Source organism: Ixodes scapularis, unplaced genomic scaffold, assembly GCF_016920785.2.
Source record: "Ixodes scapularis isolate PalLabHiFi unplaced genomic scaffold, ASM1692078v2 PGA_scaffold0__279_contigs__length_252992795, whole genome shotgun sequence".
Taxonomy (NCBI): domain Eukaryota; kingdom Metazoa; phylum Arthropoda; class Arachnida; order Ixodida; family Ixodidae; genus Ixodes; species Ixodes scapularis.
In genome coordinates, this window is record NW_024609835.1 from 236,671,371 (window position 1) to 236,743,115 (window position 71,745).

Consider the following 71,745-nt stretch of genomic DNA (forward strand, 5'->3'; position numbering starts at 1 on the left):
TGGCATCGGTTTGGTTCTACCTCGATTGTTGCATACATGCGTGCGCCCAAGTGTGGCGTGCTATCAATGCGGGTTAAGGCGGCGTTGCTGCGGGGCGTGGACGGCACCACAAACTCTGAGCTCGAAATGGGACGCCTGGCAAAAGTCTGTGTGTGGCGTCTCAGTAAATCTTCACTTACCAGCCGACTTTGTCTCAAACATTGCACAGCCTTACTGACCGAGCCGCGACGTTCCGGGAGAAGGAGCGGGTTCACGGTGACCGTAGTTTGGTGGGGACCAAACTTTGACCTTACATTTTCTACTTTGCACTCCGTGGTTACATTCCAGGTTTAGGGGCGTTCGCTGATCTCGCGATCCCTGAATGGGTAACTGCTTGCGTTATCTTTCTGACTTTTTTTAATGCGAAAGCATTAACTGTCCCATGGAGCGAACCGACGTCGTCAGCCGTCCAGTGACTTGTACGCTGCCCAGAGATTGCAGAGCCAGTAGCTTGCTTGCCGAGGACAGCGATTGCACATTCACCAATAGTCTACTGTCCTTGTTGATTTAAAGCCACGCCAAGCGGCACCTTTCACTGTCTCAATGGAGCAAAGCCTGTCGTCTGAAGCAGAAATCTGATGGATAGGCTCCCACTAGCTGGCGCGCGTCATAGTTTCAAGGAACGAGGGTCCCATGGGCTCTCTCATGGCGTAGTTCCAAGGGAAGCCAGCAGAGAAGCCCTCTTTATGGTGGTGCAGCGCACGCAGCGGCCTGGTCGCCGGTAAGAGGCAGCGCCTGGCCGTAGAGCCTGCACGGGCAAACTCTGAAGAGGCTGCACGGCTGAGCTCAGCACGACGCAGTCACTTCACGAAAGCGCGCGCCCGGCCGTAGGCTGCTACCTCAGCAGTAGCGAAACGTGGCCACCTATTCATGCTTTCGCATTCAGAACTCCTAAAAAGCGCTTAAATGTCCCCAGATTTTTTTTTTTTTTTGTTTAAACAAATTTTTTTTTTGTAAGCAAGATTAAGTTTTGTTTTGTTACCTCCATTGTTTTTTTTCACGCATGTACTCTAACTTTTGAGTCGCGGAAATATGGGAGGAAATGCATGAACGTCAAGTGCCTTTCTTTCCATTTTACTTCGTCACGGACGTCCTCCAATCGTAAGGTGTGTGGCCGCATCATTCGGGTAGGCCGAATGTTTACGGATCGCGGAGTCTACGTTGGGGTATTTGTAGGGGTGGACAACCATTCTGTATTTTGGAAACTACCGATGGAATGAGAACAGCAGGGTGTGTCTTTCAAACGCCCGAACTCCAGCACACGCTCCATGCCGCTCGAATTGCATGAGCTGCCCAAGCGTCTCCTTAAGTAAATAGCTCGTGCTGGAGGCAGGGCAACTGGAAGCTCCTCCGTGCCAAACTGTCTCCGGGGGTACACACTGAGGAAAGAGCCCAAAACACGCTTTCCAACAGATCTTTCATTGGAGGCAAGAAACCACAGATCTTGTTTCGGGTGGCTCTTGGGGTGCCACACACGATTGTTCCAACAACCACCGGTGCACCACAAAAGTGCGAGATGCAAAATTGCAAACATGCTCAGTGTTTTGTCGCCTAGATCACACTGGCCACGGCGCTGACCAGTTCACGAGCCTCGAACGAGGGTTGCCCAACGAACCGTCGGAAGGCTTGTGCCACAGTCAACACTCTCTGGGCGTCCTGAGCTGTGGCGACACTGCTGCAGCGCGGCCGGAGCACGGCCGCGGCACAACTACGACGGAGCGGCTTCTCGGGAGCCGCGGTGGACGGTCGGAATGGCTTGAGATTCACTGGAGTCTTATCACAGCTAGCAGCGGAGCTTGGCAGCTGCCTTCATCACAGAGAGGGGCATGTTGTACGTCTCTTGAGCCAGCTTGCAGGCCGCAATCGTGAACAGCGAGCTCTCTGCAATGAATGGAAAGAACGGATGTCCAGTGTCACAACTACGCCGAGATTCGCAACAAGTTTTAGGACTCTAGTGATTAGAGACATCACTCTCTTCGCTACGAATGACGCAGCAACCGTGGTAAAACCGACTCTACCAAGCCTAAAAAAAGCGTGCTCACTACACTCAATTTTTTTTTTTTTTTTTTCAGTGTGGTGCATTACTGAAAGCATGCATTGCATGATGATGCTGTTTGTACTTTTCATTGTCATCACTATCGTTTCTGACTGGCACCGAAGTATCGGCACTACCTGTAAACCGCTTTTGCAAACTGCAGTATGTCGTAGCACCGAGTATGTCCCTCTTGGGCAGCGAGGCCATAGTGCTGAATTTTTTGGGGGTCCCTATCATTTCGTCGAAACTCATTTAGTGGACAACTTTTCATGGACACACGTTGCGTCAACACAATTATTTCATCCGACACTTATTACGCGAATTGCATGCTGTAGGAACATTTCAATACACTTGTATCCCTAGGATAGTGATACAAGCGTGTAACACCCCCTCTCCTGTGTTCACGCCGCTTTGCCACGACAGTGCGCGGCGGCTCATTAAAAAAATATTAACCAACCTGACCGACCCATACACTCCGCTTCGCAGCGATAGTCTCCTGCAGCTTATTACAAAAAAATTTAATCAGAGTTATCGATCAAACGATTTGTCGATGAAACATCGCATGTCGATGAAACAATCTGTAGATGAAATGTTCAATGAACGGATTACCACCAGCTGGATGGCCTAGCTACATCACTGGTGCTGTGTTCGGGGGAAGCTCCTGTCCTCACTGACTCAAGGTGATGCAGCTCTCTTGTCCAATCTGCCCCACATTGGCCTTTTGTAGGTGACGCCAAACATTCAGCACTACGACCCTGCTATCTGGGATGTACTCGACAAGAAAGAAAGTGGCAAAGGAAAAAAATTCATAGGGGCGCCAGTTGCTGACATGATGGAAATTTTAAAACACCCTTACCTCACTGGGCGGCTGAAGCACAAAGATCTACGACGAAAGCAAGTTTATGCGCGAGACAACCACAGTTAAAATTTAGGAATCTTTTGTGGCATGTCCTAGAAAAGATAGCATAAAATGGTTTGAAAGTACTGTTGTGAATGGTACTAGCTTGAAAGCCAAAGACTCGAGAAGTCTGCAGAACGAATTACAAAGAATCCTCGTGTCGCACGTGGACTGCAGCCGTTACGACTGCTCTGATTGCGTACGTGAGCTTGTGGCAATCTAAGAAAACTGACTTGCTCGTGCATAGAGTATTGGATGAAAAAATAGTGACTAACGTGGTCACTGCATTACTGGTGAGCTGAAGGTGTTTTTAGATGCAGATTCCTCTACGGATTGTGCTCAACTGCTAACCAGTGAAAACAAATAAACTGTTGCACGTATAAAATCTTATGAACTAAATTTCTGGAAAGCCAATCGAAATCAAAACTGAGCAGCCAACTGGCACCCAGAATGCATTGTGCCTGGTGCCTTGCCACCGGAATTACTTGGGATTTAGAAAATGTCTAATGGCCCCTCGGCATTGACCATCGTTAAAGATGCTCTTTAGGAGAGGACACTCAGCACGGAAAATGCTGCGACGCAATCGACCAGGGTGCACGCCCAAGTAGCCTAAGCCGACAGCTTCGCTGGTCAGACGGCAGAACGGAGAGGTAAAGAAACAAACGAAAGCAAAAAAAAAAAAAAAGTTTCTTTGCCATCATAGCACTTGGGTGCATGCACTTTCCGCCCAAGCGTCTGCTCCGACCTCGACGGACGCTGGCTTAAACCCTACGCCAGAGATCTCCGCTTAATTAAACGTGTTCATAAAACTGTTCTTGCCCCTGTTGAGGCATGAAACCAGAGTCAATGATGAAGCTGTTTCTAAGCAACGCACGTAACACAAGTGCCAAGTTCTACATGACTTGGCACACCCAGAAAACGACTTTAAATACGAGCATGTCTCTCATAAAGAAGCACGGAAAACCGAGCTTGTGACAGGCTACCACTAAGTCCATTGCAACCCAAGAAGGTAGGTCGAGGGAAAGGAAAGCCAGGGAGGAGGAAGCAGACGGAACGCTAGAGAAGGAAGGGGGAAACCTCCTCCTCTCTTTAGCGTTCCGTCTGCTTCCGTTCCCCCGGCCTTCCTTTTCCTCGGCTTACATTATTGAGTTGCAAAGGACTATAGCCTCTATCGAAAAGTTATCTGGTGGTGCCGCTTGCAACCAAGGCGAGGAGAGGACTTTATACGACAGCTGCGACACACGCAGTGTCCACATCTTTTATATCTTACGCCATGGCAGTGATTAATATGGCACCAAACGCTTTTTGTGTGATGGATTGTTTTTGCAGGAATAGTTGAGATTGACCGTAGCGAACGACACGAGCCAGTGCAACCAATCTGGCGGGGAGGAGCACGGGGAACATACCACGTGGTCGGGCGCGGAGACAGCGCGCGCTCTCAAAGGGCTTTTCTGTCACATCGTGTGCGATCCATGTTGCGAACCAGAAAGCGTAAATTTTCTTTTACTTTTTTTAACTTTTTTTCTGTTGCCAACCGTCTGGCTGCCCCACGGCCGGTGGGCAATTTTATGGGACGTTTAGTGACGTTGTGCAAACGACCATTTTCGCTTCTATTGCACACGGCACGGTTGATGCCAAGTCGCTGAGTGTAGAACAAAGGCTGAGGTCGGCTGTTACATTGCAGCAGTTACTTTCATTTAGCGCAGAGGCAACGGTTGGTTCACTCGAGGTGACACCAAGTGGCAAGTACAGGTCACTGTCCATTGGCACCATTGGCACTTGAAGAGGTTGCGAAGGGTGTATCAAGGAAGGAGACCGCAAACAAGTATGGTTTGAAGAAAAGCACGCTTGCCACCTTGACTTCTTATAACAAAAAAATCATTGAGGCTCAACAAAAAGAGCAGTTTGATAAAAAAAAAAAAGAAAACAGCTGCGAACGTCGGCGCACCCAAACGTCGAAAAGGCTGTGCTCCAGTGGATCCGTGACATGAGGAGCCACGACTTGGTTCTTAGCGGAATGTCGTCTGTGAAAAAAAAGGCTCAGGTATTTGCAAGCATTCTCGATGCCCTCGACTTCATTTGTTCAGATGGTTGGTTGTCAAGGTTCAAGAGTCGGCACCAGCTCACATTCCATACAATCTGCAGCGAGCAGGCAGATGTCGATCCTGCAATGTGCGAGCCTTGGAAAAATTACCGGCTGCAAGACATTTTGAGGACATTCCACCTAGATGACATCTTCATTTCAGATAAAACTGCTCTTTACTACAAAATGCTTCCGGACAAAACGCTAGCATTCAAGAACGACCTGTGCACCGGCGGAAGGCGCGGCAAAGAGTGACTAATTGTGTTGATAGCTGCCAACATGTCCGGAACCGAGCAGTGCCGCTTGCTCGTTCTGGTGAAAGCATCCCAGCCACGTTGTTGCAAGGGAATTAAAATTTTCCCAGTTGACTATGCAGCAAACTCCAAAGCCTGGATGACAGCAGAGCTCTTCAGGGAGTGGATTGTCAAGCCGGATCGGAAGTTTTGTCCCCATCGTGGACAACTGCAGTGCACATGTTGGTGTCCAAGGACTGCGGGCAGTGCGCATTCAATTTTTGAAGCCAAATCTGACAGCGACCATGCAGCCACTCGACCAGGGTGCCATAAAAAGCTTGAAGGTTCTGTACAGGAAAATGCTGCTGCAACGGATGATCATCTGCTTTGAAAGTGGCAAGGCCTACAATATAACCATACTTGGTGCAATGCACATGCTCGCTCGTGTGTAGGAGCTAGTTAAATTGGAAGCGACTGCCAACGGTTTCAAGACATTCATAGTGCCCACGGATGCCGTGTCTTCACCGGACGCTGGAGACAATGGTGGGTGCTGCTGGCGGGGAGCTGTCTTCCGCCAAAGACTCGGATTTGCACCCTGTCCTGGGTGACGTCTCGTTTGAAGACTTGGTGAATGTGGACAATGGTGTCGCAATATGCGGGCAACGTAGGGATGACTACATCGTGGCTGACATGACCGGCCGTGGGGTGAATGCGTGGGATGAAAGCGAGGAGGATACCCCCCAAGGTACCCCATCCGAGCGCCAGAGCATTTTAGACGTGGGGGTGGGAGTTCAGGCTGCTGAGCTGTACTTTTCCCACGAGAAAAATGCCAAGTGCGTGCTGAGGTGCATCGCTGCTCTCCAGAGCACGCTTTTGGACACATGTTTTAAGCGCAGATGGCAGCAGACCCTCCGTGAGTTTTGGACAATAAAAGCAGATAAATTTTAACCATTGTTCTCTCCTTTTTTTAAGTCAATCATTCGGATAATTCAACCAAATTTTAAGGTCTCGTTGAGGTCGAATTAACGAAAGTTTACCGTATCTTCAAATAGCCATATTCCCACTATACGGCCATCAATTTGTTTGTTGCAAATTGCGAGCAAATGTGGACTGAATGCACCAAAGCAAGACTCACGGTCAGGCAGCTGATGCACTTGGGGCGGAAGGTCTGCAAAGTACAGCTGGTGCAGCGCCTCGGACGCAGAGATCCGATCCTGGGGTCGAAGCTGCAACAAAAACGGGCCATGGGCAACATTAAGGTGCCTCAGCTTTGTGCAAATATTCAAAATTTCAAATAGTAACCTACTATTTTCTATTCAATTGATGTTGAAGGAGTCAAAGCTGCAGCGCAAATGGGCTATGGGGTTGCCTCAGCTTAGTGCAAATATTCAAAATTTTGAATACCGAATGTACATTTTTATATTCAACATGTCAAAACTGCAACAGAAATGGGCAATGGGCAACCTTAACTTGCCTCAACTTAGGAAAAATATTAAAAATCTCCAGTACCAACTGAATATTTTTATAATAAATTTCTATTTGATTAAAAATTTTCCGAATTACTACTTTTCAAATATTTTTTGTCGAGCAAGTATTATTCGAGCCAAAAAAGGACTAGAATTCCTGCAAAAAATGTACAAGTGCTGAAACTTTTAAACAAATATATTTAATACATTGTAACTAAACAAAGCTGCGGGAATAGTCTCTGGAAAGTACCGGTATGATGAAAGCATCAGTGCATTAAAATTATGTCCAATTTAAGCTCCTGTAGTTTTACAAGAAATATTTAATGACTAAACATCACTAGATCTTTGCAGAGTAGCACCAAGCTCCCTGTATCGTAGCCATTTTGGTTTATGGAATGAGCGGTTTCTCCTCAATTTTTCCATTCTTGCGCAGCTGATCCGAATTCGCAGTGACAGGTTGCTTTATAAGTACATTTCCCGCTTTTGCTCATTTTGCGGGCTGGCTTGAACCGGCCTTAACACTTCTCTGCGGTAAAACCCTCTGCGTGTTGCAGGTTAAAATTTAGGAAAACTGAGCAGTCCCGTATTAATCCACAGTACAGTTACAGCAATAGCTGCGACACATCACGGCAGAGTCGTTGGGCATCGGCGTCGCGTTCACACACCGTGAAGTGAGTGAACAAAGGCATTCGGAACAAAATGGACATCTGACCATTTTGTTCCAAACACTTTTGTTCCTTTTTCTGCCGGAGCATGAAAAAAGTGTGTGTCTCCCGGTACAAGCTCTTGGCAATGACAGTGGTACATTTGTTAGCTTCTTTTTTTTTCTTCTAGAGAGTGTGTGCAGTGGGCTCTGGGTACGATAAAAACCCAAATATAAAGCGGGTTGTTAACGTTGTGGCACAGCTCTGTGCTAGTACCTCCGCTTTGCACGCAACGGACCCGTGTTCAATCCCCGCAGGCAGCGGGCAATCTCTTCCGATGATTTGGCAACATGAATGACAGACGCCCTGCTACACCAACTACAATACTATCAACAATGGATGTCGTTTCTGGTGGTGGGAAGAGCCGATAACAGCAACCGCTGTAATAAATAAAGTTTCCTCGCATCTGCTGTGTTGTGTAGGTTATAGGAACCTAAAAACATTTAAAGTTAAAAATGTGAAAACTTGAAAATTCAGATTTTAAGATTTCTTCATTTACATTGAGGTCTTACAGCTTTCGTCTCTAAATGTAACTAAACTGAAGGTGGTCAAGGAGAGAAAATTAATGTATTACGGTGAAGTGGCAGATATAAAAACTGCTTAGGTTGCTTCCAGGATTGCGCAAATATCTAAAACTTCCAAATATCATAGCAAACAACGCTACTATTCATTCGAACATGTAAAAACTGGGAAAGGATTAGTCAGCACAGACATGCTGAGTGGAACATGAGCAAATTTTACTTCACCATAAATCAGTGCAGCCGATGCTATGAGCCGAAAGAGCCAATCGTGTAGCTTCAAAACTGCAATGTCACAGCATTTGTAATCTTTGTGTGTGTGCTGGCAAAACCAATCTTGTACCAATCTCATGCAGTTAATGGTGTGACCTTGGACTTTTATTTTGTTTGTTTGTTTCTGTGCGTCCTCGTCTGAATGCACTTTGACTTTCGATGAAACGAAGTATAGGCTCTACGAGGGCCAACAGTAAAATTTATGCAACGAAACCATTCTGAAGCCCTGCAATGAATGGCACATGCACCTTTCAAAAGAAAAAGAGTGTACACGTAGCACACCTTTTGAATATTGACAAACAGAAAAAAGTTAGTAGAGAGTAAGCCTTAGAAAGGCACTAACCTCCCAAAACACTTTGTCTTTTTTATGCATGCCTCGTTAGGACACGTACGTCCCAAAACAAACATTCCCTTGAGAAAAAAAACAAACCTTAAGCACGATACTCATGTCTTGATAATCCTTTTGAGCAAAGAGGGATTCCAAAGCATGCTTCTATTTCGGTAAGCCGAGCCCAGAACAAAAGCATGTCTAAAGCGATTTAAAATAATGTTTTTAGGGAGTTAAATGCATCAAGAGAGCTCCTTGCTCCTCCGTTCAATGCAACCGGCAAAAAGCAACCCCTTTGTCTTGCCAAGTGCTGCAGCGGCTCACCTGGAGTAGCCGGTTGGCCATCTCGTCGGCCTGCGGCACCTCGGCCAGCTTGGGGAACGCCGTGCGCAGGGGCTGGCCTGGGTACATGCCGCATTTGTCTGCAACAACGGGCACCTCAAGCGACACCCCCACAGAAACCCCGAAGGCCACACTCACGTAGTTTGTAGTTCTTTAGCCGAGATACCCCTTCCCACGTCGCTTCCGTCGGGGTGCCCAGAACCTGAAACGGAAGAGGCAAGTCATCACACCTAGAGGTCTAATGCTCAATGCACAATCGTGCTGACAGACTGGTAAGTGCCGAATATGCAATAGGACTTCCAGGGAAGAAGAGAAGGGCGTCTGCACCACCTACCAAGGATTTGCTTTCGTTACCGACACGCGCCACAAAATGGCGCTGCGCGACAAAAAAGGCTACAGAATGCACAAGCTCGTTTGCGTGCGGCGCGAATGAGCTCGTTTTTGCATGGTCCGAACCGTCGACCCGGGGTAACTCGGCCCGCAAAGCACTTGGCTCGCAGTCTCGAGGTGGCGAGTTCAGATCTTGCTGGGGGATTGAAGTCTCGATGAACTGTCCTGGACCTCCTAGATAGCCAGGCTGTAGTGCTATCTACATCGTCTACCGGAGGCCGACACAGGACACATTGGATGCAAGTGCAGCGTAGCGCTTGGCTGGAACTTGTACGCTCACTGATCGAACACGAGTCTCAGACGAACGCCGGCGCAGCTCCCGTGTAGATGACGTAGAAAATACAGCGCTACAGCCCAGCCTCGTCATCCGAGAGGCCTGGACAGTCTTCCAGACGTACCTGCTCCTTTACCAAAGCTGTCGAAGCACAACCTATAATGTTCCAGAGTGCCGCTGGAGCAGGCTGAGGGACAAGGGCCATTGTTTCAGATGGCCACTCGTACATCTGCCTAGGAAACAACCACTTGGACATGGTTTTTGGGGAACTAGTATGCACCGCATGGTTTACCCGACTCCCGATTTCTCAGTTCCCCAGTACTAAAAAGTGAGGGACTGTCAATCGTCCCTCTTGGCGGCCATCATAGAGGCCACGGGTCAGAATGCTTGGCCACCTCGCCGCGAGCTCCGGCCTGTTCATGAAGCATAGGGGGGCCACCTGTCTTGAGGGCCTTCCTCTTGACTCTCTTCTAGGGAGGACCTTTGCCATCCCCCTCGCTAGTCCGGGAACATATGTGTTTTGGGTCTGCCCACGAGAGAAAGAGGTTGTAGCGTGTTCCCAACTCGGGGAGTGGAAAGACCCTCCCACGGATGCGATAGAGAACAGACAGGTTGCGAGGCACCACCTTCACTCGCCCTGAGCTGTGCTCTCGGAACAGTGTTGACAAGGTGAGCCTTTTCATTTATCCTTGTCGGCACGGGACACGGTGTGCCTGAATGATTCAATAAACACCGTTGGACCCCGTCCTAGTGTGGCAGCTGCTCCTCCTTTTGAGAAAAACGATCGTCGACGTGGCCGACGTTTCGACCCACCAGCATCGGTGTTCTCGAGCGGAGGCTGCGGGGTGTGGGAGTAGGTTCGGTGTCCCCTCAATGGAGACTGCCGCCGAACCCTTTGGTTACTTCTACGAGTGACCATCCCACAAGGGCTACCTACACTCAAGAGTGTCGGGCACTGCATTAGGACAAAGCAGTAAGATTTCAGGTTCAGCTGTAGCATAAGTAACCAGACGTTGCATTTAAGCGGCAAAGCTCCCGCTTTTTTGGCTGGGGTCCGGCTGTCCCGTCAGCGTGCTTGTGGGAGTTTGTTTTGTCCCCCTTCGGCTCCCCCAAACCGCAAACATAAAAGATGCGGTTAAACGAATCTATTGCACCTGCGAGAGGGTGCTTTCTCGGATTAATCGACAAGATACAGTCAAGCCCGGTTATATCACACTTGGGTATTTCGAATTACTGCTTATAGCAAAAAGTCCAAACATCCCCTTGAAAATCACATGTAATACAATAGGAGTGTTGTCTTTTTGTATCGTGCTCCCACGGGGAGGATACTCGATATAGCTAACGAAGCCCGGCCGCCCGCTGCTTGTCTCACGATCTGATAGCGCCAATGGTGAGCACATACATCGCTTGCGTTGTGGGGCTGGCAGACTGCCAAGCCAGCATACATGGGGGAAAAAACAAGATCAATAAACTGTCAAAAAAAAAAAGTGGAGGATGGCAAAAGCAAGAGGAAGGGAACACGTGCATGCGCGCGTAGGGAGAACAGGGATCAAATGCCTGCTGTCAGAACGGTAGCCTGCGCCCATTTCCCGAACACTGGTGATGCTGCTCGACTCCATAACCCAAAAATAAAATAAGCAAAACAAAAAAAAAGTCTTCAGTAGGTCGAGTATGTCGACAACATTGGTTGTGCAATCGCACTTGAAATGCCTTCTCTTTGTTTACCTTTTTCATTTGTCATTATTGCTTTGCCCGTTTTTTTTTTTTGTCCTTTCTTTTGTTGCTCGAATTTAGTGAGCTTCCCTTCTTGTTGCTTGCTTAACTTTTTTATGATTTTTTTATGCATCTCGCTTTTCTGTTTTTTCATGTTCTTTTTTTGTTCTTTTCATGTTTTGTCGCTTATGCTGTGTGGAGGTCGCGGCCAGGTGTGCGTGTAAGTGCGGTGTTTGCGGTCTTTGCCAGCTACGGTCTACTGTACTTAGCGGCTCTTGCATGCTCTATTTGGTAAGCTCCCAATTTATGCGACCTTCGCTATTAGCAGAGATACCACGAAATTTCAACTCAGCTTAATCGTATGTCTGTACTATATAAAATTATTGATATATTGAACTGTACTCTTGGCAGAGAAGATGCTGACATTGAAGGTTAATTTGGGCGTGACATGAGAACAGTACTTCAGACATAGTACAGTAAACCCTCGTCATAACTAAATCACTTTTTTTTAATTGTGACTTTTAACAAAGTTCAGCGTGGTCCCGACTGAAATGCATGCATTTTATACCGGATTATTCTAAATGTATCGGCAGCCGACCACGCTTATTATGAAAGCCGAGGTGCGGGAGTGTTTAGCGAAAGTCGCTTAGACCTGCGATGTTAAGAAAAGTGGCCGGCCCAAATCGGCATCGGCTGTTTGACACTGTCCACAGATTTGAGAAGTCTCTCATGCAAGAGGAAGCGTGCCTGCAACCCGAACATGAAAGATCGCCAACTGCTTCGCGCACGTCGCATTTTCTCTCGCGAGCGTGCCTACCGAGCAGGCACACGATTTCCAGAGCTGCAATGGTCTCTACAGAAGCGTGTGAAAGCATGTCGGCGAAGCCACCAAGGATAACTCATTCGCTTGCGCTTGTTGATGGGAAAGTTCCGGTTGTTGCTCTTGCCAATTATGCTGCGTTCATGGACCTTGCGTGCAGCCAGGGTAAATACGAAGCGTCGTCGGAAAGGCACTTTGGGAAACGGCAACGACTGCCGAGACATGAAACATCCCCTGGCTGCTTTGAAACAAAGTGGAGTTCAGTCGTGGTGACAGTGTTCTTGCAATGCCTGGAGCTGTTCAAGGAGAACTCATGCCCGGATAAAATTACTGGCAAACTCCACTCAAATTTTTTTTTAACAGCGGAGCTGTTAAGGGCTAATTTTCCCAGGATTGTGTCCGGTACCAAACAAATGTCGACACCCGTGGTTGACACAACACTCTGGTTGCCGCCGTCACTCATAGATGGCAGTAGCTGTCCAGAGTGTTGTGTTTGCTGGTTGTCTACTTGCCGCCGTCACTCACAGATCGCGGCAACCTTTCCAGCCTTGGCAACCAGACAACTGGTTGCTGCCGTCGCTCATAGATGGGGGCAACATTTTTTCGGAGGAAGAAAGAAGAGCGGGTGCGTAACGAGCGGCGACTTTCGCAGCAGCGCGAATGGTTCCGCAACCACCGCAAAGCCGCTATGACCTAAAGTTCCACTGCGTTGAGCGCTTCCAATTCCCTTGTGAAAGAAGAGTAGATAGCTCGCCCGGAAAGCCACCGCCGAGGACAGAAGCTACAGCTCCGCAGCTCTTCCTTCTTCACCAGAGTCCAAAGGCTGACAGTTCTTTTTTACTTGGTGAAGCTGCCACTTGTTATTCATACTCAAGGTTTGTTTCATCAAATATATGGTCAGAGTGTTCCTCAGAGTTCCCATCCACCCGAAGGCTCCTGGAGCTGTTTTTTTGGCTGTATCGGTTTTATCGAATTACAGCTTATATCAAATTTGATTGCCATCCTGTTGACTTCGTTACAACGAGGGATCACTGTATATACATACATATTATTACTAAAGAATTAATCTAACCATATTGATTAGATATGCATGCCAAACAGTCAGCAAACTGCAAGGAAAAAGATGTGTACAGTGTACACAAGATAAAAAGTTTTATTTGTTACAGTTCAATCTCATTCATTCGAACTCGAGGGGGACCGCATATTTGTTTGAATAAAGCAAAGTTAAATTACTGGCAGTTTCCTTCCACAGAGACACATCGGATGGGACCTACGTGTTAGTTTGAGTTATCCACAAGTTCGAATTAAGAGGATTTGAATTAACGAGATTCGACTGTCCTGAAATTTAGAGTTTTCAAGTCTCACAACACAGTAACCGCACCCCCCCCCCCCCTGGTACCCATCCCACTTTGGGACCAAGGAATATGGTCGCTTTAGCTGTAGCTAATCTGTGCAAGTAGGATGTGATGAAATGCCAATCCCAAAATTTCTCCATCTAGCCTTGTCTAAACTGTGCAAAATAAATAAATAAATACTGAGCTTGAGCAATACACCTTTTTCGAAGGACAGAGACACCTCGTGGCAGTCTCCAAAGCTCCCATATTTCCACTAATGGCAGCGAGATGAGAACAAAAATGCTTACCTTCAAACACCCTCGACTTCACAAACCGAAGGCAACATACAAGGACCAACCTGTTAGAATCAATTTTTCGCTTTCTGCTTATGTTTCCCAAGATATTCACTTTTTTCTGATGGGGAGAAGCTGAGTAATGCCTCCATTAGAGTTCCGAGTTGGCTCTGGACAAAGCCCAGCTTTCAACACTTCTGCTACAGCCAAACCCAACCCCAAAAGAAAACTTCCTTTCACTGGTCTCGGCCTGCAAGCGCCAACGAGTAAAGTGGAATGTTTGCAAACCTTCCAGATCTTCTCCAGCTGGTCACCGGTGTCTTTGACTCCGGGAAAGGCGGCAGCTCCAGTGACCATCTCGATGAATATGCAGCCAACGCCCCTGCACGCAAGGGCCCGCTGATCTGAACTCAGGCACGTTCGAGCACGTGAGGGTCCCGGACCTTTTCCTCCCATAATTAAATATGTAGCGAGAATATATTGGTAATTAACCAGTACGGTAGTTTTTAATGCTTAAAGTGTCTCTGCAAGCTGCATCTCGGAAAAAGGGTGTGTACCAGGTGGCACATAATCTGAACAAGAGATACTCTACTTGAATCTTGAGCGAGTCGCAAATCTTTAAAGTAGGGGATCGGTGGCCTCGCGTTACTGCACCGCAGCTAGGAGCGCATAGAGCAAAAACTTGCACTGCAAAGAACACCGTGGAAGTACCGAACTTGGCCAGATACCAAAAATCTGATCTTTCTCGGAACAAAGCTACCTCACTGCAACAGCAGACGGAATTCGATTCGGCACAGCGGCGCTTCTGTCACCGGCACGAGAAGTCGCAAAACTGATCTCAGTGCGGCGAGCTACCTAGTGATGTTGCAAGTTGTGAGGAGGAAGCCTCTGCATTGACAGAGTGAAACGTAATGCTAAAGAAGTGCTACATTCGGCACTAACATCGGTGCCGATTCGGCACTGCGCCACACGCGTAAACCAGCCTTAACAATGCCGAGATGGCAAATGTATTTACTCGACTGCGGCAGGGTTGCTGCACTTTGATTCTAGCCAGGCTCCAGGGCACGGTGCAGAGATAAATATGGGTGCAGACACCACATGCGTTGCAGCTGCCAGAAAAAGTGCCCTCCTCGCCTCGGTTGCGGGCGGCGCCACCGGACGACTCTTCAATAAGTGGCTAGCAGTAGCCGGTGGCGGGTTCGCTTTAGCACGTTTCTCTATGGGAGACACACTTGATTTGAAAGTTTCCCTGGTGTGCCACTTCCTGTAGAACTTGGCCCCTGCCTCACGCGAGCTGCTTAGACGCTGCTCCATCGTCGACCCCAGTTGCATGCCTAGACGGCAGCAAGAAGAGTTTAACAAACGCTTCGAAGTGGAGAGATTTCTGGTGCGGCGCCCAAGCCGGCGTCCATCTAGGCAGCAGACGCACCTAGCAGAAAGCATGCGCATCCAGGTGCTGTGGAAACAAGACGCCTTTTTTTGTTTTTGTTTGTTTCTTTTGTTCTCAGCTGCGCCATGCGGCCGGCAAAGACACCCTTGGCATTGGCCATTCGGGCGCGCACCGACGGGACTTTATGTGGTCGATTGCGTCGCAGCATTTGCGGTGCAGCGTGTCCGCACCTGCATTTGTGCGTCCACGCCTACGCCTTTATCTTGCCCGAGGGTAACTCGGCCGAGTGGGCAGGGGAGCCTACCACATGTCCAGGGAAGTGGAGTAGTCCGTGGAGCCCAGCAGGACATCAGGGGGCCGGTACCACAGGGTGACCACCTCGTGCGAGTAGGTGCGGCTTGGCACCGACTTGGCCCTGGCCAGGCCTGCAACGGGGTCTGTGAGGAGCACTTCGCACCGCGTGCCAGCGCCTCACCGAAGTCTGCCAGCTTCAGCTCCCCCTGCTCGCTGATCAACAGATTCTGGGGCTTCAGGTCCCTGCAAAAAAGCAAAAACAGTTGCCAAAAAATAAAAAAAAAACATTGGACGTTTTTGTTGGTCTGCCTTTGAAGTGCGGCGATGCTGGTTTACACTGTAGAGGAGAAATTTAGCCAGTGCAGCACCGCCGCTACTTTGTGGTGTTTAACGCGCATCATGCAGTAGTAATACACGACCGCACGCCGGTACGACGCTCGTCCACGTCGAACCGAGCATGGGCAGGAATCGGTGGTCAAGCGCGCCGAAGCGCCGTAGCTCGGGGCACGCAGGTCCGAAAGCTTGCACCCCATGACAGAGACAGTCGCCCTCGAGCTCGACGGGATGCTTCGTGTCGCCTGCAACCGCCGAACGAGCTACACTTCAAGCACAGTATGCATTTGAGCATGCTCAAGCATGTTTAGTTATCTCGTAACTGCTTACAAGGAGAGGACGCGCTGGTGCCACCTATCAGCTGGCCCTGGAACACTTCCAATCGACGTATAACTAGACCGAAGGCTTCGTAGCATTTGCAAGATCGGATCTACGCACCACTTATGATAAATGGTCGCTTAAAACGACGTCAAAATTATTTTGAGCCCACAGCGAAAAAAACAATGCATAAAAAAGGATAACGATACGTTGAATCTCGTTAATTCGAACTCGAGGGGGACCGGAGATTTGTTTGAATTAAACGAAGTTCACATTAAAGAAAGCTCATTAAATGGAGTACTTGCGTGCAGCACTGCGTTGGGTGGCGCATGTGCACTGAGCTAACACATGAGTGACGAGCTCTGGGACGTTTATTTACACCGATCACCAACGGACGTAATCCGCGATGCATGCCTGTGCGCGGTTCCTCAGTCGTGAATCAACAACATCGCTTGGAGCTTGGAGACTAGCTCTAACGCGGCATCAGCATTCTCTTGGCACGAGAAGTAGCGCGCAATTGTGTCCAGCGCCGACGCAACAACAGTTGCACTAGGTGGGGGCATTTCTTCACTGGCCTCAGAATCTTCGCCACTAAGGGTTGAAAGGTCTTCAGGTGTGGCCTGTTGAGGGCACATAGCCTGAATGATCTTGGCGTCAGTTATCAGCGATGCTTGGAATCGCACGCCCACTGAAAGCATGCCGAAGCACAGCAACGCGCAAGTGCAAGGCAAGAAACGTAACTGTCCGCGCCCACCGAAAACACGCCGAACTGCAGCAACACGCGGGTGCAAGGCAAGGAACATAACTGTTGCGCTCCCGCCGAAAACATGCCGAAGCGCAGCAACGCGCGAGTTCAAGGCAAGGAACGTAACTGTCCGCGCCCACCGAAAACATGCCGAACCGCAGCAACGCGTGAGTGCAAAGGCAAAAAACTTAACTATCGTGCTCCCGCCGAAAACACGCCGAAGAGCAGCGGCGCAGCACTGTCACCGCGCAAGAAAGAAAACGACAACAGCCTCTGCCAGTACCGCACCGCTCATCGCAGCATTCAAGGCCACTACATCATCGGTTGTCATGGTTACTGGGAACTAAAGTCAGGAGTAGCAGCTGGCGAACGGCGTAGCGCGGCCACACGGCCGGGTCGGAGGCGCTGTTGTGCAAAGCCCGCTCCTGAGGGCATGGTCGGCGGCACGAGATGTTCGAATTAACCGGCGCGAACGCTTAAGTGTTCTAATTACCGGGCGTTTTCGCACATTGAAATACCTATAGTGTGGACCGGACCACAGCGCCAGTTCGAATAAACCAAAAGTTAGAATTAAGCGTGTTCGAATCAACGAGATTCGACTGTATGTAATGCGGGTCGGGAGTGTTGCGGGGCCACCTGAAAGATGGCCGATGGTGTTCCTGCATATTCTTCGGTGTGCCTAGATTACAGAGTGTTTCCAACTGCTCAATCGGGGTCACGTGGTTTACGGGACACATTTGCAATCCAATCTACGAGGAGGATTCGAAAGCGACAATCGTCCACGGACGTCTCCGCCCCAGCTCAGTCTTCTGCCCGCACAATCCTTTTCGCCACTTGACGATACGCACGTGTGTCCGACGTGCGCTGGAGGCATCCACCGTTAAATTGCACATGTCATCTGTGGTCCGACTTGCCCCCTCTCTTAGGTCTAGGCTCTCTAATGTTCTCTCGCTGTAGGTACAGTCACTGAATGTTCTCGGAGCACCGAAACTCCCAGGCTCAATGGTGCCAAGATGGCAATTGAATCTTTTTTTCTTTTTTTACTGTGGTCACCATGAGCATTTAGAAAGCATGCTTTATAGTTAAAATAAATGGACAAAGCTCCTTTCATAGGCACTTTTATTGGAGATTAGTGCAGAATGACAGGACCATGATGTTTTCATAAAATCTCACTGGCGATTTCAGTTAGTGCGTCCCGACCTGGGCGTGTCCCAACTTCGGCGGTAATTTGTGGCACATTCGCTCTGGAGACAGGGTGGGCATCCCCGAAACCCCTTCTACCTCACACGTTTTGGCACCAAAATGTCCGATCAAAGCTAAAATAGAACAGTCGCGGCAGACGCCATCGAATGCAATACTCCGAAAACATTTAGTGACTCTAGTCGTAGGTAGTTACGACAAAACAACGATCTCGAGCAGACCCAAATGCAAATGTGCAAACCAGTGTCGTAAACAGTTTTTTTGTTTTTTTTTATAACAATTCTGCAGGAAGAAAATGCGTTTTGCTGCAATTCCAGATAAAGGTTCGGATGACTGAAAACAATGACTTTAAGCAACGAGCTGGCCGATGCGTCGTCACTCCGCCGTGCAGTTTACCGAGTCTACTCTAGCGCCCCCTTCCGATGCTGCCCCAGGACGACGTTTCCTTGCCTCGTTCGCCCCGGTAATGCGTTCGCCGACAGCACCACACTTTCGATCTCCGGGCTCCCACAAAGGAAGTCGAAGAACTCGCGATGCTACCCACCCCATTTGGGAACGCACGCCATGGTGCAACAGCAATAAACATTGGCGCATCATTGCCTAACTTTTCCCAGTACAGTGACGTGTCCCACTTGTGCGCGTTTATAAAACTTAGCATAATCAATGAAATCACTCTCTCAAGCAAAGATTTTCATAGTTTGTTTCGCCGCAACTCGGCAAAGAGCGAACGCTACGGCCCCTTTGAGCCAATAAGAGCGACGGAGGCAAAGCATGTGACGGCCCTTACTAAAGGTACGAGCAGCGAGAGCGCGACCGGAGCATTTGAAGACGAGGGGAAAGTACCCTCATACCCAGACCCTCTTTCATGTGTCCCGGACGTCCCTCTTTTTGCCCCCCTGGAAGATTAGCCTGAAACTCCAAATTCATACAAAGGCTCATTTTCTCTCTTGCCCACCAGTGGCTGTGACAGCACTGCTCAGACCAAGTATAACATCACCGCAATACTTATGAGCACACATCAACCACAGACAAAAAGTTGGCATACTTGTGGCGAAAGGCCCCTCGGCACAAGTATGCCGCATCATTTTTTTTATTTCTAATGTCTTCCTGAAATTGAGTCACCTTCCCACACCGGAGGCTGAAATTATTCCTACGAACACTGTTAGAAAGGACGTGGTTAACCTCAGTTGTTGCGACGAGCCACAACAATTGTTAAGATTGTCTCGCGCCAACAGTTCATTTGCTACGTTTGAGTTTCTTCCGGCGATAGATGTTACTCTCAAGGTGTCGCGATGGATTCTGTCTGTGTTCTGTGTAAGGCAGTGACGTCACGTCCTGCGACGCTGCGATGTGACACGACGATGTGATGTCGTGCGGCCCTAAATGCCCGCTAAATTTAGTGAAGTTTCCCGCCGATTCCACTTCAAAATCTATCCGCTAAATTTAGTGGGAATGTAGTGTCATGCAAGTCAAAGTATCGCATGTCGTCAGTGTCATGTGACATCACGATGTCACATGGTTAGTGTCAGACACGTGACACTATCAAAGAGTTATCCGACACTCCGACGTGACATAACGCCATGACGTCATGTTACACTCTGACATCACAATGCCACTTGACATCACAACATAACATAACGCCACAATGTCACGTGACACCATGATGTCAGGTGTAACGTGACATTGTGAAATCAAACTGTTACGCGACGTAATGGCGTCGTGTGAAGTGTCACATAAACACCGTCCACTGAATTTTGCAGGATGTGAGCCCACTAAAATTAAACAAGGCAGTGTAACTGCGTGCAGCAGAGTGTGTGATGCCTCGGCCGTCATCGCCATTCATTTGGGGGACGCGGCGAGGAACCGGGAATTTCAGAAACCCACTCTTCTCCGTACAACCTTGGTTTCGGACGTAATAAAATAAACAAATAATATGTAGGAGTGGGTGGAGAGGGGTCGGGTACCTGTGCAGGATGAGCCTCCGGTGGCAGTAGGCCAGCCCCCGCAGCAGCTGGAAGAGGAACAACTAAGGGGGGAGCTTCGACACAGCCCTTCTTCCTCACCCACCTTCACGTTGCGGCTGTGCAGGCCCCCCGGGTGCTTCTCCAGGTACTGGCTCAGGTCCGTGTGCTGCAAGGGCGACCCTAGAGCACTCCCGCTGGGGCGGCGGCCTCCCCACTTACCACATACTCGAAGACGAACATTAGAGTGTCCTTGGTGTGGATGATGTCGTGCAGGGTCACGATGTTGGCGTGCTTCAGGCCGCGCAGCAGGGACGCTGGGCACACCGTCCCCCCCGCCCCGTTAGTGTGCCCTTCGCTCGTGGGCATTCGTCACGAATATTATCTGCCGGTGTTTTCACGTCGTTCGTAACACAAAAAGTTCCTAGCTAAGTGCACTTTATGGTTGTTTGGAGGCTTGCTATATTCTCAAGGTACTGGAGTGGAGAAACACGGGAGGGTTTGTCTAATAACGTTGGTGCTAGTGCACAACAGATTGCAGCAGGCCAACGCCAATGTTGTCTGGCAGACAAAGGAGTGCGGGCTACTAGGCAAGACTTCTGCCGCACTTGCATCGTAACCAGTGCTAGGCCCACTCTTCTCAGTTCAGTCCTTGCTCGACGTTTCAACCAGGAACCAATGTGTAGAGCACCCCTTTTATTTCAATGACCCAGACAGCAAACGGCCCATACAATGAACTGCACAAAAGCAAATGGCCCAGACAGTGAATGGCCCAGACACTGAATAAGCCAGCACATAAATGAATGGCCCACTTGATGGCCAGACAAAAAGCAAATGGCCAGACAAGGAATACCCCAACACCTAAATCAATGACCAATTCCCACGAGATGCTTGCTACACCCGGATTGTAGACACCGAGGTCAGTACTCACCTTCCCGGATGGCTGTGAAGGGGGTGCCTTCCTCAGGCTGTAGCCGGATCTCCTTGAGGGCCACCACCTGGCCCATGAGACTGAGCACCAGTGTGGGCCTTAGAGACTGCCCCAGCCTTAAAGACCAAGCGGCCACTCACTTGCTGTAGCCCCGGTAGACCGTCGCATACGAGCCCTCGCCGAGCTGCTCCAGCCTCACGTACGCCTCCAGTCGGCCGAAGCGCAGCTGGCTGCCCTGCAGGACACACTATGTCGGCGATTTTCTGCGGTGAGCCGCAAACTCGCAGGCCACAACGCCGGTCCAGTTACTTAATTTTGCTTCGTCACTCCCAGCTATTACGGAGCAGGACTCAAATTATGCTGCACCGATTGCACCCATTCTATCCCAATGCTTGCTATTGTGTGATTTCACCTGTGCCAAAAGGCAAGGCAGTGCTAGAGCCTTCCCCAATGGGGACTATGGGCACCCTCTTAAAGGTCAAAGCACAGACGGAACTTTCCGCTAGGCAGAAATTCCTTCTCCAGTGCCCTTCTTTCCATTCCCATTACCACTATTCCTTCCTCCTCACCTGAAAGGAGGGCCTGGGAGCTACTATACTCCGTCCCATACATAGCGTGCAACGCAGTCAAAGCTAGCGCACCGGTTTGCACTGCCGACCACCTACGTTCGCCCCATAAAATAGTGCTACCCCTGCAAGAAAAAAAAAGAAGTCGTAAAATGAGCATTTTTGGAGCTAGTAACTGATAGTGGCGTTATGATTTCGACGGAACACCGATTTTTTTTTTTTTTTGTTTTCAATAAAAAGCAAAAGATAATGTAAACTACTCCAAAGTCCAAATTGTTTTCCGTTTTCGTGCGTGCGGCAGTCGCTTCGGGTTTACGGGTTGTGCGGCTTCCCCTGCCTCGTCAGTTTTGAGAAGATGGCCTCTTACGCAGGAAGCTTCCCTCTCCTGCTCCGATATTTTCGGAGATTCGTTGTATGAAGATCTCGAAAAAGTGCAAGCAGGTGATTACCAACGTGTACGCGAGTTCAAGAACGCGTTTCCCGGAGACGTCGGTCCGTGAAGTCCTGGAGATGGTCAGTAACGACACCGGAGTGTCTGGCAAGGTGGCGTCCCCGAAGCGAGGACCTCGCAACGTGAAAGTTTCGAGCACGCGGACTGTGTTGTGAACTGCCTTGTGTTATTTCTGGTGTTAAAATCGGCCTTGTGGCTTCAAAGTGAATCAAGCCTCAAGAAGGAACCGTGTCGGTGATGAATCGTGCCTACGGCTCCGTCTTGATCGGCTAAGTGGACGATGCCCGTGGTTGCATTCCAAAGCGTCTGGGTTCGTTTGCCTGCGGGACCGTAACCTCGGTCGGCTCCGTCTGCCTGAGGCACCTTAACCTTGGTCAGCTAAGTGGACGACGCACATGCCCGTGCCTGTATTCCGAGGCCCCTGCTTTCCTCGGAAAAGGAAACAACACTCGATCCTGATCTCGAGTGCTGTGTGTTGTGTACGCGTCTATTGTGAATCACTCCCGGTTCATGGGAACGCCGGCACCAGAGCAGCGAGATACTGCCGTCTGGATGACTTCCATACACCGGCGAGTATTTGGACTCTGAAGGAAACTTCCATGAAGTCACATCATGCGAGGGAATGCCAAGCCGTCTGACCAATGGCAGTGCGGTCCCCTAATCCCAGTGTTCGTTGTATAAAGGACCGTCCACCGCACTCTCAAGGTACTCTCGGATTTTCACGCTACCACGTAAATAAACGGCTTTAAATGGAGACGCCCTGGATCTCGACCGTTCTTCCGTTTTGACGAGGCCGGCGCGGGGTTCAAAGGGAACACCAACCCCCAGTCTACCGCCTTATAAATAAAAACAATAAGATAATAGAAATTGAAATATACACTTCTGCAATGCACACAATTTCGCACAAAAAAACGTAAAAAAACAAACAAAAAAACTTTGCGTTTGAAGTGGATTGTTTGTTTGAAGTTTGAAGTTGAAGTGGACCGCCACCAAGACGTCGGTATCGCAAGAGCAGCGCCTTGTACCACTCGGCCACGAAACGCGCGGAGTAACACAACTTTTTTTGTGTTTTTTTCATGCGCACTACTTCAGTACATTTCCCAGCGTTGCACGCTATGTTTGAAACGGAGTATAGCACCCCTCGATAAGGAGTAGTTCCGGATTTTCCACATCGCCCAGTGGAGGCCAGCGTGGGGCAACAGGCCTAATGCTGCATCGGCGTTTGGCTGGAACTCGAGTCCCGGCCGCATTGGCCTCCCGCACTGGCCTCCGACATATGACGAATAAAATCCAGCACTACGGCTTTCCCATCCATAGGTGTTGGAGCTACTCCCTCTAGAAAGAAAAAGAGGCTCCCTCCTTTCAGGGAGGGAAAAAAGGAGACATAGAGGGGCAGTTTCCTTCTTTCTGATTGTTTGTCGGCTTTAGAGGCCAACCCACAGAATCGACTTCTGCCGGGAAGACAGGTTCCCAGTTTCTTACTCTCCATTCCCTCGCGCTCCTCTCCCCTCCTTTCCCCGCAGGAACGGGCTTCTAAGCTACTTGCCACAAGAAAGAGGAGGATCTCCTCCTCCCCCGAATGGAAAGAAGGAATTAAAGGAGTTTCGTACTTCCCTGTCGTTAGCCAGCTTTAAGGCGCGCGCACAACTGGCAAGGGTGTACATTCTCAGGCCCAGCTTTTGGGATGCCACGGGGTGGGGCGTCCCGCTGGATTGCCATAGCTTCACGGAGGGAGTGTTCCACGGCAAATCCTCCTCGTCACCCGAGAGCGTCGAGACGACCCACATGTTGCTGGCACTTCCGAAAGCGGGGTGCCATGTACGCTTACCAGTATCCCAACATACGTCCACTCGTCGGAAGCAGGCTGACAGTGAGCCCGTTCTCAACTAGATGCTAATTTAAAACCAAATAACTCCGCATCCCTCTCCGTTACAATGCCACGTGCTGCTATCTGTCTCCGACTGCTTCACCTGGACCGACTGAAATCAACGGACGAGGAGGCAGCACCGCTGGCTCGAGCACTCAGCCATATACTTTACTAGGGGGAACACTGAACACTTTTTTCATTTACATTAAACAGAACGACGGCCGTGCCGAATCCTCTCTTGGTTGAGTGGTTTATTAAGCAGCGCCTTTCCCCCTCACCCCCTTTTTCTCGCCGCCAGAGCACATGACTAGGCAACGCCTCGAAATGTGGTGCTGTTGACAGGGTGCACGGATGAGAAGACAGATGCGAAGCAGCAAGCATGCGGCGTCTATCAATGGACGAAGTCCAGCCGGTAGTTAAATAAACCACACCGAGAGATGGCGTTGGTAACCTACCGATCAAGAAGGACAAAACCTCGACACCACGATACGTCTACCCATACAAACTATGCAAATCCTGTCCACACTGAAGCCATTGTATTCTCGGGGAGTGTACTATGTCCCTCCCAGTAAAGTATTTGGCTCAACTTCTCAGCTTGAGAGACACACAATGACCACCAACCCCTTTGTGCCTAAGTAACATGAACTGCAAAAGCTACTGCCGAACATCCAGAAACGGCAGCTGTGGAACCATCAAAGGTTGCCCGTGCATGTGTTCATTACGAAAATTAAAAAAGCGCAAAAGACAAGGACAAGAGGGAGACAACACTTTTGCGCTTTTTTAATTTTCGTAATGTTTAACCAACTAGGTCAACAAATCATTTTGCATGTGTTCAACCTACTTCAATCAATCAACACACTTTCTGTTTCGATTTTATTTTTATTTTTTTTTTGCTGTAGTTATTTTTTGGATTTCTATTATACATTGTTCCAAATGGTCGCTCGTGTGATGCCTCCAAAAGGATGACCTCGGCTAAATAAGTAAAATGAAAGCCGGGGCATTAACGAAAATACGTATTAAAATGGAGAGATGGTCTAGTTGGTACACGATTTTTAAACAATATGTGCCGTAAAGCAGGGACAAAAGTAGAGGGACACAACGCAAAGGAGAATAAATAGTCTCATTTTTTTTTTCAATAAACATTCAGTTGAAAGTAGCACTTCATGTTGTGTTCCTCTCTGTTTTACGGCAAGCAGGACGGATGGTTACGCACCCGCAGGTGCTGAAACAATGGACCCTGGCACTACTGGGTTAGTCCGAGATAATATAATGTTTGGAGGTTCTTATTGTGCATTAAAAAACCACACATTACACAGCACTAAACCTTCACCAGAATTAGATAGCCCCGGCAGTAAAGCAGAAATTTCAACTCAACTAATTATCTTATTTTCTGATTTTGCTTTTTAACTTTTGATTTTCACTTCTCCATTTCAAGATACTAGAAATCTGGGTGGGCACCGCAGTAGGCATGAGAGAAAAAATTCTTGAAGCATTCACCATGATGAAGATTGTCGACAAGGTTTCTGCACCGCCATTAGTCTAGATCAGGGCAGAAGAGGCTGGGTGGAAGAAATACGACGACGTCTTGAGACGACGTCGTGTTTCTTCCACCCAGTCTCAGGTGGTTTAAAAAAATGGTAAACAGTATTACTGTTGTCCTTTAGCCAGAAAAATGGTACGGGTGATCTTTTGGGAGGTGAGCATTCGTTCAGCGGTGTACGGGAGTAGCTACGAGTCCTTTCTGCTTTCTCAGCTGACATTGGTCTCTCTTTGCTGCAAATTCTTCCTTGTTTCCCCTCTCCTCTCCTCTTCTTTCAACACCTGGGATAGGCTCTTGTCAATGCTCTTTCGTAAAGAGCCTAGATTGAAGATGGGGCTCCATCTCATACCATGGGGAGCGTTTGCAATTTAATGGCGGACACCTTCCGCGGCGACTGGTTGCAATTGCACGTGCACTGCACTTTCGCGTGGCGAGCGGGAAAGCAGGAGGAAAGGCGGAGGTGTTTGCAGACGATCTATGTTTTCGTCACCTCCTCGCAGCTCGTACTGCAAACGCGGCCCATCAACCATGTGACCCTGATCGAGCAGTTGAAAGCTCTAATACAAGCTCTCGACTCCTTCGTAAGCATTAAATGGTGTTGCCAGCTGAAACAGAGACCCATGTCTTCGCAATTCATTTAGATGCCAGATAGCCAGCCAATGTCTGAATGAGGAATGCTTTCAGGGACTCGAAATCTCCAGAGAGAATTTGCATTCTCCTTTCCTAACTGAAGCATTTTTCACTTAAGATCAAGCACTCTGCAATGTGTGGTTCATCGGTTTATGCGATGAACGCATCTTCCACTCGACCCGGTGCTTTGTCCTCGGCGGTGACCGAGTGGGCGTGCACGGCGCGTGTCCCAGCCAGACGGCGGTATCTAGCCACCCAGTGAGGGGAAGGGGGGGAAGAGCACCTCTAGTAACATGGAGGGGCTCCTGGCCGCCTGGGTCGCCTTGTGCTGGGACAGGAGCACCTCCGACTTGGGACGGGCGGGGCGACAGACTGGCCGGCGTTCCGTCGTGCTGCATCCGTCGAAGCTGCTGCTGTGCGGCGTCGGCCGCAACCAGCCGGCCTTCACGGACGAGCCTGCCGGTCGAGAGACTGGTTTGATCGATCGATCGCTTTAATTTCAATGCCGCAAAGGCTACCGAGGTCTTAGAGTACCGAGAACGGCCAACAGAGGTGCAAGGACGTAGGCTGGCTTGTCCCAGATCTTTGCTTTATTTGACTAATTGGTCTCACAAAAAGTGCTCTGATCAGCAAACACTAAACAGTAAGCCCTATTTATTTATTTGTTTCAAAAAACACTGCCAGCTGAATTTTGCAAGTTAAGGCATGAAGAGGTGCACTACATCGGGACAGGAATTAAATGCAAATGCACGACAGAAAATGCATGCACTCTATTTTACGAAAAATATTACTCGAGAGCATGATTAATCACTCGTGATTAAAACTTTTATCTAGCAAAAGAATTACAAGTAGCAGTGCCTGTAACTCCATGAGGCAACTCCATGAGACAAACAGACCTAAAAAGAAAAGTATTTGAAAACTTTTTTTTTCTGCCTTAAACCAAGGATACCTAAGTGTTTTGTGTTTCTGCCCTGTGTCACAGCTATCATTGTACTTCAGATAATCTTGAAACATTAAGTTGATCCAGTATCATATTGTACAAAATTTTAAATTTTTGTACAACTAGGTAGCTGGCATAGACCGGATGAGGCATAAAAGAGCGACACAGATGCTTCTTTGCTGTATGCATTATGACTATGGTGCCTGGAACGCGTCTCCGACTGGTGTGTTTACCGCGGCCAAAAAAGTGGTCCCTCGATTTCCGCCTGATGACGTCATAAAAGTGTCATGCTGTCGCCGGTCGTGGCCCTGGCGGCGTCTCAGCAGTTGTGGTACAAATAGCAGACTCCTGTTCTGCTGCAGGTCACTTTCCACTGTGACAATTTACGGAAGCTAGAGCAGCCAGAAGTTGGGACGCCTGGGACGTCCCAATGCCACAGAAGCCAACGTCACAGAAGCTGGAGTGTCATGCAACAGCATGACACTCCGGCTTGATGATGATGATGATTAGGGTTTTAGTGGCGCATTGACAACGGAGGTCATATTGCGCCAATTCAATGTTGTTTAACTGGCACTAAGCAAAACGGTTTAAGATAACAGTATAAAAAAATTACAACTGGTGTAGGTAGCCAGTTTTCTTTAGGTAGTCGAGAACACGGTGAAAAGGCACTAAAGGGCAGCCACTAAGTAAAAACATTGGATGAAAGGGAAGATAGCCTCTAAAAAGTTCAGGGAAGCTAGACCGGCGCAACTGATGGTGAAAAGGGCAATGCCATAAAATGTGTAACACTGTAAGGCCTTTCCCACAATGGGCACAAAGCTTCACATTTTCGTCACGAAGAAGGTGCAAGTGCGTCAAGCGTGTCTGGCCAATTCTTAGGCGGCAGAGCAGAACCTCTACACGCCGTTCCCTGTGAAACGAGCTCTCCCACAGGGCCAAAATGGGTTTGATGACATGAAGCTTATTGTCATACTCTCTGTCCACTCCAACTGCCATGACATCAAAAGTGATTTCTTCAAAAACGGCTTCAAATCTTGATGAGGTAATCCCCAAGTTGTTACTAAATCCTTGGCAGATGCAGCCAAGCCATCGGCTTTCTCACTCCCTGGAATCCCGACATGACTCGGCACCCAACAAAATTTTATGTCATGTCCGAGTCGGAGGGCTCCATATAATTTACCTCGTACATGTAGGGTAAGCAGATTCTTTGTAGGGAGCAGTGAGGACACAGCCAGTAATGCGCTTTGAGAATCAACAAAGAGAATAGCTTTCCTTATATTGTTTTTTAGTATGTGATCAACAGATAGTAAAATGCCATAAAGCTGTGCAGAAAAGATGCTTGCCACACAGTTAAGTTGAAGAGATTTCATGAAGGAACCAGAATATACTGCGCAGCCAACAAAAGAAGAGGATTTCGATCCATCAATATAGAATTCAGTGTAACCTCTATATGTCTCCTGCAATGAAAGGAACTCCTGCTGGAGAACTCGTGGGGAGGTAACCCGCTTACTGTATTTTGTAAGTGTCCAGTCGCAAACGATTGGGACTTCGTCCCAAGAAGCAACTCTCTCCCTGTAATTTAGCACGGCAACATGAAGTGGGACATGAAGGGAAGCACTGAAATTTTGAATGCGAAAGTCGAGTGGCTGTATAATGCTCGGCTTGTTTTCAAAAAGTTGAGAAAAACGACAGGTATGAATGGCATTGTAAGCTGGGTGCTGTGGATTAGAATAGACTCGATAAGCATAACAAATACTCAGGTACTGTCTGCGTTTCTCAAGCGACATCTGATGTGTATCGGCATATAGGCTTAACACAGGTGATGTGCGAAATGCACCGGAGGCAAGTCTGAGCCCTAAGTGGTGAACGGGGTCTAGAATCTTCAAAGTAGAGGATCGTGCCGAATCATACACGACTGCACCGTAGTCAAGGCGAGACCGAACCAGGGAGTTGTATAATCGAATAAGGCATCGCCTGTCCGATCCCCATGAAATGTGGGACAACACCTTTAGAACATTTAAAGAACTTAAGCATTTGCGTTTCAAGTTTTTCAAATGTGGCACAAAAGAAAGCTTCTTGTCAAAGATTACACCAAGAAATTTAGGTTCCTGTTGAACAGATATGTCTATGTTATTGAGATGCAAAGTGGGGTCCAAAGACAAACCCCTGCACAGTGAAAAGGGAACACAAAGAGTTTTTTCGGGAGAAAACTTGAAACCGTTTTCATCTGCCCATTTGGTCATCCTGTTGATAGTGAGTTGTAGTTGCCGTTCACAACTGGAGAGGTTACATGAAGAGAAGGAGATCTGCACGTCGTCTACATAAAGAGAATAAGATACCGATGGCGGTATCACCCTTCCAAGACAGTTGATTTTAACAGCAACGCTTAAAGGTCCTCCTTGAGGGACCCCATTTTCTTGGCTAAAAACATCTGACAGTGTGCCACCCAAGCGAACCTGAAAGGTTCGCTTGGTTAGGAAGTTTTGTATGCACTGAAGCAGTCGACCACGCACACCGCAGTTGTACAGATCTCGAATGATTCCATACCTCCATGCGGTATCATATGCTTTATGCATATCAAAAAATACCGAAACGCAATGTTGTCGGTGCACAAACGCCTCACGAACAAGGGTTTCTAAACGAACCAAGTCATCTGTGTTTGATCGTCCCTCTCGAAATCCACACTGGTTAACATCAAAAAAGTTCTCAGCCTCCAAAAAATAAAAAAGACGCCGATTAATGAGCCTTTCATATGTCTTCCCCAGGCAACTAGTGAGTGCGATGGGACGGTAGCTTGTGGGGACAGATCGATCTTTTCCATGTTTCAAGAGAGGTATAACATGAGCACATTTCCAGCACTGAGGGAATGCAGCTTGTTTCCATAGGTGATTAAAAAACGTCAGCAAATGGCAAAGTGATTCAGGGGACAGGTGTCTAAGCATTTCATAATGAATTTTATCTGGGCCTGGTGCAGCCTGCTTTTTTGTAGGAAGTGCTACCTTGAGTTCACCCATAGTGAATGGTTTGTTGTATGAAACAGTGGCAGACCCTAACATGGAGATTGACTGCTTTTCAGCAATAGACTGGAATTTCTTAAACTTTACGCTGAAATTTGAGCAACTACTGATAAGCTGAAAATGCTCGCCAAGGATGTTTGCTTGATCTTTGAGTGATACAGAGGAGGAGGAAAAGAGAGGAGTTTGAAAGGATTGGTAATCTCCTCGGACCTTCCGCAGGCGGTCCCACACTTCTTTTAACGGTATAAAGCTATTTAGGGCTGAAATATATTTAACCCACGATGTCTTTTGGCTTGTTTTCTCGTCCATCGAGCCTTGGCTCTGCTTTTTTAAAATTCTATCAAGTTAAGAGGCGTCGGATATCGGCGGAAGATTCCCCAAGCCCTATTTTGTTTCTTTCGAGTGGCTGTACACTCATCGTTCCACCAGGGTTTGCATCTCCTGGGGAGCTTACCAGAGGTTTGTGAGATAGACGATGCAGCAGCATTAATTAAACATTCAGTGACATAAGTTGTCGCCTCCTCTGCAGACATACTAGTAAATAAAGAGGGGTCAAACACAGCTTCTGAACCAAACAGAGTCCAGTCGGCCTTCTCAAACTTCCACCTCGGAAGGCGGGTCGAAAGCAAAGGAAGAGGTATAATTGTTTCTAAAATTATGGGGAAGTGATCGCTTCCAAAAGGATTATTTAAAACCTTCCACGAAAAACATGGAAGTAAAGATGGTGATGATATGGAAAGTTCTATTGATGTGAATGTGTTATGAACAGAGCTAAAAAAGGTTGGTTCTCTCTTATTCAAAAGAGAGAGTCCAGATAGCGATAGGAGCCGTTCAATAACTCCACCGCGGGAATCTTGACGAGAGCTTCCCCACAAAGGATGGTGGGAATTAAAATCACCTAAGATTAAAAAAAGGTTTGGGCAGTTGATCTACCAGGCCTTGGAGTTCATGTAGATGCAATGGACTGTTAGGTGGAAGGTAGAGCGATACAATGGTGATGAGGCGATCAAAGAGGACACAAACTGCCACTGCCTCAAGTGGTGTTTGAAGAGGTACTTGAGCACACACCACCCCATTCTGCACTACTACTGCAACACCACCGGAAGGAGTGGGGGACAGGCGATCCTTCCTAAAAACTTGGTGACGACGTAAGATCTGTGTACGATTGTCATTGAGATGAGTTTCCTGTAAACAGAGTGCCACGGGACGGAGCTCATCAAGAAACATGTTCACGTCATCAATATTACGAAGAAGGCCGCGACAGTTCCACTGCGTGACGCCCATATGTTTACTCATAGCAATAAAAAGGTAAAAATAAAAAATAAACTAAAAAAACAGAATGAAACATAAGATGACACCACTATGGTTTAAAATCAATTTTTACACGTGGAGCGTTTTTCTTTTTCGACGTATCTGTCTGCCTCCCAGTGGAGTCACTGGGGGCAGAAAAAGAGAACACCGATCCTGAGGAGGGAGCCTCCTCGTCGGATCTGGGCCCACTCTCGTCCATGGGCTCCTCATGCGTCGCCGACGGCCGCCCCTGGAGGGTCGACCGCCGCGACGGCTCACCAGGTCTATTCGGACCAGAGGTGCGGGGTGGCCGGCCCCGACCAGGGAGGGCCTTCCCCTGCTCTGAAGTGGATGCTAGTGAGCCAGCATCCACCCTGGGCTTGGGACCCGGTGCCATTGGCACCGCCCCTGTGGGTTTAGGAGGGGACTTCAACGAGAGCCGCAGATCATCCGGAGACGTCTGGGTTCCCGTCGATGCCGTCACTGGTCGTGCCGGTCCCCTGCGCACGACCTCGGCATATCCACCCTTCGATAAGAAAGAAAATCGTTTTTTTGCTTCTACGTATGGTATGTTTTCTTTGGCTTTCAGCGTCAGAATTTCTTTCTCTTGTTTCCAGAGAGGGCAGGAACGCGAGTATGAAGGGTGGTTACCTTCGCAGTTAGCACATTTTGGCTCATTGTCACAGTTGTCGGCAACATGTTCTTTGCTTGAGCACTTAGCACATGTGTCGGCCCCCCGACAGCTACGTGACCCATGGCCGAATCGCTGGCACTTGAAGCACCGTTGGGGGTTCGGCCCGTAGGGTCGGACTCTGCACTGTATAGTAGCCTGCCTTTACAGTGGCAGGGAGAGTGGTGCTGTCAAAGGTTAGGATGATGTGCTTTGTTTTTCGTTCGTTGCCATCACAACGAATATTGATTCGTCGCGCAGCGAGAACTTTTTGGCTAGAGAGGCCCTCCACTAACTCTGTGTCTGATGTGTCTAGCAGGTCGTCCTCGGAGATAACTCCTTGGACAGTGTTCAGTTTGCGGTGCGGAGAAACAGTGACTTTGTAGTCCGAAACTGAGTTGAGAGCCAGGAGGGCATCACTCTGCTGTTTTGTACTGATCTCTACAAGGAGGTCTCCGAATGCCATTTTCTTCGCATGAAAGTTCTGACCAACAACGCCTTCTAGTACCTTGGCTACAAGGAAGGGGGACAGTTTGCCCAGTGGCTTTTCACTTTCAGAATGTAAAACTAGAAATCTCGGAAACTTTTCGGAAACAAGGGACATTTCAAATTGAAACGGTACTTCGGTGCGGACCCTTTTCAGGGTCCGATCAGGAGGTTTTTTAGCTTGAGAACCCATATAAAGGGGGAGGGTTTTTGGAAACTGTGGTGCACCGCCCACCACCGAGCCCAACAAGGGAATAGGTAACGCTCCATAACAAGAATGGCTTGGCTGAAGACGTTACGCTATTAGTGCTGCCCAGTCTCTATAACCAAGAGTGGTTCTGGACAAGGTGTCTGTCGCCACCCAAGGTTAGCCCTTGCCGCCAAAGGAGTTGAAAAGGAAAGAAGAGAAATGAGAAGAGTGAAGAGGAGAAGACAAGGATGAAAGTAGAGAAGGGATAGTAGAAGTGGCGACTAGACTGAATCATCCTGGCCGGGCCTTACCAGGACTCCCGTCTACGAGAAGCAGGGGCCGAAGTGGTGTATTGCCTCACCCGCGGGGCCCCGAAGGGTCCAAACCTACCCCGGGCTCGGCTCAACCACCAGGATGCCCTTTTCCCCGGACACGGGAAAGCCACGCACAGCCATACGTGGGCGGGCGAACCCGCATGGCTCGGGGTCCGTGGAGACGCCACTCTCCAAACACCTGCTTTCACAGGTGCCCCCTGCGGGGGACACTCCGGCTTCTGTGATGCCATTTGTTGCCACATTGGGACCACTTTTGATGTATGAGCAGGATAGGACACCAAACGCAAGTCGTAAGACACAATCCAGGCACCATATTATGACTAGAGCCCTGCGTGGATAACAGTTTGATTATCCACATCCGCAGACTTTGTATCCGGATCCGAACCGCATCCGCAAACTTTTTACATTGTTGTATCCGTATCCGATCTGCAAACTTTGTATCTGTATCCGAACCGCATCCGCAAAATGTGGAACCAGATCCGACTCACAATCCAGGCATTCATTGTATATCATAACATATCGCGAGAATAAAAAAAAAATTAAAATAAAAAAAGCACTTTTTAAAGGGGCACTGACACCAAAAGTCATATTCAATCGTTTCGGATAATAAAAAAAAATATAATTTTGATGTGTCAGTGCCCCTTTAAGTTGTTTGCTTATCTTTGTACAAAAAACTTTCGAGCCACCATTCAAAGTAGATGTCGCTTTAACATTATCAGTTTCATTATATTTATATTAAAAGCGATCAGCCTTCCCGAGACACTGCGTGTCGAAGGAAAAATGATCTCAGTTATGAGATCGTGCTAGGAGCCCGCGATACTTTGCCCAGAAGTGCACAAAAAGGACGTCAAGGCACTTCTTTTGTTTTTAGAATCATGACCACACTACTCTTTGCGGAGAAGGGGACGTTTCTTCTACTTTTATGTGACTTGTACGTTTGAGGTTTTCTTTGCCTGGAGAAAGTTTCTGCTCTTTCCCTGCCAATGTACTCGCTTCTCGGGACAATTGATGCTCTGCAATCTTCACTTTTTCCATATATAGCATTTTTGACAAGAGGAAACTCACTAACTGAAACGATTTTCAGTGAGGATCAGATCTTTCTTAGGATCCCTATTGTTTCTTCGAAATGCATTTTGTGAAAGTATGTTTCGTAGACAACTTTTCATGGACATACATTACATGGACACACGGTTCGTCGACGCTGTACGTTTTGCGGACACATGCCCCTGCGACGTTCTGTTGACAATGCATTTCTTCACTAAGCCGCTAAAATCTAGCACGCAATTCACTAAGGCGAGCTTAACCAAACCGTACCCCCCTCCCCCCTGTAATCCAGGCAAGGCGCAAAAAGTTTGTTACGAAAATAGCAGGGCTGTGTGCGACAAAACGTCTCAGGTTTTTCAATGAGACGAGCACGAGAACCTTTTCAGTCAAACGTCGCGTGTCGACGTTTGATCAAAAGTCACATGTCGACGTCTGCAGATGGAACGTCAGTCGACGAACTGACTGCCACTGGGCAAAAAATTAGATCCGGATCCGCGGATATCCACATCCGCAGTCTCTGACCTCCGCATCCGATCCGCAATCCGTTAATATTTGTCTAATTTTTATCTGCATCCACCCGTTCACTGCGGATATCCGCGGATATGCAGGGCTCTAATTATGACTCAAGCAATTAAAATACTGCAAAACCATAATGTTTCGTGTTAGGACAAACCTGAAAGAAGACAGAGGAACACAGACTGCATTCCGTTCTTATCCTCCCCCAGCATCAAGAGGATTCTGCTCCTGCACTTTGTCAGCACCACTTGTGGTTCTGACGAAGTGCTCCACTAATAGAGCACTTTGTCGCTTTGTCACTTTGTCCTCCACTAATGCGCCAAGGCAAAGTAAGAAGTCCCCGAGTACTACCTTTTTAGTCACTGCTCAAGGCTTCAATACCCAAACATATGTGCACACTTTGCTCTCGTACAAGTCCTCCTCAATGTCCTAATACCTCGCAGCTACGTCTTCCCATATGTATGCATATAAAGATGTTACAGAATATCTCAAAATACGTAGTTATAAAAAAATTGTTTCTGCACCACGGTAGTACAGTGGAGTCAGTGTGCAACAGAAATTGAGCTTCTTCAAACACCACCACAGCGATGAAAGTAAGCTTATTGCTACCAAATCTTTGCCAATGTAATGACTTGTTTTCCCTCCCACTGTATCAATAAATCCCATATTACCACTTAAAGAGGCACTAAACCATTTTCTGCGATAGTCTACTTATGGTCTTAACTCAATCTATGGGCTCTAAGCATTCTAAAAATACCAAACAGTACATACATGCACGGCCGATTTCTCTAAAATTGATATCAAAGGTCAATAAATCAGCTTGGGCGAATAGGTGGTTCATGCTTACACTTCACAGTGCACAAGAGCAAATGCACCTCAAAAGTTCACACACATAAAGTAAGAACACTCACAATGCACTAACTCCCAACTCTGGTTTGTATTGTGCTTCATCTTCATCTTCTTTTACTCTTATATATAAAAAAACTAATTTGAGCTATGGCTGGTATAACTAGGCAACGTTTCCTAAATAGTGTAACTCATTTTTTTTTTTTTACAAATTTACTGAAAGGGTTTAAAAGTAAACGAACTGATTGATGCGCATGTACCCGTCAGGCGTATTCAATCTGATGCTAAAGCACCTTGGTATACTAACACCCTAAAACGTCTTTCCAATAAAAAACAGCGACTTTTTCGTTCAGCTAAACAACGTAACACGATTGATAGGTGGGAAGCATACTTTGCAGCTGAGGTCGAATATTCCCGAGCTGTATCTGACGTCAAAGAGAATTTTTTTAAGAACACTTTACCGGGTCTATTGTTGAATGACCCCAAAAAGTTCTGGAAGACTGTTAATATAAATGACGACGGCTTAATTTCTCTTAGCGATGAGTCTGGGGCGTTAATCCCTCCAGCAGAATATCCATCAGTGTTTAATAATGTTTTTTCAAATAGTTTTTCTGTAGCTGATGGAAATGTATCGTATGACGTTCCACGTTGTGAGTTTAGCCCTATGTTTCCAATTTCCATGGAACCTACTGGAATTGTAAAGTTAATTGATTCTTTGAAAGTATCATCGTCATGTGGAAGCGATAATATTAACTCAAAATTTCTAAGACAAACTAAAATGTACTCATCCTTTTTTTTGGCCAAAATTTTCCAGCAATCTCTTGAGTGTGGAACGCTCCCAATAGAATGGAAAACTGCGAAGGTGGTTCCACTGCATAAGTCCGGTAACAAGCATTCTCCATTAAATTATCGACCCATTTCACTAACAAGTATTCCTTGTAAAATAATGGAGCACATTTTGTACTCTCATATTTTCAATTACTTAGAATCCAATTCATTTTTCGCTCCTGCTCAACATGGTTTCCGTCGCTCATTTTCTTGTGAAACGCAGCTGCTTCATTTCACCCATTGTTTGCATGCTATACTGGACAAAAACCATCAGGCTGACTGTATTTTTCTCGATTTTTCTAAAGCATTCGACAGGGTTAATCATAAGTTACTAATGCTTAAACTTTCTTCATTAAGCCTAGATCCTGGCTTGTTAACCTGGCTGGAATGCTTTCTAACCAACCGCTCACAATATGTAACTCTAAATGGCGTTAATTCATCCCTGACTGATGTTATATCGGGCGTACCCCAAGGTTCAGTTTTAGGCCCGCTTCTTTTTCTAATATTCATTAATGATTTACCAAGTTGTGTTTCTTCCTCCATGCATTTATATGCAGATGACTGTGTAATTTATCGGGAAGTTCATGATGATGATGACGTACGCATTTTGCAATCTGATTTAAATAATATTACTCTTTGGTGCAAAAAATGGCGTATGGAATTAAACCCTAACAAATGCAAACTAATGTGCGTTTCCCGGCAAGGCGCACGCCCTTCAAAATATACACTAACCGACATTCAACTTGAATCTGTAAACTCATACCGTTATCTGGGTGTTACTATATCGTCGACATTAACCTGGAAGCCTCATATTGATATAATAATCGCCAACGCTAACCGCATGTTAGGATACTTACGACGAAACTTCAGAACGGCCCCAGTTAACTTAAAACTTCTTCTTTATAACACTCTTGTACGGTCAAAATTGGAATACGCAGCCTCTATTTGGGATCCTAACCACACGTTTCTGCATAAAGCTCTCGAACTAGTTCAAAATAACGCCGTTCGTTTCATTCTGTCTAATTATAATCGAACAGCTAGCATATCATCAATGAAATCCAGTTTATTGTTACCCTCTTTGTCATTGCGCAGAAAGTTTTTTCGACTTTGCCTGTTTCATAAAGTGTATCATCATCAGTCGCTGCGAGACCATTTCTTTACATTGCCTAGCTATTACTCTTCCCGTCTGGACCATCGGAATAAAGTTGGATTAACACGTTGCCAAACAAACACTTTTTTTTATTCATTTATCCCGCATACATCAAACGACTGGAACCACCTTCCAGCAGATATCGCAACTATACCTGATTATTCTCTTTTTCGCCAATCTTTGTCTACATTTCTGTTTGGTGAGCCAACATGAGTCATTTTATTTTGTTTTTTTTTTCCGTAAAATATATTGCTTGCCGCTTTTGCCAATGGCTGTGCGTTTTTGATATTTCAATTTCTTGTTGTTTGTTTTTTATTGTTTTGTCAGTTTGTTTTATTTTGCTTTGCCCCTCCCCTCTACAATGCTTCGGCGCTTGAGGGTATGTACAATAAATAAATAAATAAATAAATAAATAAGCTATGTAGCGTGACAATGATTGCAATTTCTATGACGTCTCGCGTAAGTTTGTTATTGCTCCTGCCCAGTACAGTACAGTTGGCCAGAGGTGGAGAACACCCGCAATCTCGACAATGGAAGCCTAAATGACCCGAGTAGGCCTTGACGGCGTTGTTATTGTGTTCCCGAAGTCGGTCGTTGAGACATCGTCCTGTTTGTCCGATGTAGCGCTTTCCACAGGAAAGGGGAAAGGAAGAAATCATTTCCTCTGTGCAAGGAACAAACTTAGTTTGGGGGTTCTTGGTGCAGCACGCTGGTCGAATAGAAGGCCCATTTACCTTCTTACATAAGGTGTGTTTGTTCTTGTGCGCTGTGAAGTGATATCAAAGATTGATTACCTCGGAACTATCGCAGACACCAGAGGGCCCCGTTGGACGAGGAGGAGAGGTCGAGGACTAGTTAGAGAGAAGCTGAAGAGGTTCTTGAAAACAAAAACCAGTTAGAGATGAATTCAAGCATATTTTTGTCTCGTGAATTTGAACATCACAAGCATTTGACCCGAACATATCAATAGATGCGAGAAAAACCGAAAAACCAGCCGCTGGGTGGGAAGTCATTCCCAGAGGTTTCAACTGCCTCGCACATGCCGCTTGTCTTGCAAGCCTTACCCGCTCGGGTAAGGCTTGAAGAAGGCATGGAAATGTTGAGACTTATACTCCGTTTCATACTTAGTATGCAACTCTGTCAATGGTACTGGCGCGTGCGTGTGGCTTTATTTACGGTTTCATTTGCGCAAAAACGCGTGCAAATGGTCCGTGAGATCCAACCCCATACTTGCGCCAACAGCTTTGACAGTGTTGTACACTAGGTATAAAACAGAGTATACATATAATATGTCACGATTCCCTTCTCTTCAAAATAGCAGCGTCACTGCTATTTTGAAAGTGCTGTTGTGGCTAGTTGGTGCATCAATTTGAATTAGAATTTTAATATTAGTGATCCTGGAGGCCAAATGAAGACGATTTAAGCGTTTTTCTCAAATACAAAACCGCTTCAGTCTTTTCTTTAATTTCAATTAAAAGCTCTGGCTAGGCGATGCAAGCCGCTGCCTGATTTAAAGGGTTCGGCTGTATCCATGCATGCAAGGAATTCTCCTTGTGTGACAGTGTCCTATGGTGTCTGCAATGGTTCTAAGGTAATCGATCTTCAATACCAATTTTAATAGAAAAATCGGCCACACATGAAAGTAATGTTTGGTTTCTTAGGATGCTTAGACCCCATAAATTGAATTATTGAGTAGTGATAAATTGAGTATGACAATAAATAGACTTTCGCAGAGAGCGGTTTAGTGCCACTTTAAGGCCCGTTTGAGCAGCAGTATGTAACGTGCTACCGGGGCGCACGTCGAGTTACAATCGGAAGTCGCTGGAACATCCGTGCCTCGTGCGATAAACTCGGAGAAGCACAAAATATGCTGCGAATAAACTAAGCAAATGCTGAGTGCAAGCGTGTAATGTGACTCTGCGATGTCACGCAACACCAGTGTCACGTGGCATCAGGGTGTCGAGCAATATAGCTCAAATAACCTTACCTATATGTGGGTCGAGCGTAACAGTCGAGCAACCATGACAATTTTCTCACAAATTTGAGCGTGATAACGCATTCTGCTTTCAAAAAATGCCTTTGGGGAGCTCGATGTCCCTCTCAAATGGAATCGCTCCCCAAACTGTCGAGCGAGCTGAAACCATTGTTTCAGCCTCAGCCTATGCAATTCCTCGGGGTGATCAATGGCCAAGCGTGTCGACACACAGCAGCTCAAGGGATGAATACCCACCCCTGCTTGTTTCGATACAGATGAGCATTGTACCGGCATTGTGCCAGAGGGAGGAGTTCGGATGTCCTGACCCCCCCACTTGAATTCCGTATGTGTAAAATTTAAGGGTGGGGAAAAGGGGAGGGGGTATCTTTTGTCAAACGTCCGATACGCCAACCCACCCCCTCTGGAAACGCCCGTGTCCGCCTCTGCGGGTCACTGCTGCGCAACGACGTCAAAGACCCCAGGCTAGCAGTAGCATGTTCGATTTGGCTTTTGCTTCGTTTACACATTTCATCGAGCAAGACAGGATCCGGTGGCCACGCACCGGGGGGCGGCCGGTCCAGGCCGCTGTGCGAGGAGGAGGTGCGGGGCGGCGGCAGGGGGGCGTCCTCTCCCACGGGGCTCAGCTGGCTGGCGTCTGCCACCCGCTCAAAGCCGTTCAGGGTCACCCGCTGCTGGGGTAGACAGGTACTCCAGTTGGTCGGGACGTTGACCGTGAGAACCCGACACACCCAAAGACAATGCTGCCGCAAGCGCGGCCGCCACGCGAAGGGACGGGGTTCGAACCCCGCTTACCCCGGTTCTCACTTTTGTCAAACTTTACTCTTCCGCAAGTTTCCGGCCCGTTCTTGGCCGTCGTCCCGTGTTCTGGTTTAGAGCATTCTCAGCATACCGCGTGTACGAAAGCGACGGATACGTGCCACTTCAGATGGTCGCCCTCCCACCAGCGACACAGAATGCACGGTTGTCTTATTTTAGCGTAAAGTGCAAGTTTTTCTCAATAAACATTTGTTCTTAGCTTCCATGTGAATCTATGTTTTTGTCTGTGACAATACAGTCGTGTCCAGTTAATGTAGACCCCGTTAATGTGGACACTCCGCTAGATAGACAACATTTTCGAGGACATACTAGATAAATATCTGCCCTTTTCTCTTTATTATGAACGATTTTTGGGGGAAACGGAGGTGTTCATTGTAAAAAGACTCGACTGCACGGGCTGTGTTCCAGGCCTTACTTTTTTAATTACTCCCAGAGGGTCATATCACATGATAACACAAAGATTGACACCGAGGTTTTAGAACATGAAAGCACAAAACCTTTACTCTGAAATGAGATATTAAAAAGCTTGGAACACAGCCACTGGGTACTTTCGATACCCTAACTCTGTCTAAAATAGAGACTGAAAAATCGGTGCTTGCACGTTGCTATATTAAAATTTTTACCTTCAAGTGCAATTGTAGTGGTGCGTTTTACCTCGTGAAAGCTCAGGGCATAGCTCCCTTCCTGTGAAAAATGCGATCAACAAACTTGCCAGGGTCAAAGGCAATGGTTGACGCTTAACGAAGCTTGCAAATATGGCGCCACCTCCTGATAGGTGCAAAGACGCATGTTGTCTCAACATGCTCGGACGAAACCAGACGACCTGGTTGAGTGCTTGATCCGTCCGTCGGGTTGACCGTGGCAAGTTTGCTGGACTAATTTTTCAAAGGGGGAGCTACGTCTTTGACTTTCCCAAGGTAAAATGCACCACTTAAGTACACCTTCAATGAAAATTTAAGATTGCAAAGTTCAGGCCCCGATTTTAGAGCTGGCCTCGGGACATGCTTTTTCTGCCACATGATGTAATGAATTCACATTTTTGTATTCTTTTGTACATGTATTTTTGAGTTTCTCGTTTACCTCAAGTGCTGAATTTCCCCTACACTGACATTTGAACGCATTTGAGTGCAGAGCATCGTCCCTGCAATAGGGAGCGACTGCTTACGGTATGACGTGTGCCGTTGTGCAGCACGCCGCAGTGAGATGCAAGGAAGTTGAACTGTGCTTGAATTTCCAACGCGGCTGCAATTACGAAGTGATGCGGCAGACCAGTTGGAAGCCGAGAAAGAGAGGGTCACGTGCTCGGCCGCTCCCGTCGGCGACGCGCGTCTAGTTCCCCGTTTAAAGAAGGAATCTTGCTTTTGCTTATTGGGAAGCGGTGGGGGCTATGGGAGCAGGTTATTCCGAAACTGCGACGGTTTAAGCCGGACAGGAGTCGCGCAAGCATGTAGGATCGCCCCGAGACCGGCCGCCTCGACGCTGTCGTCAAGTGCTGCCACGCTGCAGTGGATTTCGCTCACTGTCGGTAAGCTGCAAACGACGATGGCGCATTCTTAATGGCTCTCGACTGCGGTCAACCGCGTTTCGACGCAACTCCGCATGCAAGCTTTGCAGAAACGCCCTCCGCAATGATCAGGAGCCGCCTGCCATGAGCGAATGCATTGTGCTCGAATGCAATTGTGCGTGTGGGCCTCGAGGAACTTCCGAGTGCTAAAAATAAAGCCCGCAACTTACCTCGTTGTCTGCGTCGGGCAGGATGACTTCCTTGGAGAGCGCTGCAAGTACAGGGTGCCAGAGGTAAGTGCAGGGTGAGCAATTCTCCCAGGGACCATGTTCTAAGAGCTCGCTCGCTCATAGAATGATAGGCACAAGGTCGCGCCTCAGTACCACCGGGACTAACTAGCGTAAAGTCCAACGGGCGCCGACCCCAAAACGTTGCCACTCCTTTAAAGGGATGCAATTTTCTGTCAGAAGGACCTTCAACTGCCACGCTTTCATAACAACAAGAGGTGCTGGAGCCCCAAATGGGGTCGGCTAGAGGGAAATACTGGGCCATGCCTTCAATAGGGTTCAAGTACTCCAGAGCCTTTAAAAAATTTTGGAGGACCAAGACGAGCGATCGGCTATTTTATATGTCTTTGGAATGAGCTCAAAGAGAGCAAGCTATCTCCCGGAGTTATCTCTGCAGTGGCAGCACTGCTTGGATGCAGGATGTCCCCCGAAAACCCGCCTTTTAATACAAAGAAACTGCATTTGTTTGGGGTACCCTAACGCGCAACGCAGCAAACCTTGACGACAATCTCAAAGAGTATCGAAAGTCTCCTCCTTCACCGCCAAAAGAGTTCTCGAATTTCTTGCCCTCAAAGAAACTCCGAATGTTTTCAAAAGCGAATGTTTTCGGAAGCATTCGGAAAGCAGCATCTGTACGTGACCCAGCAGCCATTCGACGCTACGCTTTCAAAGTTTGCTCGCCGAAACTGCATCTGCCCGTATTGTGACGCCAAAGAAGAATCGTGAGAGGTCACCTTAGCAAATACTAGGGTCACAGGAGTGCAGGCAAGAGTCCTTCACACTTGTCCGCATTTCCTTATTCTGCCTCTGGCAGTGAGCTGGACAGGCGATGCGCGCACCCGGTTGCAAAAAAGCGCATTTTACGGGGGACGCATTTTTAGAACACAGGAATCGAATCGATATCAAATGTCAGCCTAACCTTTTTTTATTAAGACGAAAGCTTGGGTGAGTTGGTCATTCATATTTAAAGATGTACGGCACAAACATTTTAATGCAAAAATATATGTGTTTAAAAATATATTTTATTAAGGATAGATAACTGGGCGAGTTGGTATGAGTTCATGTTGAAAAACACCGTGACTGGGACGAGGACACAAAGAGAACACAAGACACAGCGCTGACTATCAACTGGTTTAGTTATTACAACATGAGGAAGAACGACAATGAAAAGAAAAACATGGAGTCAAATGTTCGCACGCTTGCTTGGCGCCTCATGAAATACATTATTTCAACACCACGACCAAACATGCCGAGAGATGCTAAAAGCCTACAACATCACGAAGAACAACAGTTCATGTGTGAGCCAACCTTCGGTGACTCTGACTCCCAGCGAGATGAAGTTTTTGGATCCAGGGTCTTCTGAGGAAAGAAAGAAGAAAGCCAGTCTACAATCGGATGAAAAAAGAAGAAAGGGACATATTCCACGAGGCGCCAAGCAAGCACGCGAACATTTGACTCCATGTTTTTCATTTCATTGTCGTTCTTCCTCTTGTTGTAATAACTGAACCAGTTGATAGTCAGCGCTGCGTCTTGTGTTCTCGTCTCTTTGTGTCCTCGTCCCAGTCACGCTGTTTTTCAACATGAATATATTTTAGTCCTCTAAATTGGAACGCTGAATATTGGCCGATGCCGACAATCAATTTAAAGGGCTCTGCTGTACCCACACTTTCATTCATTCGGAACACCGGAAACAGCTTGCTTTAGTTTACCCATTCCCAGCCTCGTGCATTGCCGCAAAAGTTTGTGTTTCTCTCTTTTCCAAAACAGTCCAGTTTTAATGAATATTTAGTTTAGGTTTAGCACTTGTCTTGTCTACCGCTTAACTCTGTCCTTGTTTGCCAAGTACTTTATCACCAAGTTGCAAGTCCGCCACTACCATGTACTCACGAATCGGCTAGCAAGCTCACCATCATTTAAGCAGCACCCCATCTGCTGCCATAAAACATTTTCATTTACCCCGCAAAATATTCATCCCAATTTCAACACGGTGAACAAGCTCCTATAGTTTTAATAACGTCACCAAAAATCTCGTCTGAAATGGTGAAGCTATTATCTCCCAGTCCAGCAGTTAAGAAATCGGTCAATCCTTTTGTTTCATCACCAACAGAATGAGACACCTTTTCGCACTCTTCTCCACCACTCAGAAAAAAAAAAGAGCATGCCACAAGCGTGCAAACGAGGAATATGAAAGTGCGTCAAAAGGCTCGTGGGCAGTGGTTTCCCGGGGATGTCTACACTACTCACTTCAGAGTAATCCAGCAAACGGCAAAATCTACGGCCCCCGGGCACCAATCAAAGTGTCGGAGGGAGGCACACGGGTGTATCAAAGTACCTATTCAGCCAACAGAGTGCATTTCAGCCCCGAAATACACCCCGGTGCCTACCGCTGTAGCTTTGATTCGCTAGCGGTGGTCACAGTATTCACCGTTCGCCGAGTCATGCCCAAGCCAAGCGTGGAAATGCATCTCTGTATCATCAGACACGATGCATCCGCCAGAAGATATCACCTCCGGACAACAAAGGGCCACGCTCGGATGGGGGTACCCTTCAGAGGGATTGCCGGACCCTCTAAGCGGAAGCTCCGCGGGAGCAGCGACTCACAGAGGCGTCCCAAGCTCAGCCGGCGTCGCAACCTCTGCATGCGAGACACAGTCCGCTCCCTCAGGGGCTCTGCAAAGAAAGGCGCTTCGATCAATCTATCAATGGCATTTAATTTTTGAGATGCAAGTTACAAGTTGGCGTGAAACCATCCGAGCCCCTAGCCATCTATCGACGATTGGATATACCCGACAAGGCGTGATGCGGCGCGCAGTCGACGCGACGCTTGTGCCGTCGCAACGCTGACATAACTAATGTTCCCTGTTTTTGTAAAAGAAAAATAAATATATAAACTTAGAAAAGTGACTCCCAAACCGATTTTATAGAAATCGGGAAAAACCGAGCAACCCTGCATTGGAACTGCCCTGGAATGAGAGAAACCTAAGCTTCACGGGAGGAGGAGGAGGACAAAACATATTTATTAATCGTTTTACGCTGTGGGGTGGATCCTCAATTCAGGTACCCATGTGCCGTCCTGGCTCGATCGGCCCTCTCCACCAGCAAGAGCTGATCTTGAGCGAGGGAGCTGGACAGCAGTGTCTCCCACTGCTCGGGGGTAGGGGAAGGAAAAGGGGGTGACATGTCTGGGTTGTTGTCGCACTCCCATATGATGTGTCTCAGGGTGCCGGGTTGGTTGCAGAATTGACATTGGGCATCGAATTGTGTGGGGAATAGCAGGTGCATCCTAATTGGATGGGGAAATGTGTTAGTCTGTAGTAATCTGAGTGTGGTTTCCTGACTTCTCGTGAGGGAAGGGTGTGGTGCGGGTAATGTTCTTCTGTTGAGCCTGTAATGTTGTGTAATTTCTTGATAGGTCGTGAGGGGTGTGGGTTCCAGTGTCTCCTCCGTGGCCTGGTGGGCGAGGTCTCGGGCCGTGAGATGGGCGTGTTCGTTGCCTCTCATGAAGGAGTGGGCTGGTGTCCACACAATGTCGACCTGCCTGTCCGGTGCCTTGTTTTCTAGGATACGTAGCGTGACAGGTGCCACCCAGCCCGACTGGAAGCTACGGCATGCCTCTTGCGAATCCGTGATTATTGTGGAGGTTTTCGTTTGTGTCAGGGCGAGGGCGATAGCAAGCTCTTCTGTTTCTTTAGCCGTTCCCCGTGGGACAGAGGCACTGGTCAGGTACTTCTGCCCGTCTGTCACCACGGCCACCATGGCTCGTTTGCCGTCGTAGTTGGCTGCGTCGGTATACGTCGTCGTGGGTATTCTGGAGTATGTCTCATTTAGTGCTCTTGCTCTTGCTGCTCTGCGGCCCTGATGGTGGTTCGGGTGCATGTTTCGTGGGATTGGGTAAACAAAGATGTGTTGGCGCCACGATTCCGGGAGTGCCAGTGGCAGGGTCTGGTGCCGTGGAACCCGCTTGAGTTTAATCAGCAAGTTGCGGCCGGTTTGAGTGTGACCGAGTCGTGTCCTTTGACTTGACAAGTGGCCCTCAATGAGTTCCCCCACGGTGTTATGTAGCCCCATACGAAGTAGCTTGTCCGTAGATGCGTTCACGGGTAATCCGATTGCCTGTTTCAGCGTCTTGCAAATGAGCACGTCGAGCTTGTCTTGTTCCGCTTTACTCAGGGTGACGTAGGGAGCAGCGTAAGTTATGCGCGAGAAAACGAAGGCTTGAACTAACCTGACCGTATCGCTCTCTCTCATGCCTCTGTGTCGGTTCGTGACTCTGCGTATCATATGCATGACTTGCTCAGAGGTTTTACTGAGCTGTTGCACCATTGCGTCGTTCTTGCCATCCGCTTGAATTAGCAAGCCCAATATCCTGAGGGACTTGCTTGGCTTGATGTGGTGCCCTTCGAGAGTGACGTGGATGTTGTCGTCGTCCTTCTTGGTTCGCCGTCTCCTCACCACGAGAAGCTCGGATTTCTGTGGCGAGCAGGACAGTCCGCAGCTTTTTGCGTATTGATTCACCGTCTCGGCGGCGAGCTGGAGCGTGTCCTGCAAGCCTCCGAGGGAGTCGGTGCCCGTCCAAAGGGTGACATCGTCCGCGTAGAGGGCATGGCTTAAGTTCGGTATTCGTCCCAACTGCTCAGGGAGGCCCAGGAGCGCGATGTTGAATAACAGGGGGGACAGGACCGAACCTTGGGGAGTCCCTTTGCATCACAAGTTGATGGGTGCTTTGGAGGTGATGTCCCCGATCTTAAGTATGGCTGTGCGGTTAGAGAGAAAGTCACTTATGTAGTTATATGTCCTTTCCCCGCAGCCTGTCTTGACTAAGTTTCGGAGGATCGCCTCGTGTGCTACGTTGTCGAACGCTCCCTTCAGATCTAGAGCAAGGATGGCTCTCGGGGAGTTACGTGTGGCTGGGACAAGGATGTCCTCTTTCAGTTGAATAAGCACGTCCTGGGTACCGAGGTGTTTCCTGAATCCAAACATCGTGTCCGGCATTTGTTGCGTTGCATCGAGGTGGTTCTGAAGTCTCTTCAGTATGATTCTCTCCATGATTTTGCCAATACAGGATGTAAGAGAGATTGGTCTTAGGTTCTCAATATGTGGCGATTTGCCGGGCTTTGGGATGAAGTGTACCTCCGCCATCTTCCATTGGTCCGGGATTTTTCCTGTCGTCAAGAAGCTGCTAAAGTGGCTGAGCAGGGTATCCATGGTGCGGTCGTCCAAGTTGAAAAGGAGCTCATTAGTGATTTTGTCTGGACCCGGGGCACTGTTCCGCTTACTATCCGCTATTGCCTCTCGTAGCTCGTACAGTTGGATATCTTTGTCTAGTTCTTGATTGGGCGATCCGTCATACGAAGGGGAGGAATAGACTCCCCCCGTCGGGAGGTACTTCCTTGCCAGGTCCTTCAGGAGTTCTTCGCTGCTACCCGCGTAGGCATTGAGTGTGCGCGTCATGTTTCTGTTAGACTCTCCTCTACTTTTCAGGGGGTCGATTAAGTGCCGAAGCAGATGCCATGTTTTCTTTGTGGTCAGGGTGCCTTGTAGGCCGTCGCATTCTTGTAGCCAATTCTCCTAGCATAGCGCAGCTGCGTATTCAGCAGCCTGTTGGTTTATGAGAGCTATGCGCTTCTTGAGCGTTCTGTTGTGTCTTTGCCGTTTCCATCTTCTTGTGAGGCTGCGTCGTGCTTCCCAAAGATGAAGTAGTTTAGGATCTACATACGGTGTTCTGTATGAGGTGGCAATAGTCTGAGTGTGCGTTTCGGAATCTTTTAAGGCCTCTTGGATCAGTTCTTCGTAGGAGAGATTTTGATCGAGATCTTGCGAGTTTCTGTCCTTGCGGAAATTATCCCAGTTGGTTATGCGGGCTGAACCGATGTGGGCCTTGTAGCTTTTGTCCTTAATTAAAATATGGATTATGTCATGGTCCGATCCTAGGTTATCCTGTGTATTAGTCCAGGTAATGTCCAGAGTTCCTGCCAATAAAGTAAGGTCGGGGCTCGTGTCTCTGGATACGCTGGTGCCCGTTCGGGTAGGCGTTTGGGGGTCATTGAGCAGGGTTAGATGGTCCTGTTCGATGGATTCGACTATTGCTTTTCCTTTTATGGAGTTGTGAGTGTATCCCCATAGTCGGTGTGGGGCGTTAAAGTCCCCCACGATTAAAAGGGGTGAGTCCTTTGCTATTAATAGGGCTTCCCGAATAACTTCTCGTATTCCTGGTTGCTTCCGCGATGGCCGGCAATACATATTGAGTATGAACAGATTAGATTTTTTCTTCGTTGACTTCGAGATAATTTCTACGAGCGTGTGCTCGCACTACTTCTGCGTCGTGAGATGTTGCATTGCCGCAATGCAACCTTTTATGAGAATGGCTGTGGATTTTTCGGTTGGGTCAGCATAGGTGATGTATCCTGGAAGATGAGGGCTTCTATTTGTTTCTTGTAAGGCAACTATTTCTGGCTGAGGGTCTAGGGAGGAGACGTATTGCTGGAGTGCTCCCTGCTTGTCTTTTATACCTCGGCAGTTCCACTGAAGAGCCACCGTACCGTTCGTGTTATTGTTTGGGCGAGTCGTCATATTGCTTGGTTGGGTCCTTGCTTTCCACCAGGGATTCTCGTTCGTACGGGGTGGGTCTGCGGCCACTGCGTGGGTTTACTGTTTCAAGGTGTTCGATGCGGATGGTGTGGCGCTCTATTTCTTGCTTAAGAGACTGTACATCTTGTTTTAGGTCACGCATATCTTGCTTTAGGGGCTGCACATCTTGGTGTACTGTTTGTATATCTTGTCGTAGGGCATTGTGTTGTGCATCCAGGCGTGTGGTAAGCGGCTCCAATATGGATCTTATGGTTGCCTGAAACCACTGGGGTTGAGCGACTTGTGAGGCATCTGGCGTATGGACCTCGCTCGTCGCGGGAGCCTGGGGTGTTGTTTTTTGTGCGTCGTTATTTGGGGATGGTGGTGGTGGAACCACATCCATTTGTGTTTGCTCCCTCTCTGGGCGGTTTGGTTTCTTGCGTTTGTCTGTAGTGTTCCTCATCTGGGCTTTCTCTATTGTTTCTAGTCTAGCATGGAGTACTGCTATTTGTGCTTTGAGTTGTGTGCATTCCGGACACGGTACAGGTGAGGGTGTGGGTTGGACTGGTGCTGGGGGTTTAGGAGTACTGGGAGCAGTGGGAGACACAATTTGTGTCCAGCTGACTTGCTTGTTGTTGCTCTCGCGGGGCCGGGGTTCCCTGCTCCGGGAGGTAGACTGGGACCTTGGGCCCGAGCTGCTACGCCGCCTTCGAGTCGGGGTCCTGGAGCAGTCTCTGGGCCGCCCGCGTTGCGGTGTCGGGTCCCTCCGCACGGCTCGCTCTCTCGTCTGCCTCGCGAGCGCTCTCCGTCGGAGAACGTAGGGCTCAGAAAACCGCTTGGGACAGCCCCGAGCCGCCGTGAGGTGAGGTCCGTCGCAGAGGATGCACAGAGGTTCGTATGTGTGGCCCTCGTGAGGGTCTCTGAGGCCGCACTGGTGGCACACATTGACTTTTGGTTGTGGACATGCCGTGGATCGATGTCCGGCTTCGTGGCATACGGTGCACGCGGGAATTGTCTTTTTGTACAGCGAGACAGGGTACTCCCCGCCGAATAATGTCACGAAGAAGGGTACCTTTAGCCCCGCAAAGGTGAGTATTACCATCTTGGATTGGCCCAGTCTACGGCAGGTGTAGATTTCGAACTGGCTTTGGTCGGAATTCGCGAGGATTTCGGCGTCGGAGAAGCGCAGCGGCACTCCCCGAACGAGTCCCTTGGATGAGTCATCGGGCGCCAGGCCATACAGGGTGACCATATGAATGGTGTTGCCGATCTTGAGTTGTTTCAAGTTTCCTAGGGCCTTGGCTGCATCTGAAGAGGGTGTGCTGATTGTGGCCGTATTTTGCGTGGCATCCACGCGAACCCTAAGATTGGCTTGGCGCCACGTGAAGTTGATCGAATTCAACAGAGCCAGGGAAACCTCGGCTATGTCCAGATTTGCAAGCTTGAGGCCGTCTTGTGGGCGCAGAACTAATTTAAAATCATCGCGGGGAAGTGGATTGGGCCTGGGGGCGGCTTTGCGTACTGGCAGGGCAGTTGGAGGTTTGGGCATGGCGGTTGGGCCTACCTCATCGTCGAGCTTGCGCTGGCGTCGCTTCTGTGCCTTGGTGACAACATCGATCCAAGTTGAGTCATGTTCTGACGAGAGCTCCGAGTATTCACCTTCGTTGGAATCGTGGTTCATCGCGATATCCTCTTCGTCGTTTGAGTTGGGGCTAGGGCAGTCCGCGACGCGGCCCCCGTCGGCGGCGGACGAGCCCGACGTTGGGAGTAATCTTGCGAAGTTGGTCACAGAAAAGTTTCCACGCATACACTACAATGAGCTGAGTCGGCTGGTAGCGTTGAAGTCTGGCTGGAATCCGATTTTCCTCACAAATAGTTGAAAGACTGCGGAGCTCATGCGAAATGCGTCCACTCCGCCGTGAGTCTTCGTCTTTTTCCGCTTCACGGGAAGAAATATTCATCCACAACTTTGTTTTGGGTTAACCCTACCGAACTGACCCAAGGCTGTAATAGTTATAGTAATCTTTGTTGACTCAGGAGAGCCGTGGCACCGCGGAAAGGCGACAGCCCATACCATCGAGGTCCGCAGTGCTACGTCTAAAGATGATGATTATGAGATGGCACATACATCTTGTTCTGTTTTTTTTTTTTTGTTCAGGAATAACGCCTCCTTATCTCGTTTCCTCGCGTCAGGACACACATGGTCCCTGCAGCTTGGGGCATCCCACGCCCTGCTTTCTGCAAGATAAGCCTCGATAAATGCCAACATTTTGTGTCACACCTAAAATCAACACCAAGGACGTAAAATCTAATGGAAAATATAAACCCCCAAAAAACGCTTTCAAAATTCAAACTCGAAAAAAAAAAAGAAAAAAAAAAAGGCACACTGAAACACAAAATATTAAAGATAAAGTCATACAAGGTCAGAAATGGCCACCTTCTCAAAGTTTGAAAAACCAGGCCGGCACAACATGCAGCCCACACAGACATTTCTGAAGCCTTTGGCAACACTCTAAATTGGAGCTTCTAGCAAAACATAGCCAATAACTAGAATTCCGTGCCTTCTGAGTTTATTTTTCGTCAAATTTGGAGGGTGTTTTTCGGAAATTCTTTTTTGTCGAAAATTGGGAGTTTATTTTTGCTGGATTCCGAATTCTCCAAAATTCTGAGTTTAACTTCTCTGTATTTCCTATTAAAAATAAATAAATAAATAAATAATATCCAAGTGAAAACGTATACTAGATAAAAGAAAAAGAAAATGCACTTGTATATATTAATATGTTTACACCTGGATTTGGCGTTGGTGCCATTGCCACTGGCAAAACTAATTTGTTCCATGAAAAATACTGCACACAAGTGTTCCTTCGATAAATGTCAGTACCTTAAAATCAATTTACTCCTGCAGGTAGTCTGGAAAGCTCATATTCATCCTATTCATCCTGCCCTCGAGATCGAAGTCTTAAATCTAGTAAGTCGGTGACACTTCAGCGTCCCGAAAAATTAGGTATACACGTGCTATGAATTACTACCAATTGCGTGTTAAATTTTGCGGACCCCAATGCGCGTAATGCGCTTCTCAGTGAGCGATTTCAAATTCTACTTAATGATTCTTAGTAAAAATTGGATATAACAAATTAATAAATCGCCTGAATTTGCTGGATGATGTCCAACAGTTTAAAAATTTATAAAAATTTCAGCTTTTTTTCGAGCAGAAGTTGCCATGTGACAATCATATTCGATGCGGGAGGAGTTAAGCGTGAGGTTCTGATGAGTATTTGCTCGCCAATGACTGTCGAGTCAGACTTGAATAGAAGTGTCGGTATCGGCAAGCTCAATGTATATGCTTAAAAAAAAATGTGTGGCACTTTGGAGCACAACTGTTCCCGCGTGCAACGCTAAGACGACAGCACATCATTTACTCTGGTGAATGCAAAACCTTTTTCTACAGCAGCATCCACACATCCTAAAAAATATTTAAAAACAAGCCTGAAGCTCCAGGCTTGTTTTTAAAAATTTTAAGGATGTTTAAAAATAAAAATTAACTTCAAGGCACTGTTATTCATTCACAAGATCAATCACAAAAACGTCATACACGTTTCTTCAGTAAATAAACCATTTTTAATCGGCAGAGACAAACTAACATATCCACTTCGTGCTTTCACATAGTGCACCGTCTGCTCGCATCCTACCAGCTCAGTCACAAGAGGGCACCAGAGAGGTGGAGCCACGAAAACATCTCGTCGCCAATACTAATGGCAGCCTTTTGGTGCAAGATGAAGGAAGAAGTTGAAAATTCACTCAAGCAGATGACGAAAGCCCCATGCATTTGAGACGCTAGTACAAGGCTCAAGGAATACAAAAGCCGCATAAACATTTACTGTGAACCTTTTCACAATGGAATTCTTTTTAACATTTTTTCGTGGTTGGGGATTGTTTTTGAAAGGATAGTACAAAGCAAAGTCAGTGTACAGTTGTCATTTTTCTTTTTGTCATTTAATGAGAGAATGTTCAATGCTTGCAAGCTGTTCAGGTTGAGAAGCATCGAATGCAAACACAAAGGGAGAAATGTAGTCGCCTTTCTGCCCTTCAGTTTCCCTTTGATGTGCCCGCTTCTGCGACATTCCGGCAGTCTCCGATTCTGAACCCGAGGCACTTCACAAAGCTTCTCCATAGGCTGATGAGCTCTTGTCTTCTGAGTTTAATTCTGAGAAGTGTGAAAAGTCTGAACCAGAAGAGCCAGCCATTCTGGCCGGTCAAGCAATCCAATGAGCCAATGGAAGTTCTCATTTCCAAAGGCTGCACACTGTATGTACTCAATAAGAGTCAGCATTCATGAATTGGTACAAACGTAAAAGCCATGTTTGAACAGTCCAAGACATTTCCTGTCCAAATGTTCCCAAGGTTTTAGGTCCACTGCACAAACAGTGCAAGCAAGAAAATCTCCAAAAAGCCATCCCATAGCTCTCGATAGTCCGGCACTCATCCCTAAGGCCATAATTAGGAATCCAGAATCTCCCGGTATTCTTTTAAGATTTTCGTTAAGGCGAGTACCAACCCTAACGAGGAAAGAATGGGCTCATGGTGCAGCAAGGAAGCTCAGACATCACGTAATGCACTCAATGGTGTAGTCAAAAGAGAATGGTTGTCAATGTGTGACATTATCTAAGTTCCGCGTTTGTGTCAATCAGTTTTCTTCAAACAGAGGGGTGTTTTTTTCTCTGTATATTTTATTCAACAAATTCTGCGTTTTTCGTTGTCAAGAACAAAAAATAGCCGTTTCTCGATGCTAACACTTAAGAGGAGACGATGGCATTCTCCGTTCTCCAAGTGCGAGCGAGCACTTGGAAAACGTCCGGGTACTGGTGAGTGAGAAGAACAAGAGGTATGCTTCCAGAAGAGACTAGCAAGCAGCAGCCTTATGGACAGACAGCTCGCTGGGGGATGTGCTTCGATTCAAGACAAAATAAACATGTAGATAATTATTTCTTTCTGTGAAGCTTGGATTTTTCTTGTTCTTATACTTTCTCTTATACTAGGGGCTTTCCAGCTCACCCTGATGTTTTATAAAACTGGCTCGGGGCCGGGTTACTTTTCAGAGTTTATCCGTGTATATTCATCTGTATGTACCAAAAAATAAACTGCACAACACTTTCCATAGATGTGAATGACTCCCGATTTACCACTGCTGAGCAAGAAGAGGCCACATGGCCATAATATGACTATCTTTACGCTGAAACAGACTCTCCAGAAGTGGCAGATTACTCAGTTCTAAATATCTTAATCTCCCGAGCTCAAAAAACCCACATTTCTTCTGCAGGGAACATCTCCTCGTTGGCCTATGGCTCCCACTCATATTCCGAAAATGGGCTGTATATATATATATATATATATATATATATTAAATTATAATGCTGCGAGGAGTGAGTACACGTTCACCTCTACCTTAGTTCCTCTTTACCCTCTACCCCCCTGGCAGGAAGTCGGGCACAATCAACCTATCCATTCAATCGTTCTCCGGACGCCTGCGTACGCATGACAACCGCTGCACAACAGAGACTGTCATCGAAGCATCGACCCCCCGACAAAAGTATCCTCACCGCGCTACAACACCACAGCTGCCGCATTTTGACGCGCGACAACCGCAGTCCAGAGACCCGCAACCCAAAATTGATTGCCGGTATACCTTTTAACTCGTTTATTTTTTAACAGTGTATCCTAGAGGGGAGCCTGACGGAGCCACGGATCCACTCGACGGAAGAAAAAACACCGAGTCGGTGTTCTCTTTCGCTATTTCCCCGCCGCAAAAGGCTCCGAGCGAGTTGAATGGAGGATGTCAACCACTCGCGTGAACACGGGACAGGAACCCTGCCGCGCGGTCGCCTAGTCGGAAGCGGAGAAGTGCGCTGGTCGCTCGCGTGGCCGGCTCCCCGCGGCACGGCAGATCCGCCGTGGACAGACGGATTGACGGGCCTAGGCCTAAGCGCGATGACGGACGTACTCACCTTGTCGCGTCGCCGGCGTCCAGTTCTTGCTGGTGGTCACGGAAAGCGCCATGCTGGCGCCGATGCCCGCATACGGGGGCAGCAGCACCAGGCCAGCAACACACTCACAGCTGGCACAGCGCTGCTGTGGCGTCGCCTCTCCTGCCTGCCCCTCCTCCGCTCCGCTGCTCGAAATCTGCTGCACCATCCGCCGGAGGCGCGCTACGTCGATAGGTGCGCCGCACGGCCGCACGGGTTGGCCAGGGCCAGGTGAAGCATGGGGGCGAAGCCGTGAAGCGCAGGATCCTCTCTATGCCATTTACGCTTTGCGCAGGAGTGTGCGCGGCATGGGCCGAAGGGCCGAATTTTTGCCAACTTTTTGCAAAAATTTGGCAAAAAAAAAAAAAAAAAAAGAAAAGCAAGGTTGCCAGACTAATTCGGAGAGCGAGTCGTCTGCTTCTTGCGCCTAAGTTGTGGTGACGTCAGAACGACGCCAAGCTCTTATTGGCCAATTGAAAAAAGGAAGAAAAAAAATAGTGGGTATACCTCAAAGCACCGAGGTCTACCCGCTATTCTTTCAAGCAATGCCAATCAGTGGTCGGCTTCGCTCTGACGTCACAGCAACTCGTGCGCAAGAAGCAGACGACCTGCTCGACGGCACCAGGCGGTGGCTGCACGAACTAAAAATCGAGGAAGTGACCTTCCTGCGCTACCAATCGATAATGGGAGCTACGCTACCACTTGCTCCGCACTCTGAGCTGCGTCGCGTGCCCAACGCAACTTTAAAGAGGGAAATCCGTAGCGTCCACCCAAACGTCGTGTTTTTCTTTCCGTCTACTTTCTTTTCCTGTGTAACACAATTATATATATGCTGCAATTACGTGTTCTACTCGTCGATCTACAGCATCATTCCGAATTTCCTCGATTTTTCGTTCCGACTTCCACCGCTTGGCATCGGGCGCTCGCGCGTGCGCAGAACGCTTCTCGGAAAAGGTCCATTGAACATAGTTTTCGAACGACTGTTCACGTATCCCGGACCTGCATGCTCACAGATTAGCACAGCCCGTTCTACACCAAATAAACAATCATCCATAACAAAAAAAAAAAAAAAGAAGAAAAAAAAAAAAAGAAAAAGAGAAAGGACGTGTTTACAAGAACAGTTTACCCTGCGTGACTCAAAGGGATCGCTGGCCGTTTGAAGGCACTAGGATTTACTTTTTCTTATTATTACATCGCGCTAGGATTTACTTCACGGGTGTCTGAAGTTAGTGGAAGCTTTCACTAAAATTGTGGAAAGGTTGGCTCACCTGAGTAAATTAAAAAAAAAAAAAAAAAAACTATGTTTTTCTTATACTTTGCGTGCAGACAAAAAAATCGTACGGGCCACCGTGGCGCTTATTTGGCCCAAATAAAGTGAAGAATATAGAAGCCAATTCTATTTTATATCCCATTTCACACATTATTTAAACGTTGCAAACGCCAGAATAGCCCACAATAATGTGTTGGTGATTTTGAGATAAAAGGATTAGCAATAATTTTTTCATAGACAAATCCAGTTTTTATTTTCTTTCTTTTGACTCCAGAAGTTTCATGTTTTCATACTCTCAATTAATGAATGCACAAGCTTCGAGCACCTCTGTAGTAAATTTCAGCGCGATAAGTTAAGACCCAACCGAGCGGATGCATCTTTATTACATGTTTAAAAAAGAATGCGACCACGACTTCAAAGCAGTATATTTCAGTTTCGTGCGAAGTTTGCAGTCGCGCATATGCTCATGACCGAAACCGAAACTTCAAAAGCGTACACGGTGCACTGGTGTCGTCTGCTGACATCGGCAGTCCCAAAAGAAAGAACGAGATAGGGGCGCGCGTAGAGCTAAGAAAGAAAGCAGACGAAAGGTTAGAGCAGAGCCTCCTAGATGAGTGTACAATGCCCGTCAGCTCGTGGCTCCGGCAATGCAAAGGCGGCCGGCAAAAAGTGCGTGTGGTTCCCGCGTGGCGGCGCCAGCTAGGCGTACATGTTGTGTTGTGCGGTGAAGCCCATGGGTCTTCCCGAAGCGTCCCGAAGGGAGCAGAAGATTCGCCGGACGTGCTCGGCGGCCAAATATCGGCGTGCACGGCGGCAACTCGGTGAGAACCCCATGAGTCGCTGTGATTGGACTCGAACCCCGGATGAGGAGCAGTATCTCGGTTACAACGCAATCTTAACCTGAGTTGTGCGTAAGTAGGAAAAGCGCTGCGGTATTAATAATTTCGGCCAGCAGGGTTTGCAAGCTCGAACGTCAGAAAAGAGCAAAATTAAGGTCAGGCAAGGCAGTGAAACGTCGGTCGAGAGTTCGGCTTTCTATATTACGCAGTCGCGCTGGTCAAAGGCTTTCTATATAATAATATTGCATCGTGTCTAAATTTTCAGCATGTTGAATTATATAAATAAAAAAAAAAAAAAAGTTAAGTCGTGAGCAGTGATAAGCAAGAATCGAACTCCCAGGTAACACGAAAACATTAGAATAATGTTATTTTTATGTTCGTCCCAAACGTTCGAGGAATGTTCTTAATGTCCGCCTGTATAAAGCTATTTTAACGTTTGGCAGAACATTCTTATAACGTTTTGAAAAACGTTATTTGAACACGTGGAAAACATTTTTGCAACGTAAATACAATGTCCAAAAACATTAGCATAACATTACTGTAAACATTGTAGTAACATTTGTACAACATAAATAATTTTTTTACGCAGCGTTATTACAACAGAAATATAATGTTTACAAAACATTAAAATAATGTTCTGGTAAACGTTATAGTAACATTCAAAAAACATGTTATTACCACATTATAGTCGGTGACAGGTCAAGAACCAAGTAGAAGCTCCTCCCACCTCTTTCCACTTGAGCAGAGCAAACGCCGGAGAGGAGGTCGCCTCCTCTCCAGCGTTCGCTCTACTAAAGAGGAAAGAGGTGGGAGGAGCTTCCACTTGGTTCTTGACCTGTCACCGACTACAGCAAAATGTATGTAAAATGTTCAGAGGAGTGTTCTGAACCATGAAGATAAATATATACTGTAAAAGTCTGGTTGAGACAGTTGTGCTTGACTGCATTGCCAGGGCTGTTGCCGAGAGACGGTGAATTGCCATGGCAACACCTGTCACGTACGGTAACTCAGTCGTCTTACCAAGGTGCAAGCCCTGCAACACAGTCAAATTAGTGTTTGAAGCAGCCTTAGTTCAGATGTGCCCTACACACAGTATATATATGCCTTTATGGTTCAGAAGTGTTCCTCCAAACTTTGCAGACATTTCACCAGTGCAGTAACATTCTCTTCTGTATCACAAGCTTTAACACTCCTTGAAACAATATATGGTGGGCCAAAACAATTCTACACAGCAATGACACCCTAGCTATTATTGAGTATTGTTTACTCAGAAGATGGGGGCTTTGCAATGAGCATAAAAATGTGAGGCACAATCATTATTAGACCTTTTCAAAACAGCAGATTAACACATTTCAATATTCCACACCAGTGAAAAAACTAAATAAAACAGACATGTATGGTTTGTCTTCGTGACTCTTAACAGTCCCTCCAAACATTTTTTCATAAGAGCAATTGCATTTTTTTTTCGTGAACACTAACCAAGCTAGGTGCGCTTTTTGCTAATACAATCGTAAAAAAAAAAACAAAAAAAACAATGCCACAGTAGCGTGCAACCTCGAACTATGTGTGCGCGTCCTGCCGGTGGCGTGGGGAACTATCCCCTCCAATACTGGCAGATTGCGAGATTAGCGACTATCAACACCCAGTTATATGACCTGCACTGCTGCCGTACTGACAGTCATTTGCCTAAAGTGGCGCACTGTACACTGACATTGAAATGTTTTGTCAGCTGAACAGACAATGCGCTTTTCAAGAACATTATTTGCAACGATGCATGCTTTTGGTTCAATATGGTTGTCGTGATGTGAATCAAAGCTTATTGTGCTTCACTGGAACTGTAGCGAAAACAAAAAGGAAAGACATTCTGTTGCGTTCCGCAATTCCAAGTACACACGATCAGCTTATTCGATACAGATAACCAGCCTTATCGAGATGCAGTGTAGAGAGTGCCACTCTAGGCGTATGGTCTTTAGTATGGTAGCAGGGCGGCAGAGCAGGTCATCTTAACGGATGCTGACAGCAGCTAATTTCACAGCTAGCTGCAGCAGCCATCGATACTAGTTCTTTTCGCTGCCGTCATGAAGTGCGCGAGTATCTCGAGGCCACACGCTCCTGTGGCTTCGTTGAATCTTTCCACGTCTGTACATATATGTCAGAAAAGGATTCTACTCCAAACGGCCTTTTAATTTATGATTATTGTAATATCTTTGCACTCTTCACCCAAAGTTTCAAGTGAGATCTAAGCAGAGAATGATAAACAAGCAAACAAAAGTTGATCTATGTTTATCATTCTCCCAAACTTGTCAAATCTGTTTGGCCATATACTGGTTGTCCCAGTAATTGAACAGAGTGTGATTGTGAGAGGCATAATAATTTAAAATATTGAACACTAAACCATCACAAAGCTTCTTTGTGACAACAGATGTAATCATAAATATAGAAAGACACTTGTTCTGAACATAAACAGCTGTGTGCGCCTCACACTTTCCCGGGGAGGAATAATCAGAAATTCATTTATTCAGCTTAGCCATAATGCCACTCGACACACCACTAATTGAAGAAAAAAGTGTTCCCTTGGTAGAAAGTGTGGGATACAACCATCACCAGATTTAGCACAGCACAAACAAGCTACCATACAGGTGATTAATTTTAGAAGAACTTGTAGTTGGGCTAGTTGGTGAACGTTGGAAATCATAGTGTAAGGCGCAAAAAAGCAATGGACACAAGAGAGAAAACAGACATACAGGTGCCACTCACAACTGTACTTGAAAAGTGCAGAAAGAAAGGAATACATACATTGTCATCTTCATCACGTCTACGCATGCGCTTAGCCATGTGTTAGATGAGGCGTATATTACATGGCTAAGCGCATGCGTGGACGTGATGAAGATGACGATAGATGTATTCCTGTTTTTCTGAACTTTTCAAATATATATAGTTGTGAGTGGCACCTGCATGTCTGTTTTCTCTCTTATGTCCATTGTTTTCTTTGCGCCGAACACCATGATTCCCAGGTGATTAATTGCAGTCTACCCCTGCTGTGAAAGAAAACAGTTTGGTACATGTTTATGAGTACATTTATTGACTCTCCAAATTGGGAACACTGAAGTGTACATGAGCAGCGACAATATTGCTAGACTATGCAGTTAAAATTATTTTCCCTCTAAAAAAAAAAAATTAAAGTGAACAATTATGAAAAAAATTTACACTTTTGAAGAAGCTTGAAGGCCTGTAAATTGGGTTTATGAAGCTCACATAATTACAGAAAGGGGCGAGAAAACTCAACAGTGTTTCTCTACCGCAAAAATAAACTAGATATCACAACGACCTCAAACTCTGGTAGAATGTAGCCCTGGCGATCGGAGTAGGGTGCAAAAGTTTGAAAACACGACATTACATAGATCAAAAGATAAAAAAAAAACTTCTCTATGAGTTGACGTCCATTTTAAGCCCAATTTGCGGTACATAAAAAATAGCACCGAGAATGCTAGCACTAATTTTGGTGGAAAAAGCTTGCCATCATGAAAGAAAGCATAATTATCTTTCCTGCTCACAAACTTTCTCATTAAAATGAATGCTACAAGAACTAAAATGTCATCTTACGGTTTTACAGTGGACTCGCTTCATACCAAAATTGTTTCTCTTTATTATAATTTAATAAATGTTCTCAAACGTTCACATCCTACTCCAACCGCGAGGGCGTTTCAGAGGAGTTTGAGCTCTCCGCATTCTCATACCGAGCAGCCATAAATGTTCAAGTTGCAAAAGTAAAAATAGAGCTATAAAAAGCTTAAAAACCTGTCTGGAACACATGATTAGGAAAAGGTTTTAAAAGAAATGTCCACAACTGATGACTAGATGAAAGCAAGACAAAAAAAAAAAAAAAACATTATTGCCATACTGAGCAGGTGGCAAATACTCATGAATAAATTGTTTTTAAATGATAAAATAAAAGTAAACACAGAATGTCGTCTTTCTAGAGCCGAGATTCGCACCAGCACTTCCTGCTTTGGACACGATGCTTAGGACTTCTTTGCCTGCAAACAAAACAACACAATACTAAATGCAAAACACGTAAACTTGTTAATAAGGTGCTATAAAGGAAGCATAGCATGCTTTCCTAAACTTACTTCGCTTAGTTCAATATTCAGCCCTTTGTCAAAGATTTGCAGGGATGACGGAGAGATAATGTGGGCAGTTGTCGACTAATAGCAAACATTTTTGTTGAAAAAGTAGTGCGAGTTGCACCTGTTTTCAAACAAGCTTCTCGAAAAGTTCTCCTGTCCTCCTTGCCATTGTGCATACCTATGGGGACTGACATTTTCAGCTTTTGCAACAGGCAAAACAAACAGTCGTGTCTCCATGTGGGACCAGACCTCTCACTAGGATTTGCTCAAATTTCACGAAGAATTCCCAAAATCGCAAAGAAACTGCTGGGCACACCGTCGCACTGATGACCTAGCCCATGTCGCTACTATAGCTCGCTTGCCAAGCTCACAAGACCTTACGACCGGATTTCAGTACCACCCGACTCTGAATCTGTGTCCACGCAAAGATCACTGAAACCGTTCGGTAGCACTGCTTAAAACCTCTTTCGCTCCGTTGTCGCTGTCCTCTGCTCTGTCGACCATCAAATCCCTATCCGCCGCCACAAAAACTGAGTTCGGAAAAATGTCTGCAAGATGGTCGCGGACGCTCTCGGCAATAATTATTTTTTGCCGGTTGCACAGACGATGTAACGGTTTTCTATGTCATTTCATTTTTCCCCCTCTTGTTACTTTTGAAACAAAGAGAACGACAGGATACCAGTTTACGTCAGATTGTTTTCAAGAAAAGAAGCACGTGCACAGTGGTTATCAAAAAGGTGGTTACTTACGGTTCTCGAGTCCCGCCGTCCAGAAGCTGTTCGGTTGTCCGCTTTATCAGTCAGCAGTCACCGTTGTGGACGCGGCTGGACGTAGCTTAATTGGAAATCAAAGTAACTCAAAGTTCAAACTAGTTCAAGCTATTCAAACTGTCCCAGAAGTTCGCTCGAAGAAATCGAACCGGCGAAACCAGCGGTGGCAGGGGCCACAGCAGGCCACAGTTGCAGCAGTTGCAGTGTGGCGCTATGGTGTGGCGGGAACGCGGATAGATGAATATTGGCTGTTCCGGCTGGTCCCTTTATAACGGGCGGTAGCTTGCGCCACCTAGCTTCGAATTAATTAATTGAGAAAAATTTCCTTTTTTCTTTTTTCCGTTTTCTCCCGTACTTAGTCCTCTTCCTTCACCTCCTTGCAACTATCACAGGGCAGGTAGAGTACTTTTCAAAAAGACCTTTAAAAAATCGGGCAAAAAAAAAAAGGAAGCGGCGAACATGTAGTTTTTACATTATTTTATTGTTTTACAAATAAAGTTATTTGAATGTTTTATTTTTAACATTATTTTATTGTTCTACAAATAAAGTGACATTAGCGTTTTATTATTAACACTGAAATAATGTTAGTAATGAATCTTCCAAAATCATTATTTTAAAGTTCTATTTTTAACATTATTTGACAATTACATATGTGATGTTACAATAATGTTTCAATATTAACACAGAAATAATGTTAGTAATAAATGTTCCAAAATCATTATTTGAACATTTATTTTTAACGTTATTTCACAGTTACATATGTGATGTTACATTAATGTTTCAATATTAACACAGAAATAACGTTAGTAATAAAGGTTCCAAAATCATTATTTGAACGTTCTATTTTTAACGTTATTTCACAGTTACATATGTGATGTTACATTAACGTTTCAATATTAACACAGAAATAACGTTAGTAATAGATGTTCCAAAATTATTATTTTAACGTTCTATTTTTAACGTTATTTCGCAGTTACATATGTGATGTTATATTAACGTTAATAACACAACATATAACATTATATGTTTTACTGGAACGTTATACTAATGTTTCAAATACAACTAAAACATAATATGTTAAACTTGAACGTTACATTAATGTTCAGGTATAACACATAACGTTATTTAAACATACGCAACAATAAAATAACGTTACTACAATGTTTGGTGCTACCTGGGCTGTGTCTAAATAAGGGACAGCAGTTATGCTGAAAGAAGTTTTGCAAGAACATTTTGTCTCCCTTTTTTTATAATTGATGCGTTTCAACGCATTAAAACAAACCCTAGCAACACAAAACATTGCTGCAGTGTTGTGCTATGTTACTGGTGGAACGTGATGGAGTCACGTTGCAGTGACGAGTGCTGGACATCCGACCAAATTTAAGGGAAAACCGACTTGTAGCAGGTGCTGGAATTATTAGCGGGAGTAAAGGCACACAGTAAACTCATTGGAAACAAATATAATCTTTATACATATATCATATAATTTGCGCAGAAAGACCAACTCGGACACAAAATCAATAAATGCCAAGGCTTAAAGGACAAATAAAATACATATGAACAGAGTTCAGCTTGACTAAAGGTAGAAAAAAAAACAAAAAAACACTGCTCTAATCTACCTTTGCGTGCACTCTACCTCACCTTCTGAAACTTCCGAGATAGAGGCTTTCGTGCAAACATCTTAAATCTATCGTTCCTGTCTGTGTGACAGAAGGCATAGTTAACGGAGCGGTCTGAAGAACTTTGTGCAGACAAGATGGATCAGTTCACGGCGATGAGCCTTGTTGTTCGTCGGGCAGAGCAGCAAAGGAGAGTCATACACTGCTGGCAGTGCAAACTTCACAAGAGTTTCGAGGGGCTGCCAATTCCTGAGGTTGTACGACAACACATCCGCTGCAAACATCCTGAGGACATTGAGAAGGTGGGCGAGTTCATCTGAGGGATACAAAAGGCCTCCCCGGTCCAGGTAGTTTGTGATCCCTTGCAAGGCACTGTTTGTCTTTGGCTTTGTAAGAAGAGGTAGGCAGAAGAAGCATGAAAAGTGTTCTTGTACAACACGGGCAATGTAGCCCCCAACGTGCGCTGTCGCCGACAGCTCAAGGCTTGGCAGGTATTGTACATTGCGATCTGACAGCTTTTCTAAGATTTCCGCTGCACTCATGTGGAAGTTGGAATGGCGTGGCAGCTGACACTGTTTTTGGTATGCACCGAATTGCTGAAGTCATACCCGATGAGGTCGAGGCAGCATGTGACACATTGCTCTGCTGGGAAGCTGTGATGAGACCAGTTTTCAGGATCTTTTCAATTCCTGAGATTGCAGCCCGAACGCTAAGCTGGTCGTTGCACCCTTGAGATCGTCTCAATGAGCCAAACAGGGACTCCATGGCGTCGCTGCTGAACTTCCTGGTCAGTACAAATCCAAACTCTTCCTTGGTGAGAAGGTGTTGTACACATGCAACTGTCGAGTATGTTGTCAAGAGAAGGGCTTCGTAGGTTTCTGTCGTCAGGAACTGTGATGGGCTTGCCGTGCTCTTGATCTGCTCGAGATAGGCTGGGAATGAAAACTCGAGCCATTCCAGACGAGGGTCGTCTGGGTGATCATACTGGCGCACATCTGGGTAGCGTTGGTGTATGTGTTGTGTGCAGTTACTGGTATCATGGAAAATGAACCAGCGGTACACAGAGTCCATGAAGAAGATGGTTGGTCCTGCGTCCGCATACAGTAGGTCACTCGTATGGCCAGCTTGTTCCTGGAGGTGCTTGAGCACAGCGGTCACTTCAGGGGAGAAGAGCTGGACTGCTCTCTTGGCATTCAATTTCTCTATGTTGCTAGGGAAAAGTTGTTTGCGGCTCAGGAACCTGACTGGCTTGACAGCCGCCTCTCTCTGGAGCTCGTACAACTTTTTGAGGTAGAAGGACTTGATCTCATTGTCCTTTGCAAAGTTGCGTTCCAGGAATTGGGACCGTATATTCTTCAAGATGTGAACATAGTCAAAGCTAAGGAACAGAATCCTCTCCGGGTCATTTGGGTGCAAGATATGATGTGTAAGGAGTCCCCCACAAAGCTGCTTCATTGCATTGACATTCACTCGGTGATTGTCAGTTACAATCCGGAGTACTTTGAAGCCAACGTCTTCCACCTTGCCCAAGACATGAAGCAGGAGTTTGGCCAGTTCGGTTCCTGTTAAACCTTTGGTAAAAAAGTAGGCAACAGGGATCCGGTGTGGAATGCTGAGCCCATTCATGAGAAAGCACAGCAGCGAATTTGCCAGGATGGGTTGCTTGGTCTTTTCAGTCAATGGTCCCAGGTCCACTTGGCCCACAAAGACATCCTGCTGCTTGTTGTACTGCAAGCTCTGTTTGATCTGCATTTCATCAATAATGAGAGAACATGTCCTTGATTGTGTGTTTGCCAGGTTGTGCAGTTCTGTTTGAAGCCGAGCCTTCGCCAAGTTGCTGAAGCCAGTTTGACCTGAGGCAGCTCCAATGTAGCTTTGCAGTGTGTTCCTGCTGGGAAGTTTAAAAAGCTCTTCAGACCTTATGTGTTCATAGGGCTTTGTAGAAATATGTCTCAGCAAAATGCAGTGACGGATGGTATGTCCTGTCCACCTTGGGCTTTTCTTGTGGTAGTTCTTTACTTGGTCGACTAGAAACATAGCCGACATGTTCTTTTCCTTTGCTTGTTCACGGATGTTAAGAAAATTTGTGACATCATCTTCTTCCCTCAGGTTTTGCAACTTTTCCAAGTCTTTTTTGTATCTGTCAACAGTGTTCTTGAGTCTCTCCGCTTGGTTTCGCAGGGTGGTGACTCGTCGGGTCCATTTACGTTTCTCTACGGTTATTTAGTGCTGACATCTTTCGAACGTCTGCCTGTGTTCCTTGATGGGTGAACAGCACTGGCTGTTGGCATGGCCTGCTCTCTGACACTTCTGATGCCTGCCTGTTTTGAGGCTCCAAGGTGCTCGCTGGAGATGTCCAGATGATTTGGATTCGTTCAGCACCTTCATTGCACAGAAAGGAGGTCGGTGGAGTGTCCAGTGTAGAGCTTGATGTCGCATCAGTCACTTGCGAACTGCCTGTGTCCAGGCATGGCCTCTTCTTGGGAACTTCTGATGAACATGGAGTGCTGCACTTCCTTCTGATAGCGTCCTTCATCTTAGTGATATTTGAAGGTGGCATGCTCCAAAAGATGCTTGGGATAGCGCCCTTCTTCAGCTTCCGGCGTTTGCCCTCAACATAGTCGGATGGCACAAAGTGCCGACTGCAAACCATGGAGTAGGTTGATGGCAGCCAGTCATCTCTCTTGATTGCTTGTAGCCAGCTCGCTCGTTCATCCGGGTCTGATGGTATTTCGTGGAGTGCAAAGTTCCTTTCTTGACCTGGCTTCCGTCTGCTTGAACCACAATGTGGTATGCAGCAGGACATGCCTGAAATAGGACGTCATGATTAGGGCCAAACCATCCTTTTCTCTTCCTTATTTGAATATAATAGTGATCACTTGTGTATCTGGAAATTAAATGCTCTGTCATCTTCTGTGTGTAACATTCTTAAAATACGTGGACTTCGACTGATAAACTGAGCGCATTGTCGTAAAAGGAGTGTGCTCAGTGTTTATTTGTAACATATTTGGGGTTCTACGTATTGGATTTCATTTCTGAGCAAAATGCGTTCAGAGTTTTTCGGAGTTTTAGTTTGTGGTACATAAAATTCACAGTGGCTTTTCTAGCCGAAGTGAATATGAAAGGCAGAAAGCAGCAGTTTCCAAATTTAGTAAAGGAGCCTTTCCATGTGTGAAACATATTCGACTGTGGTTGTAGGGAGGCTAGCTTATTTTGATTACAACAGCAATTTTGTGACACCTACAATTGGAAATTGATACTAAAAACGAGGTGAATCGTAAGCTGGCTCGCGGAACCACGGTTATATAAAGGCCTGTAGGGTTTATTAAAGCTGGCAGACCCAAACAATTTCGAGTTTTTACGACAAACCTAAATTGACAAAATTTATAAATAACAAAATCTTTTTATCGGCAAGTGTTTTCTGTTTTTATTGGCTTTATTCAAAAACGCAGAACCTATTACAGGTTTAAAGGGACACTGACACTGTATTTATGCTTGCCAAGGTTTTTATTTGTACATTAGATATGAGAGCCCAACCACCCGGAAAACAATTCGCTGCTCAAAATTTGTTTTCTTTCCGATCGAGAACTGGCCGGTTTGAGTCGCGCTTTTACTCTCTTCTCTGTGGCCATGCGCCGTTTTTTTATGGTTTAGACACAACCACCAAAGATCAGAGTCGTACGTCATCGAAGGCAGGCACACACTATTGGAAATGGAAGACATATGATGCCCATTATTTGTGGCTTCTAAAAAGCTGCAAATACGTTGTTGTTGTTGTTTTTGTTTGTTTGTTTTTTTGTGTGTGTGGGGGGGGGGGGGGGGGGGGAAGAAGTATCACAGCCACCTCTCTCCTCTTTTTATATTTCTTCTTCCTCCCCAGTCCATTAAAACTTGTTGGCCTAGTTGGTTCATGGTGCAGTCTAGTAGTGTTTGCGCGACAGAAGGAAGTAGAGGGGCTTGTCCGTGTCTACCCACTTATTGTCCCTTGTGTCGCGCAAAAACTTCTAGACTCTCCAGTCCAGTTTCGGTTTCGGCTTCAAGCAGTTGCGTTTTTTTTTTTTTTTAAACTTACGTGACGCTGTAGCAACATATTGACTCGGTAGTCTTCTGATACCATAATAGATCGCATAACAAAAAAAAAAAAAAAAAAAAAAAAAATTGGGGGGTGTTAGTGTTCTTTTGTTTTAGAATGGTTTATTTAACACCACTTGCGAAGTACACAAATGTTTGTGAATAAATGCTTCGAAACTCAAGCTGGATTTTCTGGGTTGATTTTTCAGAATGGTAACGTGTTAGCTACTGGACCACTTCCTTAAACTATCTCCCAGGAGTTTTTTTTCGGCACGTATAGGTGTTTGTAGTCATATATATTAGCAAGTATGCTAGCGCTAAATGACGCTGATTTATTTCAATATGATAACCTGCCTATGGAGATACTATGTAAATGATGCCTAGCACATACCAGTGCTGATGTATGCACTATTTTCGCTCCAAACAGGCTTCTAAAAATACGAAATGTCACCACATCTGTAATAAAGCTAGATTAATCCTCATACTGATATGTGGTCTACGTGTCAGATGAGACCTAAATAAATCGCAAAAAAAATCGGATTTGCGATCTACAACACTGTAATTTATCACGCAAGTTCGGCTAGGTGGTGAATTTAGTTACTTAAAGTATCAAGAAAAATACTTCCCTCAGTCAAAAGTTACAAGGGAAAATCAATAAATTCCCACGTATCTCGATCTAAAAAAAAAAAAAAAAAGAAACCGTGGTTGTAGGCCATTGGGGTGCTTGATTTAACAAAAGCGCGGACGGGACAGCCTTGATATCGTCCCCCGTTTTTGTCTACCAAACGTCCCAGTGGCCCACAAGATCATTTTCTAGCCTTAAGGCCACGGTCCCACTGAAAGTGGCAGTTTAGGTACTTTTTGGTAAGTCATTACTCATCTCCTTTTAAATACTGTTTTGTGGGATTGATGTTATTCGAAAGGCAATGCGATCCTCTTTCGTTTGATGTTATGTGTGTGTTGGTGTTTACTGTTCATGCGCATTTGTAGCGTTGCGAATATGATGGCGCGGACCCTGACTTGCTCCGCTAGTTCATGTTTTATGAACGATCCATTAAAGATAACATGGTTCCAATATAGCAGTTTTGTTAAGATGATGTCGGAGCAGAATGTAACGATACACTTTTTTTGTATTTGCACTACTTTGTTTTTTTCAACCCTCCAAATATTGCCCTAAAATTGACATATTTCAGCACGAATATTTGTTTAATGACAAGAGCTAGGACAATGAAATTAGCTACAGATGTAGTGCTTATAATTGGTAATATGGAGAAAAAAAATGTAATGTTGTGTAAAATTTTTTTGTTTAGATATTTTATATCAAACGTAGCACTTTTTTGTGCTTCGAGTCATGGTACTTCAAATGCCGCTGATGAAATATTTAAACTATGATAAAATCTTTTATAACATTTAGGGCTCCAATGGTTTCCCAAGAGGTGGACGATGGCTTTTTTTCATTTTCAAAGTCATAACGCTCCAGGAGCCCTTCAAACTTACCTGTTTTTGACGCATATCTTTTTTGGACATCAAACAGATTTATTGGCATCTAACAACATTTATTGTTTGGAATAGATATACATTGCGATGTATTAGATTCTCAGAATGATCTTGCTTTGGTTTTTTAATAGGTGTAGAGCTTAGCTAATTTTAAAAACAATTAAAAACTGTTTGGGTGTTTTGTTGCGCTACCTGGCGGACGGCAGACAAACTGCTGACTTCTAATGTTCAAAAAAGTTCCGAGGGCGGCGTTGGCGTCTGTATCATCATCAATCTCCGTGTCTTTTTACCTTCACATTTAAAAAATATATTGGAAGATTTACTATCGATAAATGAATGGTTTAAGCACTGGGTCAGGTTAATAAATCTCAGACAAATAATTACACAAGTGTAGCGTGATATAATGTGTCCATTATTCGATATGATTGAAATCAATAAACAATAAAGACGAAGACGAAAAGAATACACCCGAGTTCACTTCATGCCTAGAGTCACTAAATGAGCTCTAAAGTATTGTCACTCCGTTCCCCAAAATTGTTTTGGGCGTCGCCATTTTGGGTCTTGTTCAGAGCAAACGCCACTGCCGATCGTCATGATCCAAAAGTACGACTTCCTCAGCATTAGATGCGGTGCAAAGAAGCTGAGGCAATATTGCAATGCTCTGTCGCGGGTTGTTTAAACATTTGTAAAAGGCGGAAAGCGTTTCCTGTGATTTTAGATAAAGCTTCAGATAACTGGCAACCATGATTTTAAGCCACAATATGGCCAAGTGTCGTTACTCTGAACCGTAGCTAATTTACTGGCAAAAACGGGAACAATGAGGAAGAGGCAGGTGTCAAAAGGTAGTGGCTCGTGGAATCCACGGGGCTTACGTCATAGCCCCTCCAGGTATTACAAGCCTCTTGAACAAGAGCATGAATAGTGTCCTTAAATAAGCTACGTTTCAGAGTAGCGACACTTGGCCATATTGTGGCTTAAAATCGTGGTTGCCAGTTATTTGAAGCTTTATCTGAAATCACAAGAAACGCTTTTCCGTCCTCCACTTTAAACAGTTTGCGACAGAGCAAAGCAACATTACATGAGCTTCTTAACACCGAATCTCATGCTGAGGATGTCGCACTTCTGAATCATGACGATCGGCAGTTGCGCCTGCTCTGCACAAGCACGAAAATGGCGGCGTTCGCAACACTGTCGGGGAAGAGAGTGCCGATGCTCTAAGCACAGCTCATTTATTGGCTCTACTTCCCTCAAATCTCCTTTCCCCTGACTGAATTTGAAACTAAATATGAATAATACACTATTATTATACCTTATTTAGTTATAACCCCCTATACATAATGAGAGGAGGAAGCGGCCGGGTTAGGGTGCCTCAATGTCCCTCTGTTTAGGGTGATGCCACCCTTTGTAGTACCAGATGCCGACAGCACGCGCTCACGGGGAAAATACAAAGAAATCGACGAAAACAAAATGTCGCCATAGCACAGTCAGCGCTACAAGCGCGTGCAGGGACACGCTCTGACACGCGCTTCTGAACAAAAAATAAAAATAAACGTGTGTGACAAAATGGCGAGATGCCACCACCCTAAGCAAAGCGCACATGAAGGCACCCTAGGCCGGGTAGGAAAAACGCGGGTTTTATGTGCAACCGTTCTTACCGTCTCAAAAGAAAAAACGCGCGAGCTTGCGCTGGTTTAAAAAAAATACGATCCAAAGAAAAGAGGCGGCATGCTGTGTTCTTTGTGATTGTGCGTCTAATTGCAAATTGTTGTGGGTATGTTTATACAGCCGGAAGTTAGTCTGCCTTAGTGGGCGTCTGGTGTCTCAGCTGTAGATGAACAATTTAGCTAGTGCGGTACAACCGGAAACCTTGGGTCTTTAACGTGCACCACGCAGTAGTGATACACGACCGCACGCTGGTACGATGCTCTCCCAGATCAAAACGGGCAGGGGCGGGGTGGGTTCTGCAGTGCGAGCTTTCGCTCCACGTGCTCCGAGCTGGCGTGCGCTATACTCCGTTTCACCTGAAGTTGTACCGCAGAGAAGGCTAGAAGCGCGAGCTCATAGCGTTGGTAGCTGCTCTTAGCATACGAGAGCTTGTGCCGCCGAGATGTGCCCTAGAGCAAGGAGCTCGCGCTTGTAACTTTTACTGCGGTACATCATAAAGTGCATAAAGTGAAACAGAGTATAGACCATGCACTCGGCCACCGATTCCCCCCCCCCCCCCCCCCCCCCCCCTTTGTGCGACTAATTTATATACAGGTAGAAGTATTTTAAGATCGACGATGGGCGTCGATCGCCTTGAGGTAATGTAACGTAATAACATTATATAAACGATAAACATATTGAAGGACTCAACGACTCAATTTTTTAATTCTTGGATTGTAATAAAGCGGTAGCCTATTGTACTTACTGTTGATGAAGAGCAATATGAGGTGACGAGGTAATGTTTGAATGATGAGGCTCTATAAGCAGGACGACATTAGTGGGTGTCGAACCACAACGTACATCGCCAGATTTGTTTCAAGTATCGTGTACCCAAAGACCTTTCTTCACCCGCAATAGAATATGGTAGAATCAATGACGATGCTGCTTTACAACTGTATGTGGAACAGGAAAACTGCACTGTGCAGAAGTGCGGCTTATTCGTTAATATGAGAGACGGATTTCTAGCAACACTCCCTGATTGACTGCTTGGAACAAATGGCTTCGTTGACGTAAAGTGTCCCCGTTCCAAAAGATCCTTGAAGCCTGCTGAAACCGCAAAGGAGTATGAGGCGAAAAATAAAAAAAAAACAGCCTGGTGTGAAAGGTCCAAATCACCACTATACTTTTACTATTAAATACAAGGGCAGTTACACAATACACAAAGAGAGTTTTGTGATTCTTCATATTAACACTGAAGGGCATTGATATCCAACGTCTTCAGAGGGATGACACCTGGTCAACCAACAAAGAGCCTTTTCTATACTCAAGTTTTACATGGAAGTCCCGACTTCCGCTGAAATTCCTTACGTAGACGAGTTGTCCAACCGAATAAACTGCCATTACTCCCGATGTGGGAATCTCGCGATCTTCGTTCGG

The 71,745-nt window shown here is 46.5% G+C and overlaps 1 protein-coding gene and 1 pseudogene across 4 annotated transcripts; both read right to left on the reverse strand.

Annotated features, from left to right (window-relative positions):
- Positions 1-1,442: 1,442 nt before the first annotated feature.
- LOC8035036 (cyclin-dependent kinase 14) lies at positions 1,443-54,823 on the reverse strand. Of its 4 annotated transcripts, none has more exons than XM_029968608.4 (17): positions 54,454-54,823; positions 44,486-44,554; positions 41,828-41,868; positions 39,819-39,948; positions 26,253-26,425; positions 21,056-21,150; positions 20,916-20,995; positions 20,207-20,301; positions 20,091-20,153; positions 19,988-20,049; positions 15,609-15,670; positions 15,438-15,558; positions 14,032-14,125; positions 9,058-9,121; positions 8,902-8,999; positions 6,424-6,514; positions 1,443-1,920 (listed from the first exon to the last, which is right to left on the reverse strand). In XM_029968608.4, exons 1-17 carry the CDS (start codon positions 54,638-54,640, stop codon positions 1,823-1,825), a joined length of 1,623 nt encoding a protein of 540 aa, XP_029824468.2. In that variant the 5' UTR covers positions 54,641-54,823; the 3' UTR covers positions 1,443-1,822. The 4 variants fall into 4 exon arrangements, with proteins under 4 accessions (XP_029824468.2, XP_029824469.2, XP_029824470.2 ...); XM_029968609.4 differs by having other exon boundaries at positions 39,819-39,945; positions 54,454-54,802; XM_029968610.4 differs by having other exon boundaries at positions 19,988-20,034; positions 54,454-54,802.
- Positions 54,824-63,197: 8,374 nt separating this feature from the next.
- LOC115310260 lies at positions 63,198-65,142 on the reverse strand (annotated as a pseudogene).
- Between the last annotated feature and the right edge of the window lie 6,603 nt (positions 65,143-71,745).

Bases quoted from the DNA above. Each gene is read 5' to 3' on its own strand.
- LOC8035036 (XM_029968608.4), bottom strand. From the start codon at position 54,640: ATGGTGCAGCAGATTTCGAGCAGCGGAGCGGAGGAGGGGCAGGCAGGA. The intron at 15,671-19,987 runs GTACCCGACCCC...GCTTTTTTGCAG, and splicing joins CGGAGGCTCATCCTGCACAG to GGACCTGAAGCCCCAGAATC. The intron at 9,122-14,031 runs GTTTGCAAACAT...CTTCCGTTTCAG, and splicing joins AGCTGGAGAAGATCTGGAAG to GTTCTGGGCACCCCGACGGA.